Source organism: Cherax quadricarinatus, unplaced genomic scaffold (assembly GCF_038502225.1).
Source record: "Cherax quadricarinatus isolate ZL_2023a unplaced genomic scaffold, ASM3850222v1 Contig565, whole genome shotgun sequence".
Lineage (NCBI taxonomy): Eukaryota > Metazoa > Arthropoda > Malacostraca > Decapoda > Parastacidae > Cherax > Cherax quadricarinatus.
The window spans coordinates 44,422-116,510 of NW_027195591.1; the positions used below are offsets into that span (position 1 = coordinate 44,422).

General features: G+C 41.0%; 1 protein-coding gene across 1 annotated transcript; it reads right to left on the reverse strand.

Annotated features, from left to right (window-relative positions):
• Positions 1 to 3,965: 3,965 nt before the first annotated feature.
• On the reverse strand, positions 3,966 to 59,896 carry LOC138851421 (uncharacterized). The gene is made up of 3 exons (XM_070080534.1): positions 59,614 to 59,896; positions 57,767 to 59,206; positions 3,966 to 5,419 (listed from the first exon to the last, which is right to left on the reverse strand). Exons 1-2 carry the CDS (start codon positions 59,894 to 59,896, stop codon positions 58,785 to 58,787), a joined length of 705 nt encoding a protein of 234 aa, XP_069936635.1. The 3' UTR covers positions 3,966 to 5,419; positions 57,767 to 58,784.
• Between the last annotated feature and the right edge of the window lie 12,193 nt (positions 59,897 to 72,089).

A 72,089-nucleotide genomic window follows, 5' to 3' on the forward strand; every position in this document is an offset into this window, starting at 1 on the left:
GGTCTGGTCAACCAGGCTGTTACTGCTGGCCACACGCAACCCAATGTATGAACCACAGCCCGGTTGGTCAGGAAATGACTTTAGGCATCTGCCCAGTGCCTTACTGAAGACAGCCTGTGGTCTATTGGTAACACCCCTTATGTATGCTGGGAGGCAATTGAACAGTATTGGACCCCGGATACTTATTGTGTTCTCTCTCAGTGTACTCATGGCACCCCTGCTTTTCATCAGGGGAATGTTGCATCTCCTGCCAAGTCTTTTGCTTTCATATGGAGTGATTTTCATGTGCAAGTTTGGTACCAATCCCTCCAGGACCTTCCAAGTGTATATTATCATGTATCTCTCTTGCCTGCATTCGAGGGAATACAGATCAAAGACCTTCAACCATTCCCAATAGTTCAGGTGCCTTATCACACTTATATGTGCCATGAAAGTTTTTTGTACTCTCTCCAGCTCTGCCATGTCACCAGCCTTGAAGGGGACCATTAGTGTACAGCAGTATTCCAGCCTAGAGAGCATAAGTGATTTGAAAAGAATCATCAAGGGCTTGGCATCCCTAGCTTTGAAGGTTCTCATTATCCATCCTATCATTTTCCTAGCAGATGAAGTAGATACATTGTTGTGGTCTTTGAAGGTGAGATTCTCTGACATTATCACTACCAGGTCCTTCGCATTACTTTTTTGCTCTATTATATGGTTAGAATTTGTGGTATACCCTGATGCATTTGTAATTTCTTTCAAGTTTTCCATATCTGAGTAGTCGAAATTTTTCCTCATTGAACCTCTTATTGTTTTGAGTGGCCCATTCAAAGATTTGGTTGATGTCTGCTTGGAGTCTCGCAGCGTCTTCAATGGAGGTCACTGCCATGGTGATCGGGTGTCATCCGCAAAGGAAGATATGGAGCTATGGCTTACATCTCTATGTCAGAAATGAGGATGAGGAATAGAACAGATGCGAATACTGTGCCTTTTGGAACAGAGCTTTTTACCATGGCTGCCTGGTACTTTACTCTGTTTACTATTACTCTTCGTGTTGTATTTGTCAGGAAGTTGTAGATCCATCTACCAGCTTTTCCCGTTATTCCTTTAACCTGCATTTTGTGTGCTATTACACCATGGTCACACTTGTCAAAAGCTTTTGCAAAGTCTGTGTATACTACATCTGTGTTTTGCTTATCCTCTACAGCATCCAGGACCTTGTCATAGTGGTCCAGTAGCTGGGACAGTCAGGAGCAACCTGCTCTAAACCAGTGTTGCCCTGAGTTGTGTAACTGATGGGTATCTAGGTGGTTGGCTATCTTGCTTCTTAGAACCCTCTCAAAGATTTTTATGGTATGGGATATTAGTGCTATCAGTCTGTAGTTCTTTGTAATTGTATTTCTGCCACCTTTGTGAAGTGGTCAGGAAGTGGAATAGCCTAGGAAGTGAGGTAGTGGAGGCAGGAACCATACATAGCTTTAAGATGAAGTATGATAAAGCTCATGGAGCAGGGAGAGAGAAGACCTAGTAGCATTCAGTGAAGAGGTGGGGCAAGGAGCTGAGTCTCGACCCTTGTAACCACATTTAGGTAAGTACAATTAGGTGATTGCACACACACACACACACATACACACAGGCAAACAAATACATGCACACACACACATAAGCACACACATATGGTAATGTTTTATTTACAGTGAGCAAAGTCAGGGTATTTTTCCAGAATGGTCTGTAATATACAACTGTGGATAAAATACTTTGACATATCTTGAACATTTCTGCGCATTAATTTTATTACACTCCAATACATAATGACACAGGGTGTGACAATAGTCCATCTAGCAAAGTTTACATTTCGTTTGGTGTACATCTGGTGGTGGTGATTTAACCTGCCAAAGATACTTGTAACCCCGCCAGAGCCGGGCGGTAGTGACATTCAAGAGTCTGCTTATTTTGTTGGATGCACCATAGACATGTGGCTCCTCCTGCATGATAGAATGATGATAGATGGACTGACTTGTGTCAATCTCCTTAAGTCTTAAGTCAATAAAATTCAGTTGAAGTTCTTTTCGTATTATTATTCTCACACTGATAACTGACAAGCCAAGATTGTAATCTATCCCCTCTTTGAAAGCATTCAACTTAGCCAGTTCATCAGTTCTATCATGCATATGAAGACGAATGTAAGATGGAATCCATAGCATGTGAACTCTGACTCCACTGTCCACAATCCTACCATACCTGGAGCTTACCTGGAGAGAGTTCTGGGGCTCAATGCCCCCACAGCCCAGTCTGTGACCAGGCCTCATGGTGGAACAGGGCCTGATCAACCAGGCTGTTACTGCTGGCTGCATGTAATCCAACGTACAAGCCACAGCCCAGCTGGTCAGGTACCGACTTTAGGTGCCTGTCCAGTGCCTGCTAGAAGACAGCCAGGGGTCTATTGGTAATCGCCCTTATGTATGCTGGGAAGCAATTTAACAGTCTTGGGTCCCTGACACTTATTGTGCTGTCTCTTAGTGTGCTAGTTACACCCCAGCTTTTCATTGGGGGGCTGTTGCATTGTCTGCCGAGTCTTTTGCTTTCAAAGAGAGTGATTTTCATGTGCAAGTTTGGTACTAGTCCCTCTAGGATTTTCCAGGTGTCTGGCTTCTGACACAAGCATGCCACAATTTATACTTAATGAGTTGAGAGCATTTATGGATGACAGAGAATCAGTTACAATTAAAGTGTCAACTTTAGACACATGGACGCATTTGAGTGCAAAGAGTATGGCAGTTCTGTTTGAAGGATGGAGGCCCAGTTATTGATGCGTGCTCCAATTTTTTATGAGAGCCATAACTCTGTATGACAACAGCAGCACTACTCCTGGCTGTCTTCAAGAACGCACTGGACAGGCACCACAAGACAGTACCCAACCAACCAGGCTGTGGTTCGTAAGTCAGCTTGCATGCAGCCAGCAGTAACAGCTTGGTTGATCAGACCCTGATCCACCGTGAAGCCTGGTCTCAGACCAGGCCACGGGGGCATTGACCCCCAAAACCCTGTCCAGGTAAACTCCAGGTAAGGCGAAGCTTTGATTGTGATTCAAAAAATATTTTGGGGGGTGCAAATGGAGGAATGGTAGTTTGGAATGGGATAATATTCCATGGAGCGGAGAAGTGCCCTGTTGCCTTACTTGACAAAGATCATGTATCTGGTTCATGTGGAGGGTGGGTTCAGTTTTTTCGATCCATCTGGAGGGGTGTTCACCACTGCTGAGGAAAATTTAAAGAGCTTCTGTGCAGCAGTTTGAATGGACATGACTGAGCATATTAACCCCAATTAGAATATTTCTTTCAGTAACACGATCTCTGATGCTTTGAATCTGAAAGGCTGCCTCCAGAGATACACCCATTGCCCGAAAGACACCCAAAGCCACTGCTCGGGAGATCGGAGAGGGATCAGGACATCTCAAGACGATCCAGATTCCACGGCAAACTACCCCACCGCCAAGAACCTTAATGGAATGAAATGGACCCTGGTACCCTTACACCTACCTAGGAACTAGCATGCCTGTGGGAAGAAACCCAAAGGCCAAAAAGACAAAGGGAATAAGGGAGGGGTGGGGAGAAGGAGGAAAGGAAAAAGAGAGGATGGGGATAATGGGATAGAAAAGGGGGGATTGGGAGATAATTAGGTTCGGTCTGAGGAAGGAGACAAACAGGTTTAATTCGTCAGACCAAGAGCCTCTTCACCACGTCAAGGAGCCCCCCCTTGAAGAGGGGGGGGGGAAATTGGACGTGTTTCTTTACACTAGTTGTCTATGTTCACCCATCAGTAAGATGGGTACCTAGGAGTTAGTGAACTGGTGTGGGTTGCATCCTGGGCCAAGGACCTAATTTGCAGGAAATGCTCAGCATAATAAGGGGCTTTCTATACAGTAGAATGTCACTGATGTCAGCTAGGCCTGTATACCTTGTACATGTACTTGTAGTAATTAAAGATATTATTATTATTATTTTTATTAGTAACATATTTCACTCTCAACACTGTTATGGTACATTCACTTTATATATTCTGATGAGTTTAAAACTAAAATATTCCTTTAACATTCAACACTAACATTTTTTATCTCTTGTATGCATTCTCATATGTGTCACAAGATTGCCTTTTTGACTAAAACATTTCAGACACTCTGAACATTGATATGGTTTATCTCCTGTATGCACTGTCATATGTCTCACAAGCTTGCTTTTCTCAGTAAAACATTTCAGACACTCTGAACATTCATATGGCTTATCTCCTGTATGTACTCTCATATGTGCCACAAGACGGCTTTTTACACTAAAACATTTCAAACACTCTGAACATCGATATGGTTTATCTCCTGTATGTACTCTCATATGTGTCACAAGACTGATTTTGTGACTAAAACATTTCAAACACTCTGAACATTGATATGGTTTATCTCCTGTATGTACTCTCATATGTGTCACAAGATCGCTTTTGTGACTAAAACATTTCAAACACTCTGAACATTGATATGGTTTATCTCCTGTATGTACTCTCATATGTGTCACAAGACTGCTTTTTACACTAAAACATTTCAAACACTCTGAACATTGATATGGTTTATCTCCTGTATGTACTCTCATATGTGTCACAAGACTGTATTTTACACTAAAACATTTCAAACACTCTGAACATTCATATGGTTTATCTCCTGTATGTACTCTCATATGTGTCACAAGACGGCTTTTTACGCTAAAACATTTCAAACACTCTGAACATCGATATGGTTTATCTCCTGTATGTACTCTAATATGTGTCACAAGATTACATTTTACACTAAAACGTTTCAAACACTCTGAACACTGATATGGTTTATGTTCTTTATGCTTTTCCATATTTTTTAAACAATGGTATTTCATTTAAAATATTTTAGTCATACAACATTGGTATAGTTAATCTTCCTTATGTGCTCACATATCTATTTCAAGATAGTTTTTTCAACTATTTTGGAGACTGAAAACACAGTTTTCCTTATGAACATATTCCCATGTTAAGATTTATTTAAGCAAAACTTTCCCTACTTATAAGCACTAATAAAGTTTATATTGTGCATTAAAACACTATCATAATTTTTGTTTTGTGTGTTAAAAGAGTAATATATGTAGTGGAACACTGCAGATACACTCAACATCACTTTTATTATTATTTTATCTTGTTTTTATACAGATTTTTCTGAAAATTATTAATTACAGTATTACCAGCATGTATTTTTCTATTAACTACCATGCATATTTAGCTAGAATTCCCAATATCAAAAGTAAAATTGTTTAATTAGGAATACTTAGGTAGTTAAAAATTTACGAGGATAACAGATGTTGCCTTTCTTGTAGTACTGAAGATATAATGTCTGGCAAGACAGAACTTGGTAATCTTCCACAAAATATTTCTGCAATAGAAACATGAGTCAGTATAGAACAATATTCCACAATTAACAACAACACATACTCAACAAGGAAAGAATTTTTTCCTACTAACACGTTTCACTAAATAAAATTGTCACTTTTAACCCATTCACTGTCAGTCCCATATTATTACGACTTAGAAGCCAGTGTCAATCCCATAGTACTATGCAAAAATTATAGTAGCTTTCAATCTTGCAGGAGATAGCTGGTAGGCCTACATATGAGAGAATGGGTCTGAGTGGTCAGTATATATAGCATAAAAAAATCCTGCAGCACTCAGTGCAGGAGAAAAAACTGGGACCGAGTTTTTGGTTAAAACAGCATATTTGTGGTGTATTTTTGTATGGTATTTATGGTTGTATTCTCGTTTTCTTGATGTTATTTGACAGAATGGAAGACATATTACAGAAATAGAGATGATTTTGAGTGGTTAACAAACAAAAAGTAGCTTGAAAGTGAACTCAAATTAGTACAAATGTTTGATTTTTGACGATGTTCAGGAGTAAACAAATTCTTTCATGCATCCAAGACACGTCAACTGGTGGGTTTAATATGCTTCCACAAATGTACTAATATTATTTATATCATTTTTACACTAATGCAGTAGTCTGCATGACAGTAAATTTTCAATTTTCATTATGGAAAGCAAGTGTAATATAAAAGGGGCCTGGAGACATGACTAATAAACAGACACAATGTTACTTCAGTGCTAGGTATGACTGTAATGTTTATTCTGGACCCTATTTTGAAATTGGCCTTTCTTCAATTTTGTATGAAATTGGTGAAATTACCAATTTCTGATCACTTTACTGGGTGGAAGAAAAGGAGTTCTAATGAAACTGCTATAAGTTTGGTCGACTGGAACAATGGATTAATATTATAATCAAATAAAGTACTAAATTGACAAGGGCCATGCTGTGCTGGCAGGCAGAAAATAGTGCCAGAGATATATAAACAGCTAGGTGGAGAGATCAGAAGTGAGGGGAGAAAAGGGCTGGAAGGGATGCTAGGGTCTATTTGTCAAAGTTCTTATAGTAAAGCAGCTTATGACAAAAAGTAAAATCATTATAGCAAGTCAAAGGCAGTGCCATCTGTAAGAAGGGAAGATAAGGTAAGAGCAATAAGGCAGTGGTGTTGATGGAGATAAATCCTGCGAGCTCGCTGGTAAACTGGGAAATTCACAAGAAAGTGAAAAACTAAAATAGAGGCATGACAAGCCTCACAGAGAGGGATAGGGTATCATTCCATGAGATACCCATAGGTAAGGAGAGTAAGGTCGATGCGGAGATGGGAGAGCACAGTTCCTGAGTATGGCAACAGTAGTAACAAGATGGCCACAAACCCAAAAGTGGTTTAATAGAGTGCAATTTGTTATTGTGCATGTTCGACCACTGTTGCTGCCAAAAGCCATGAAAAGGGTAGAGATGATGGTAAAATAATCCCTGAATGGAATACCTCTATAGGAAACCAGATGATCATGCACTACAGACCGTGCAGCAGCATCCACCTGTTCATTGCCTTGTACATCAACATGTGCTGGAACCCAACAGAAAAAGAAGTCCTTGTTTTTACTATCTACACAGCGTGAAGTTGAATATGAAGGACCAATGGATAAGGGAAATCAAATTGTTAAATGGCCTGTAAAGCACTGAGGGAATCCAAAATGATAAAAAAAGCCAATGGAGACATATGTAATATGGAGAAGCACTATAAGGATGACATACAACTCAATGGTAAAAATACTAGCTGAGTCTAACAAATGACCCTGGACAACATCGTCAGGGAACACCACCGTAAACCCAACACCGTCAGAAGATTTAGAACCACCTGTATAAACAGTTACAGCATGAACATGCGACCAGAAGTGATCAAGAATAAGAGAGTGAGGAGCAGTCATAGGTAGAAGAGCTTTGGCACACAGCAGTAGGGGAGAACAGACACAAACCATTGGAACCTCCCAAGGAGGAAGGGAAAAGACAGATGCTATATGAACATACAAGGGAGACAAGTGAAGAGAAGACCTGAGTGAGTGAAGACCTAGGAAAACAGATGGATTAAGCAGGGGTGCCGATCAATTAATGGGCTTCTACTAAAGTCTGAGACAAACCTATACATAGAAGAAACCCGAAGGTCATGAGAGTGGACAAAGTAATGAAGGCAATGAGTATCATGACAATTGGCTAAGAACATTCACCTCAGCATAGAGGCTTTCAACAGGGGATGAATGAAAGGCAACAAGGCATAAATGATGAATGGGATCTAACTTAGAAAGAGTTGCAGGAGATGCTGCAGAATAGACTTGGTTGCCATAATCCAGCTTTGACAAGATTAGGGTGGAATACAAATGGTGGTAGAGACCGGAGATCTGTAGATGACATATTGATAAATTAGACACATGTGCAACTCTTGGGTATCTTTACTGACCGGAGATCTGCTCCCCACAAACAATGTGCAACAATTTTAAGGAGGATCAGCCAACCATGGCAAGCTGCCTTCAAAGAGGAAATGTGAGGTTTCCATGTCAACCAGTGATTGAATACAAGGCCAAAAAACTTAACTGTATCACATTCTGGGATACGTGATCCGTGCAAATACAATAGAAAATCTGGGACAAGAGGACATCTAGTGAAGGTAATAAAATGGGTTTACACACTAGAAAATTTAAATCTATGAATGGGGGCTACTAAGAGGTGACAGTCAGCACCTGTGTAATCTATGGTGAAGTCATCCACATGAAGCAAAAACCAAATATGTGAGGGAAGAATGGAAGGTAGGTCATTTATAGCCAAGAGAAAATGGGCAGTGCTAAGGACACAACCTTGTGGGACTTCCTTGGCCTGAACAAAGTCAGAGGAAAATGAGATGCCAACACGGACACAAAAATGTCTTTCAGATAAGAAAGCAGCAAGCAAGGTTGGTAGATTAATGTGGAGGCCTAAGGAGTGGCCCTGAGCTTAGATGTTATACCTTCAAGTGCTAGGATGGAGTATTTATTAGCAAAGGCATTTTGTACATAAGTATCTAAGTGGAGCAAGAGGTCAAAATTAGAATGGCCCTTGCAAAACCCACAATTGTTAGTCTCAAAATATAACACCAGACATCTATTCACCATTCGTTCCATCACCTTGCAGACTATACTGGTCAGAGCAATGGCACAATAGTGAGAGATATCAAGCCCTGAAGTGCCTAGTTTGCAAAACAATAGTACAATGAAAGATTTCCATTGTTGATGAAGAACCCCTCACATCCAAACAAGATTGAAAAGATGCAAAAGGACTGTAAGGGCTGTAGAATGCAGATGCTGTAGCATATGGATATGAATATCATCAGGCCCAGTTTCCCATGACCAGCAAGCGGAAAGTCTGGACCCTAGCTCTAAAAGAGTAAAAGGTACATTATATGGCTCCAACCCATTAGAAGAGAAATCCAAGGGTGACTGCTCCTTGGCAGACTTTGAATCAAGAAATGAGGGACAGAGGTGAAGCCCTTGGGAGACACAAAAAACAGTTCTTGATTTCCATGGCAACTTCAAGAGGCTCCACAACACTAACACCAGCAACCTACAAAACAGGAGCTGGGCCTGGAGTGTACTTGCCGTACAACTTCCATACCTTCTTCCAAACCGCATACATAGGAGAAGTCGAGGTAAAGGTAAAAACATAGTCTTCCCAACAAGTGCATTTAGCATTGCATATGAATGGCAAGCAACTGCCCTTGCCCGCTTAAAATCCAAAAGATGATCTGCTGTCCAATTACATTGATAACAGCCCCATGCAGCATGTTTCAAATGCATTGCAGGGCACACACTGGAGACCACCAAGGCACACATGTCTGAGAATGCCTACCTAAGGTATGAGGAATGGAACTTGCCACTGCAGTCAAAACTAAGGTCGAAAACTGGTGCACCAGCTCATCAATAGATGACAAAGAAGGGACCCCACAAAGTGGTAATATGAGAATATAAGCCCCAAATCACTTGTCCAAATTGCTAATGGGGGCAAAGAGGTGGGCTGGAATACAAGGTAGAAGTAAGAATAATAGGAAAGTGATCACTGTCATGCAAATCTGGGAGAACATACCAAGCATAATCAAGTGCAATTGACGAGGAGCAGATAGAATGATCAATGCAAGAGAGACACTGAGTGAGAGTCAAAATGAGTCAGAGCACTCGTAAAAAAACATGAAGAGGATGAGAAGTGATAAGAATCTCCAACTGATCACCACGAGAGTCACTGTGGGAAGCTCCCCAAAGATGATGAATGTTAAAATCACTTAATAACAAGATAGGCAGTGACAGAGAAGAGGTCAAGAATGCAATATCAGAGATACAGAATGCACAGGAGAGAAAACTGTATACATGTACCACCTATGCAGATAAATATAGGATGCAGTATAATGTGGCAGAGAACAAAGACCTGTTGAAACGGTATACCAATATACACAAGTAGTGCACTCTCATTAAAAGTTTCATCAGGAAAGGGATCAGAAGAATGCAACAGCACATACCCCAAATCGGGACAGATAACATAAGAACATAAGAAAGAACACTGCAGCAGGCCTACTGATCCGTGAGAAGCAGGTCCATGTTCCCCCTTCTGGATTATCCCAATGACCCACCTAGTCAGGTCACTTCCACTTAAGGGAGGAGCACGGCATCAGACCTAGTAGCACAAGCTAGTCAGGTCGAACTCACACCCACCCACACCCACTCATGTATTTATCTAACCTATTTGTAAAACTACACAATGTCTTAGCTTCTATGATGGTACTGGAGAGTTTGTTCCACTCATCCACAATCCTATTACCATCCAGTTCTTTCCTATATCCTTCCTGAATCTGAATTTTTCTAACTTGAAACCATTGCTGTGAGTCCTGTCTTGTCAGGAAATTTTCAGCATGCTATTTACATCCCCTTTATTTATTCCTGTTTTCCAATTATACACCTCGATCATATTCCCCGTAATTGTACACCTTTCGAGAGAATGCAGATTTAGGGCCCTCAGTCTATCCTCATAGGAAAGATTTCAAATACATGGAATCAGTAAAATGTATGGTCTAGTAGGGTCAATGAAGCCAATGTGTGGAGGCAACAGAAAGCATATAAGGAAGGAGGACTTGGAATGAAGTGAGAGAAAATATTGCTGCAAGGGTTGTGTAAAATAATAAGGGGCAGGAGGCACACAGGTGTCCATTGAGGGTTTCGTCTCTTCAATATAGTGTCAATATAGTGTCAAGTGTCTCAGTGGATAAGGAAGATGGCAATGCCATGAGATTAGAGACAGGAGAGATAGAGCAAGTAGAGATTAGGGAGGCTATGGAGGGAACCAAAGAGGTTTGAGAGGGGAAAGGAGTATGATCCTGGAGAAATGTGCCAACAAGGAGAGAAAAGTCCTGCAGTGGAACAGGAAAGGAAGAGGGGATGGGGAAGAAGTCTGGGAGGAACAGAAGTGACCACACAAATGGTGATTGAACCTCCACCTTCATGTGAGAGTTAGAAACAGGTTGAGAACTTGGCACTGAGGCCGAAAAAAGGAATCTGTTGGGGAATTGTAGGCACTGGAGAAATGCAGAGAGACTTAAGAGACAGGTTCAGCTTGACAGGTGACAGGTTCAGCTTGACAGGTGATAGGTTCAGCTTGACAGTTGATAGATTCAGCTTGACAGGTGATGGGTTGAGCTTGACAGGCGATAGGTTCAGCTTGACAGGTGATAGGTTCAGCTTGACAGGTGATAGGTTCAGCTTGACAGGTGATAGGTTCAGCTTGGCAGGTGATAGGCTCAGCTTGGCAGGTGATAGGTTCAGCTTGACAGGTGACAGGTTCAGCTTGACAGGTGGTAGGTTCAGCTTGACAGGTGATAGGTTCAGCTTGACAGGTGATAGGTTCAGCTTCATAGGTGATAGGTTCAGCTTCACAGGTGATAGGTTCAGCTTGACAGGTGATAGGTTCAGCTTGACAGGTGATAGGTTCAGCTTCACAGGTGATAGGTTCAGCTTGACAGGTGATAGGTTCAGCTTGACAGGTGATAGGTTCAGCTTGACAGGTTATAGGTTCAGTTTGACAGGTGATAGGTTCAGCTTGACAGGTGATAGGTTCAGCTTGACAGGTGATAAGTTCAGCTTGACAGGTGATAGGTTCAGCTTGACAGGTGATAGGTTCAGCTTGACAGGTGATAGATTCAGCTTCAAAGGTGATAGGTTCAGCTTGACAGGTGATAGGTTCAGCTTCACAGGTGATAGGTTCAGCTTGACAGGTGATAGGTTTAGCTTGACAGGTGATAGATTCAGCTTGACAGGTGATAGGTTCAGCTTGACAGGTGATAGGTTCAGCTTGATAGGTGGTAGGTTCAGCTTCACAGGTGATAGGTTCAGCTTGACAGGTGATAAGTTCAGCTTGACAGGTGATAGGTTCAGCTTGACAGGTGATAGGTTCAGCTTGACAGGTGATAGATTCACCTTCAAAGGTGATAGGTTCAGCTTGACAGGTGATAGGTTCAGCTTCACAGGTGATAGGTTCAGCTTGACAGGTGATAGGTTTAGCTTGACAGGTGATAGGTTCAGCTTCACAGGTGATAGGTTCAGCTTGACAGATGATAGGTTCAGCTTGGCAGGTGATAGGTTCAGCTTGACAGGTGATAGGTTCAGCTTGATAGGTGGTAGGTTCAGCTTGACAGGTGATAGGTTCAGCTTGACAGGTGATAGGTTCAGCTTGACAGGTGATAGATTCAGCTTCACAGGTGATAGGTTCAGCTTCACAGGTGATAGGTTCTGCTTGACAGGTGATAGGTTTAGCTTGACAGGTGATAGGTTCAGCTTCACAGGTGATAGGTTCACCTTGACAGGTTATAGGTTCAGTTTGACAGGTGATAGGTTCAGCTTGACAGGTGATAGGTTCAGCTTGACAGGTGATAGGTACAGCTTGGCAGGTGATAGGTTCAGCTTGACAGGTGATAGGTTCAGCTCGACAGGTGATAGGTTCAGCTCTCGACAGGTGATATGTTCAGCTTGATAGGTGGTAGGTTCAGCTTCACAGGTGATAGGTTCAGCTTCACAGGTGATAGGTTCAGCTTCACAGGTGATAGGTTCAGCTACACAAGTGACAGGTTCAGCTTGACAGGTGATAGGCTCAGCTTGACAGGTGATAGGTTCAGCTTGACAGGTGATAGATTCAGCTTCAAAGGTGATAGGTTCAGCTTGACAGGTGATAGGTTCAGCTTCACAGGTGATAGGTTCAGCTTGACAGGTGATAGGTTTAGCTTGACAGGTGATAGGTTCAGCTTCACAGGTGATAGGTTCAGCTTGACAGATGATAGGTTCAGCTTGGCAGGTGATAGGTTCAGCTTGACAGGTGATAGGTTCAGCTTGATAGGTGGTAGGTTCAGCTTGACAGGTGATAGGTTCAGCTTGACAGGTGATAGGTTCAGCTTGACAGGTGATAGGTTCAGCTTGACAGGTGATAGATTCAGCTTCACAGGTGATAGGTTCAGCTTCACAGGTGATAGGTTCTGCTTGACAGGTGATAGGTTTAGCTTGACAGGTGATAGGTTCAGCTTCACAGGTGATAGGTTCAGCTTGACAGGTTATAGGTTCAGTTTGACAGGTGATAGGTTCAGCTTGACAGGTGATAGGTTCAGCTTGACAGGTGATAGGTACAGCTTGGCAGGTGATAGGTTCAGCTTGACAGGTGATAGGTTCAGCTCGACAGGTGATAGGTTCAGCTCTCGACAGGTGATATGTTCAGCTTGATAGGTGGTAGGTTCAGCTTCACAGGTGATAGGTTCAGCTTCACAGGTGATAGGTTCAGCTTCACAGGTGATAGGTTCAGCTACACAAGTGACAGGTTCAGCTTGACAGGTGATAGGTTCAGCTTGACAGGTGATAGGTTCAGCTTCACAGGTGATAGGTTCAGCTTGACAGGTGATAGGTTCAGCTTGACAGGTGATAGGTTCAGCTTGACAGGTTATAGGTTGTTTGACAGGTGATAGGTTCAGCTTCACAGGTGATAGGTTCAGCTTGGCAGGTGATAGGTTCAGCTTGACAGGTGATAGGTTCAGCTTGACAGGTGATAGCTTCAGCTTCACTGGTGATAGGTTCAGCTTCACAGGTGATAGCTTCAGCTTCACAGGTGATAGGTTTAGCTTCACACATGATAGGTTCAGCTTCACTGGTGATAGGTTCAGCTTCACAGGTGATAGCTTCAGCTTCACAGGTGATAGGTTTAGCTTCACACGTGATAGGTTCAGCTACACAAGTGACAGGTTCAGCTTCACAGGTGATAGGTTCAGCTTGACAGGTGATAGGTTCAGCTTCACAGGTGATAGGTTCAGCTTCACAGGTGATAGGCTCAGTTTGAAAGTAAAAACCAGAAAAGAATTAGAGACTGGGTGACCCCATGTGACACAGCACCAGAAAAGCTGGTAGGCAGGAAGACTGCTATTATGCAGTGTGCTACAGAAAAAAATTATATAAAATAATGCTCCATAGTTCTGGGATTGAACTGAAACCAAACATGTACTATTATTCCTGGTCAGTTAGTGTGGCCAGAAAAGGAGTAGATGAGGTGTGTGCAGTAGGTTACCCACAGCATTATTATTATAATCAAAAAGAAGTGCTAAGCCACAAGGGCTATACAGCGCTGCAGGGCAGGAAGGAAACAAGGGCATCAGGTGGCAAAAGGGAGATGGATGAGTAATAGGTTACGGATAACAGCGGGGCAGTGGATGATGAAAGGGTAAAGGGCAGCAAGAGACTGAACTAGAAAGGGCTGAGGGGAGTGCGAAAGGTATCATCATCAGAGTTTGTGGAGTAAATCAGTAAACATTAGTCTCCCTGCTCTTCCAAACATTTCACAATAATTCATTGTGTTTGGTGCTTGTAGATTGAGTGTGGCTGGAGTGGTAGAGGCAGTGATGGAGGCAATGGTATTTAATAACATACATGTTATTAATAATATGTACTATTATTATTTATAACATGTTATTAAATACATACATGTTAATAATAATACATGTTATTAATAATAACAATAATAATAATAACTGGCAGCCAGCCCTCCCACCCGCCACTCACACACTCAGTCAGTCAGTCTCCAGCCACTGTGCTAGTCAGTCATTGCTGTTTGTGTGGTGGTGAAAGTATGTCTCATGCCATGCAGTTACACTCCATATAATCATCTCCATTCAACTGTCATCAGTAACTGCATGTAATATCAATAGAGAAATAAAGAATTATAATTTAAATTTTTTTAATCATCACAAGTCATCAGAGTTCGTCTGCCTTACGAGTGGTGAGTGTTTTGTTTGTTCATTATTTATTAAACTACAGTATAAATAATGTCAACTCATTGATGACTGCTAATAATAATAATAATAAATACGAGGGTTGAAGCAGTGGGTGGTAGAGGCATCGTCAGTCAGTATGGCTTTGTTTATGCTGGAGTGAGTATTATCCTCTGCGCTCTTCCAAACATTTCACAATAGTTCATTGTGTTTGGTGCTTGTTGATTGACTGTGACTGCTACATAATTAACCATGGGCCCAAATAAATTTTGGTAAAGAAACTGAGAAGCATGAAAGGATTGAAGAAAGAAATTATATAAAAATACGAGGCAGTGGTGGAGGCAGTACAATATTTTACGATATTCTCAGGTATGTATTTTATGATTGTTCATGAGAACATAAGAAAGGAGGAACACTGCAGTAGACCTGTTGGCCCATACTATTCAGGTCCTTCACAAATCCAGCCCAATAACAGAATAAATGCTACCCAAGCAATAAGCTTTGAACATTCTATTTACTCTCATACAAGACCCATTCAAATCCAACCACCTCTCACTTGTGTATTTATCCAACCTAAATGTGAAGCTACCCAAGGTTTTAGCTTTGATAGGACCTTGGGTAGCTTTAAAAAGAGATTGGACAAATATATGAGTGGGAGGAGCATGTACGTATATACATGTATATACATAGATTATTTCATTTTATTATTTTATTATATTTCCCTGCAATATATTGGGGCACCAAACATTCGCGATTTTTCAACATTCACGGGGCTCTTGATCCCCTAACCCCCACGAATGTTGAGGGAGACCTGTACTTGGGTAACATAAAAATAGGTTGGACAAACATAGACTGGAAAGAGGCAGCTTGTTTCAGTGTTCACTCTCTGTAATGTGCTTAGTGTAGTAAAACAGGAGAGACTATGTGATGGCAGGGTTTACTGTTTTCAGGAGGATTCTTGCTAAGACTTCGGAAATTGTGAAACTGCCGTTGTTTTGTTTAATTGTATTCAAAACAGCGATCAGTGCTGATTTGAGGCACTTTCGTCAGCGGAAATTAGTTTCTTTGATCACTAATTGGGCGTCTCTGAATTTCATGAGATGATTAGTGGAATTTCGGTGTTGTACACAGGCATTGTTCACGTTATCATTCCTACATGCGTAAATGTGTTCATTGAGGCGGGTGTCGAGGTTTCTTGTTGTTTCACCTACGTAAATCTTGTCACAGCCTCCACAGGCTATAGTGTAAACTCCTGCATTGACTGGTTCGTGATGCTTGGATTTTGTCCTGGTTAGACTACCGAATTTGTAGTCCTGAGTTTCTTGACGAGGAATGTACATACATTCACCAAACATTCACTGAGTTACATTTTCCTCCTTTTTTCATCAAAGACTGCAAGAAAAGAGCTCTTAATATCTTTAATTCTCCACGCATCAACACCACTCCCAACAAAGTTATAATTCTTCCCAACAGCCAGGTTGCATTGAACGTCTCAAAAGTACTTTCACAAGCTAACACCAGAGTCGCCATCGCTTCTAGCACTTCAATCAAGGATCTAACCAGGACAAAATCCAAGCACCACGAACCAGTCAATGCAGGAGTTTACACTATACCCTGTGGAGGCTGTGACAAGATTTACGTAGGTGAAACAGCAAGAAACCTCGACACCCGCCTCAATGAACACATGGCTTTACGTGTTTCTCTTTCGAAAATCACCTCTTTCAGCAGACTTTTGGACTTCCCATGGGTTCGCCACTCAGTGCGGTCCTGGCGAACCTATACATGGAACATCTAGAAGCCGAACGTTTCTCCACCATTATTCCTTCGTCTGTCACCTGGCTCCGTTATGTTGACGACATTCTCCTCATAACTCCTAAACGCTTCAACGTTCAAGCTCTCCAAGACAAGCTCAACCAGGTCGAGCCTTCAATCCAGTTCACACTTGAAGAAGAAGTCGACAACACTCTTCCTTTCCTTGATGTAGGAACGATAACTTGAACAAAGCCTGTGTACAACACCGAAATTCCACCAATCATCTCATGAAATTCAGAGACACCCAATTAGTGATCAAAGAAACTAATTTCTGCAGACGCAAGTGCCTCGAATCAGCACTGATCGCTGTTTCGAATACAATTAAACAAAACAACTGCAATTTCACAATCTCCGAAGTCTTAGCAAGAATCCTCCTGAAAACAGTAAACCCTGCCATCACATAGTCTCTCCTGTTTTACTACACTAAGCACATTACAGAGAGTGAACACTGAAACAAGCTGCCTCTTTCCAGTCTACATTTGTTCAACCTATTTTTATGTTACCCAAGTAATAGCGTTTATATCCTTTTACTCATGTACGAATTAATTGCTCTACCATATTGTATTACTTTTGTCACTACTACTACTACTACTACCATTAGTGAACATCGAAATTGTACCTCACTAGTATTGCACCTCATTCTGAGCCTTTATATACCCTCTGTGTCCATGTATTGTTTGTAATGGCTTGATAAAGCTCCTGGAGAGTGAAACGTTGCCACAATAAAATGTCACATTAGTTGCATTTGTGTCCTTTTACTTTACATATGTTATAGAAGCCACTATTCTGTTTGAAGTTGTCGGATATAGAAATAAGTGATGATTCCAGGATTCTTCGGTATTGAGTGTTGTCTTCTGTGGCGATAAGTCTTGAGTTTCTTTAGTTTATCAAGTGGTTGTGTGAATTATGGTGTTGTACACAGGCATTCCTTGTGTCGTCAGACCTGCTTGCGTACTGGTGTTCTGAAATACGTGTTTGGAGGTCCCTTGATGTTTCGCCCACATATAATTTGTTGCAGTCATTACAAGGGATTATGTATACCCCTGCAGAGGGTGGAAGCTTGTCCTGTCTATCACTGGTAATGTCCTTGATGGTCGTGGTTGAGGAGGTAGATACTTGGAATGAGGTATTGGAAAAGATGTTGGAAACATGTTTGGCAATGGAGTTGGTGGGGAGGACTATGTATCTCTTCTCGGTAGTGTCTTCTCTGGGTGTGTTGAAGATGTTTAATGCCTGTCGTCTGCAGTCTCTGATGAAGTGACGAGGATAGTGGAGTTTAGAAAATACTTGTTCAATTATCGTGCATTCTTCTTCAAGAAACTCATTGCTGCAGATTCTGAGTGCACGCAGGAAGAAGCCTATAATTACACCAAGTTTAGTTTTGGTGTCGTGGTGAGAGTAGAAGTGGAGAAGATCGTTTTGGTTGGTGGGTTTTCGATAGACTTTAAAACGAAGTTCGTGGTCAGCTTTGCAGAGCAGAACATCAAGGAAAGGAAGAGTGTTGTCGACTTCTTCTTCAAGTGTGAACTGGATTGAAGGCTCGACCTGGTTGAGCTTGTCTTGGAGAGCTTGAACGTTGAAGCGTTTAGGAGTTATGAGGAGAATGTCGTCAACATAACGGAGCCAGGTGACAGACGAAGGAATAATGGTGGAGAAACGTTCGACTTCTAGATGTTCCATGTATAGGTTCACCAGGACCGCACTGAGTGGCGAACCCATGGGAAGTCCAAAAGTCTGCTGAAAGAGGTGATTTTCGAAAGAGAAACACGTAAAGCCAACACATAGTTCAACAAGGTCAATGAAATCGCTGGCTGGAATGGGAAGATCAAGTGAATCGTCAATTTTCCTGCGCAAGAGATCGATGGCAAAACATCAAGGGACCTCCAAACACATATTTCAGAAAACCAGTACGCAAGCAGGTCTGGTATGTGGTATTTTGCCATGTCATATGTGGTATTTTGCCATGTCATATGTGGTATTTTGCCATGTCATATGTGGTATTTTGCCATGTCATATGTGGTATTTTGCCATGTCATATGTGGTATTTTGCCATGTCATATGTGGTATTTTGCCAAGGAGAGGAGTTGGAAATGAATGGTTGTCCAGGGCAATTGGTGTCAATTGCTGGCTGGACAAATACTGTAAGGAAAATGCGGTAACATTCATTGACAACTGGGACCTCTTCTATGGCAGAAATGACATGTATGCCAGGGATGGGGTTCACTTATCTAGGTCTGAGGTGGTAGCACTGGCAACTGCAGTGGAGGGAGCAGTTAGGACTTTAAACTAGGAATAGTTAGTGGTATGGGTTTTGGCAGGAAAACAGTGAAGTCCCAGTGTAGTAATATTACGAGTTCTAGGGGAACTAGTAATAAGCAGAACGAGGTAGATATTGAAAAGCCAGGGACTTTGGGTGATAAGGACAGTAATAGGTTTAGTAGAAAAACAGAAATGAGCAGGAAGGCTAAAGAGAAAGGAGAGTCTTTCAATGTTTATTATGCTAATTGCCGTAGTGCTAGGAATAAGATGGACGAGTTGAGATTAGTTGCTAGTGCAGGTAACATTGATGTATTTGCCTTAACTGAGACGTGGTTTAATTCAAAAAGTCGGGACATGCCTGCGGAATGTCATATTCAGGGTTTTAAATTGTTCCAAGTAGATAGAAGTATCGGGAAGGGGGGTGGGGTGGCATTGTATGTCCGAGATCGCTTGAACTGTTGCATAAAAACGGGTATTAAGTCTGAAGTAACACATACAGAGTCTGTTTGGATAGAATTTTCAGAGGGGCATGAAAAACTGATTTTAGGAGTGATATACCGTCCCCCAAACTTAGATAGGGACCAAGGGAGACTACTATGGGAGGAAATTGTTAAGGCCACAAGGCACGATAATATAGTAATTCTAGGAGACTTTAACTTTAGTCATATTGATTGGAATTTCTTGACTGGGAATTTAGAATCATACGACTTCTTAGAAGTAGTTCAGGATTGTTTTTTGAAGCAGTCTGTGACAGAACCTACAAGGGGAAATAACCTGCTTGACTTAGTTATGGCAAACAATGAATCCCTTGTTAATAATTTAGAAATTTCAGAGGAACTGGGTGCTAGCGACCACAAATCAATTACATTTAGCATTGAATGGAAGTACGATAGTAGCGATAACTCAGTAACAGTCCCAGATTTTCGCTTAGCAGATTACGATGGGCTTAGAGAACACTTATCATCTGTTGACTGGGGTAACGAAGTGAGCTATCAGTATGACAGTTTTCTGAACACTATACATGCTGCTCAAAGAATGTTTATCCCATATAAAGAAATTAGATCATATAGAAATGACCCAAAATGGATGAATAATAGGCTCAAATATCTACTAGGGCATAAGAAAGGAATTTATAGGCATATCAAAAGAGGTGAGGGTCATCTTATGAATCAGTACATTGACATTAAGAGGGACATTAAAAAGGGGATAATAAAAGCTAAAAGGGACTATGAAATTAAAGTTGCTAGGGATTCTACAACTAACCCAAAAAGTTTTTTCCAGGTCTATAGAACAAAAGTTAGAGATAAGATAGGTCCTCTTAAAAATAACTATGGGAACCTTACTGACAAAGAGAATGAAATGTGCTCGATTTTTAATAATAATTTTCTCTCAGTTTTTACACAGGAAGACACTAACAATATTCCAGTAATTAATTTTTATAATGGGCTAGAAGATAAATTATGTAACATCACAGTCACTAGTGAAATGGTTGTGAAGCAGATAGACAGACTGAAGCAAAATAAGTCGCCGGGTCCTGATGAGGTTTTTTCAAGGGTTCTTAAGGAATGCAAAATGGAACTCTGTGAACCATTAACTAATATTTTTAATTTATCTCTTCAAACAGGTGTAGTGTCTGATATGTGGAAGATGGCTAATGTAATTCCTATTTTTAAAACAGGGGACAAGTCGTTACCGTCAAATTACCGCCCAATAAGCCTGACCTCAATTGTAGGCAAATTACTAGAGTCAATTATAGCTGAGATTATAAGAAGCCATCTCGATAAGCATAGCTTGATTAATGATACTCAGCATGGATTCACAAGAGGCCGGTCTTGTCTAACTAATTTATTAACTTTCTTCAGTAAAGCTTTTGAGGCTGTTGACCACGATAAAGAATTTGATATTATTTACTTAGATTTTAGTAAGGCTTTTGATAGAGTTCCGCACCATAGACTGTTAAAGAAAGTGGCAGCTCATGGCATTGGGGGAAAAGTGCTCTCGTGGATCGAGTCATGGCTCACTGACAGGAAGCAGAGAGTGTCCATAAATGGGGTTAAATCCGAGTGGGGATCTGTAACAAGTGGCATTCCACAGGGATCAGTCTTGGGCCCGTTGTTGTTTATAATATATATCAATGATCTTGATGAGGGAATTACTAGTGATATGAGCATATTCGCCGATGACATGAAGATAGGTAGGATAATTGACTCAAACGTAGATGTTATGGAACTTCAGGAAGATTTAAACAAACTCTATTCATGGTCAGAAAAGTGGCAGATGCAGTTCAATGTAGATAAATGCAAGGTTCTGAAGCTCGGGAGTACCCATAACCCTAGGGCTCTGGTGGCCTGGTGGCTAACACTCTCGCTTCACACGGTGAGGGCCTGGGTTCGATTCCCAGCCAGAGTAGAAACATTGGACGTGTTTCTTTCCACCTGTTGTCTATGTTCCCCATCAGTAAAATGGGTACCTGGGTGTTAGTCGACTGGTGTGGGTCGCATCCAGGGACACTGACCTAATTTGCCCGAAATGCAGAGCATAACAAGGGAGTTTCTATATAGTAGTATGTCACTGTTGTCAGCTAGGACTGTATACCTTGTACATGTACTTGTAGTAAATAAAGATATTATTATTATTATTATAGTACTTATAAGTTAAATGATGTAGAACTTAGCCATACAGATTGCGAAAAGGACTTGGGGGTTATGGTGAGCAGCAACCTTAAACCAAGACAGCAATGCCTAAGCGTACGTAATAAGGCAAATAGATTACTGGGATTTATATCAAGAAGTGTAAGCAACAGAAGTCCAGAGGTCATACTGCAGCTTTATACATCATTAGTAAGGCCTCACCTAGATTATGCAGCTCAATTCTGGTCTCCATATTACAGAATGGACATAAATTCGTTAGAAAACATTCAGCGTAGGATGACTAAATTAATACATAGCATTAGAAATCTTCCTTATGAAGAAAGATCGAAGACTCTTAAGTTACATTCACTTGTTAGACGAAGAATGAGGGGAGACCTGATCGAAGTGTATAAGTGGAAGATAGGTATTAATAAAGGGGATATTAATAAGGTCTTGAGGATGTCTCTCTAAGAGAGAACCCACAGTAATGGATTTAAATTAGATAAGTTTAGATTTAGAAAGGACATAGGAAAGTATTGGTTTGGAAATAGGGTAGTTGATGAGTGGAACAGTCTACCTAGTTGGGTTATTGAGGCTGGGACTTTGGGTAGTTTCAAATTTAGGTTGGATAAGTACATGAGTGGGAGGGGTTGGATTTGAGTGGGACTTTCACATCAGAGCTTATTTCTTGGGTGGCATAGAAAATTGGGTTGGGCAAATGTTTTGTTAGTGGGATGAATTGTAAAGGACCTGCCTAGTATGGGCCAACAGGCCTCCTGCAGTGTGCCTCCTTTCTTATGTTCTTATGATGACACAAGGAATGCCTGTGTACAACACCGTAATTCACACAACCACTTGATAAACTACAGAAACTCAAGACTTATCGCCACAGAAGACAACACTCAATACTGAAGAATCCTGGAATCATCACTTATTTCTATATCCGACAACTTCAACCAGAATAGTGGCTTCTATAACATAGCTGAACCACTTGCCAAGAAACTTCTTCATCACTATCCCACATAAGAACATTGGAATAGAAGAACACTGTAGAAGGTCTGCTCACAAACTTATCCAATCTCCTTTCCAAGCTACCCAAGATTTTAGACTCTATAACCCTACTTGGTACATCATCAGATGCAGCATTCTCCACCTGACCTCAGTATTCTGAACCTGACTATAAATACTCGCGTCCCTTCCACCCCAGGTAGATCTGTTTGTGACTTGAAAAAGCTCACTGTGTGGGCGAAACGTAGTCAATAAAGGATCACATTATACTGCATATGTGTTTATATTTCCATTGTGTCGGTATTTTATACCATTTATTTCCCTCTCACTCGTGTATTTATCCAACCTAAATTTGAAACTACCCAAGCCATAGCTTTTAGAACACAAGAAAGGAGGAACACTGCAATAAGCCTGTTGGCCCATACTAGGCAGGTCCTTCACAAATCCAACCCACTAGCAGAACAAATGCTACCCAAGCAATAAGCTCAGGTGCAAGTCTGACTCAAATCCAACCCCTCTCACTCATGTACGTATTTATCCAGCCATAGCTTTTAGAACATAAGAAAGGATGAACAGTTCAATAGGCCTGTTGGCCCATACTAGGCCAGTCCTTTAAAATTCATCCCACTAGCAAAACATTTGCCCAACCCAATTTTCTATGCCACCCAAGAAATAAGCTCTGATGTGAAAGTCCCACTCAAATCCAACCCCTCCCACTCATGTACTTATCCAACCTAAATTTGAAACTACCCAAAGTCCTAGCCTGAATCACCGAGCTAGGTAGACTGTTCCCCTTATCAACTACCCTATTTCCAAACCAATACTTTCCTATGTCCTTTCTAAATCTAAACTTATCTAATTTAAATCCATTACTGCGGGTTCTCTCTTGGAGAGATATCCTCAAGACCTTATTAACCCTTTGACTGTCGCAGCCGTATATGTACGTCTTACGAGGTACCGTGTTTGACGTATATATACTCATAAATTCTAGCGGCTTCAAATCAAGCAGGAGAAAGCTGATAGGCCCACATGTGAGAGAATGGGTCTGTGTGGTCAATGTGCACCATATAAAAAAAATCCTGGAGCACGCAGTGCATGAGAAAAAAAAACTCCGACCGTTTTTTTTTATTAAAATGCCAACTTTGTGGTCTATTTTCATATAGTATTTATGGTTGTATTCTCACTTTCTTGGTCTCATTTGATAGAATGGAAAACATTTTATAGAAATAGAGGTGATTTTGATTGATTTTACTATAAAAAGAACCTAGAAATGGAGCTCAAAGTAGGGAAAATGATTGATTTTTACCAATGTTCAAAAGTAAACAAATGATGCCATTTTCCAATAAATGCCCAATTAGCCATTCTAATATGCAGTCACGAATGGGTTGATGTTATTTATACAATTATTACAGTATTGCAGTAGTCCGCATAATAGTAAGTCTTCTATTTTTTGTTTGAATAAAAATTCAAAATAGAAAGCAAGAATAATATCAGAGGGGACTGGAGATGTGACTGATGAACAAAGAAAATGTTATTTTAGAGCCAGGAATGTCTGCATTGTTCATCCTGGACCTTATTTTGAAATTGTCATATTTTTTAGTTTTCGTGAAATTGGCCAAATTCCAAATTTCTGACCACATTATTAGGTAGTTGAAATCGGTAAATGGGCAGTTTCTTGTGCTCAATCGATAGAAAAAATGGAGTTCTAAAGCAATAGCTATGAGTTTGGGCGACTGGAACAATGGAATTAGCTGAAAATAGGGCTCAAAGTTGGCGAAAAAGCCGATTTGTAAACATCGCTGAGGTCGCTAACGTCGCTAGAGCATAATTCCGTCAGTTTTCCATCAAATTTCGTTTTTTTGGTGTCATTACAATCGGGAAAAGATTCTCTATCATTTCATAAGAAAAAAAATTTTTTTTTTTAAATTTTGCGACACCAGGAGACACCTCAGGATTGGGGGTTGCGACAGTCAAAGGGTTAATATCCCCTTTATTAATACCTATCTTCCACTTATACACTTCGATTAGGTCTCCCCTCATTCTTCGTCTAATAAGTGAATGTAATTTAAGAGTCTTCAATCTTTCTCCATAAGGAAGATTTCTAATGCTATGTATTAATTTAGTCATCCTACGCTGAATGTTTTCTAACGAATTTATGTCCATTCTGTAATATGGAACATAAGAACATAAGAATGGAGGAACACTGCAGAAGGCCTACTGGCCCATGTGAGGCAGGTCCTTATCAAAACGACTACTACCTAAAGCTTCCCTAGAAATAACTCCCGTACCAAATTACACCAATCAAACCCAACCCCTCCCACTCATATATTTGTCCAGTCTCTTCTTAAAGCTACCCAAGGTCCTAGCCTCTATCACCCCACTGGGAAGACTGTTCCACGCATCTACAACTCTGTTAGAAAACCAGTACTTACCTATGTCCTTTCTAAATCTCAATTTATCCAACTTAAATCCATTATTCTTGGTTCTTACCTGGTTTGACACCCTCAGTACTTTATTAATATCTCCCTTGTTTATGCCCATCATCCACTTATACACTTCAATGATATCTCCCCTCATTCTACACCTCTCCAGAGAGTGGAGATTTAAGGCTTTGAGTTTATCTTCATACGGGAGGTTCCTTACATAGTAAATCATTTTAGTCATTCTTCTCTGTATGTTCTCTAATGAGTCTATATCCATCCTGTAGTAAGGGGACCAAAACTGAGCAGCACAATCCAAATGAATCCTCACTAGTGATGTATAGAGCTGTAAAATAACTTTTGGACTTCTGTTACTTATACTTCTTCAGATAAATCCAAGTAATCTGTTGGCCGTGTTGTGCACACTAAGGCACTGTTGTCTAGGCTTTAGATTTCTGCTTACCATGACTTCCAAGTCTTTTTCACATTCTGTATGATCAAGCTCTACTTCACCTAGATTATAGCTTCGAGGGTTATTTTCATTACCAAGGGCAAGTACCTTACACTTATCCACATTGAACTTCATCTGCCATTTTTCAGACCAAGACATTAATTTGTCCAAATCGTCCTGGAGTTCATTGATATCCTCCTCAGAGTGAATTATACGGCCTAGCTGAAGGGGGTAGGGGAGTTTCGGTGGGAGGAAATAAATGGGATTAAATCTGGAGTATCTGAGAGAGTTAGAGCAAAGGAAGGGATAGCAGTAATGTTGAATGATCAGTTATGGAAGGAGAAAAGAGAATATGAATGTGTAAATTCAAGAATTATGTGGATTAAAGTAAAGGTTGGATGCGAGAAGTGGGTCATAATAAGCGTGTATGCACCTGGAGAAGAGAGAAATGCAGAGGAGAGAGAGAGATTTTGGGAGATGTTAAGTGAATGTATAGGAGCCTTTGAACCAAGTGAGAGAGTAATTGTGGTAGGGGACCTGAATGCTAAAGTAGGAGAAACTTTTAGAGAGGGTGTGGTAGGAAAGTTTGGGGTGCCAGGTGTAAATGATAATGGGAGCCCTTTGATTGAACTTTGTATAGAAAGGGGTTTAGTTATAGGTAATACATATTTTAAGAAAAAGAGGATAAATAAGTATACAAGATATGATGTAGGGCGAAATGACAGTAGTTTGTTGGATTATGTATTGGTAGATAAAAGACTGTTGAGTAGACTTCAGGATGTACATGTTTATAGAGGGGCCACAGATATATCAGATCACTTTCTAGTTGTAGCTACACTGAGAGTAAAAGGTAGATGGGATACAAGGAGAATAGAAGCATCAGGCAAGAGAGAGGTGAAGGTTTATAAACTAAAAGAGGAGGCAGTTAGGGTAAGATATAAACAGCTATTGGAGGATAGATGGGCTAATGAGAGCATAGGCAATGGGATCGAAGAGGTATGGGGTAGGTTTAAAAATGTAGTGTTAGAGTGTTCAGCAGAAGTTTGTGGTTACAGGAAAGTGGGTGCGGGAGGGAAGAGGAGCAATTGGTGGAATGATGATGTGAAGAGAGTAGTAAGGGAGAAAAAGTTAGCATATGAGAAGTTTTTACAAAGTAGAAGTGATGCAAGGAGGGAAGAGTATATGGAGAAAAAGAGAGAGGTTAAGAGAGTGGTGAAGCAATGTAAAAAGAGAGCAAATGAGAGAGTGGGTGAGATGTTATCAACAAATTTTGTTGAAAATAAGAAAAAGTTTTGGAGTGAGATTAACAAGTTAAGAAAGCCTAGAGAACAAATGGATTTGTCAGTTAAAAATAGGAGAGGAGAGTTATTAAATGGAGAGTTAGAGGTATTGGGAAGATGGAGGGAATATTTTGAGGAATTGTTAAATGTTGATGAAGATAGAGAAGCTGTGATTTCGTGTATAGGGCAAGGAGGAACAACATCTTGTAGGAGTGAGGAAGAGCCAGTGAGTGTGGGGGAAGTTCGTGAGGCAGTAGGTAAAATGAAAGGGGGTAAGGCAGCTGGGATTGATGGGATAAAGATAGAAATGTTAAAAGCAGGTGGGGATATAGTTTTGGAGTGGTTGGTGCAATTATTTAATAAATGTATGGAAGAAGGTAAGGTACCTAGGGATTGGCAGAGAGCATGCATAGTTCCTTTGTATAAAGGCAAAGGGGATAAAAGAGAGTGCAAAAATTATAGGGGGATAAGTCTGTTGAGTATACCTGGCAAAGTGTATGGTAGAGTTATTATTGAAAGAATTAAGAGTAAGACGGAGAATAGGATAGCAGATGAACAAGGAGGCTTTAGGAAAGGTAGGGAGTGTGTGGACCAGGTGTTTGCAGTGAAACATATAAGTGAACAGTATTTAGATAAGGCTAAAGAGGTCTTTGTGGCATTTATGGATTTGGAAAAGGCATATGACAGGGTGGATAGGGGGGCAATTTGGCAGATGTTGCAGGTGTATGGTGTAAGAGGTAGGTTACTGAAAGCAGTGAAGAGTTTTTACGAGGATAGTGAGGCTCAAGTTAGAGTATGTAGGAAAGAGGGAAATTATTTCCCAGTAAAAGTAGGCCTTAGACAAGGATGTGTGATGTCACCGTGGTTGTTTAATATATTTATAGATGGGGTTGTAAGAGAAGTAAATGCGAGGGTCTTGGCAAGAGGCGTGGAGTTAAAAGATAAATAATCACACATAAAGTGGGAGTTGTCACAGTTGCTCTTTGCTGATGACACTGTGCTCTTGGGAGATTCTGAAGAGAAGTTGCAGAGATTGGTGGATGAATTTGGTAGGGTGTGCAAAAGAAGAAAATTGAAAGTGAATACAGGAAAGAGTAAGGTTATGAGGATAACAAAAAGATTAGGTGATGAAAGTTTGGATATCAGATTGGAGGGAGAGAGTATGGAGGAGGTGAATGTATTCAGATATTTGGGAGTGGACGTGTCAGCGGATGGGTCTATGAAAGATGAGGTGAATCATAGAATTGATGAGGGGAAAAGGGTGAGTGGTGCACTTAGGAGTCTGTGGAGACAAAGAACTTTGTCCTTGGAGGCAAAGAGGGGAATGCATGAGAGTATAGTTTTACCAACGCTCTTATATGGGTGTGAAGCATGGGTGATGAATGTTGCAGCGAGGAGAAAGCTGGAGGCAGTGGAGATGTCATGTCTGAGAGCAATGTGTGGTGTGAATATAATGCAGAGAATTCGTAGTTTGGAAGTTAGGAGGAGGTGCGGGATTACCAAAACTGTTGTCCAGAGGGCTGAGGAAGGGTTGTTGAGGTGGTTCGGACATGTGCAGAGAATGGAGCGAAACAGAATGACTTCAAGAGTGTATCAGTCTGTAGTGGAAGGAAGGCGGGGTAGGGGTCGGCCTAGGAAAGGTTGGAGGGAGGAGGTAAAGGAGGTTTTGTGTGCAAGGGGCTTGGACTTCCAGCAGGCATGCGTGAGCGTGTTTGATAGGAGTGAATGAAGACAAATGGTTTTTAATACTTGACATGCTGTTGGAGTGTGAGCAAAGTAACATTTATGAAGGGGTTCAGGGAAACCGGCAGGCCGGACTTGAGTCCTGGAGATGGGAAGTACAGTGCCTGCACTCTGAAGGAGGGATGTTAATGTTGCAGTTTAAAAACTGTAGTGTAAAGCACCCTTCTGGCAAGACAGTGATGGAGTGAATGATGGTGAAAGTTTTTCTTTTTCGGGCCACCCTGCCTTGGTGGGAATCGGCCAGTGTAATAAAAAAAAAAAAAAAAAATCTTTGTATCATCAGCAAATTTACTCATGTCACTCATAATCCCTTCATCAAGGTCATTAATGTAAATTATGGACAAGAGAGGGCCTAAAACTGATCTTTGTGGAATGCCACTAGTGACTAATCCCCATTCAGATTTCACTCCATTAATGGTAACTCTCTGCTTTCTATTGGTAAGCCATGCCTCAATCCATGCTAGAACTTTATCTCCTATACCATGAGCTGCCACTTGTGAGGTACTCTATCGAAGGCTTTACTAAAATCCAAATAAACAATATCATATTCCTTATCACTGTCAACTGCCTCAAATGTTCTATTGAAGAACGTCAATAAGTTTGTCAGGCAGGAACGACCTCTCGTGAATCCATGCTGAGATTCATTTATCAAGTTATGCTCTTCAAGGTGACTTCTGATAATGTCAGCTATAATTGATTCTAATAACTTGCCCACTATAGATGTCAGGCTTATTGGACGGTAATTTGAAGGAGTGGACTTATCCCCTGATTTGAATATAGGAACCACATTTAAATCTAGTTATACTCTAATTCTTGTAAACAACTTATATAACACCTTAGTGCAATTACAATTGAGAGTCTTGTGCCTTTTTTATATTATTAGATTAAACTCAGTTGTACTATAGTCAATACCAAATTCATTATATTAGACCATATTGCAATTACTAGTGAGAGACTGGTGCTATTTTTAATTTGTATTTTTATATTATTAGATTAAATCTAGTTGTACTATAGCTCATTCTAGCTCAAAACATAGACTCCACAAAAGTCATTATATTAGACCTTAGTGCAATTACAAGTGAGAGTCTTGTTCTATTTTAAATTTGTATTTTTATATTACTAGTTTATACCTAGTTGTACTTTAGTTCATTCCAGCACAACACATAGACAACATCAACTTCATTATGTGTAGTAGTGACTATACTCTATATGACCAAAATACTCTAGCTATATACTTATCCAAGCTTCCCACCACTACAGATATCAGTACTAGAACTCAACACATAACTCAGGATATAAATAACCATAATTTAAACCTAGAAGATGATTGATCACATTGACCCTGATCTAAACCTCCATAATCTGACACCCAATCAAAACCTATTGGAAAGTAACTGCCTTTATTACACAGCATCACAAGCCAGCACTATCCTAAACAATGCTAAAAGCCTATCAGTACTTAACTACAACATCAGGTCCTTAAGCAAACACTATGATGACCTCCTGGCACTCCTTGAATCACTAAACACACCCTTCTCCTGCATTATTCTTACTGAGACCTGGCTTAAGCAGGACACAATAGATATCTACCCTCTACCAGGATACACAGCAATTCACAACTGCAGACCAAACCAAGTTGGGGGTGGTATTGCAATCTATTACTCTAACCAATTATCTTGTCTTAGCACCACTTGCTTTAGTGATGAATATGGGGAATACATTTTTGCTAATTTTACTGTAAAAAAAACCTTAAGACACCTATAACAATCGGTGCCATTTACCGGATAAATCACACAAACATCCCAAATTTCAGTGAGAAATTAAAGTCACTAATAACAAACAGACAAATGAATAAGCACCACCTTCTCTTAGCTGGAGACTTCAACATCAACCTTGGCTTACTCGATGATCAGCCTGTAACTGATTTCATCAACAATATGAACAACACACTTCTCATACCAACAATAACTAAACCAACCAGGCTCACTGAGACAAGTGCAACCATAACAGACCACATATGGACCAATATACTAGCCCCCCTTAAATCAGGGATAATCACAGATAGCACTACAGACCACTACCCTACCTTCCTCCTGACAAACATTAATAAACCACCACTTGAATACAACAAAGTCTCATTTAGACTCCATGACGAGGCCTCAATAAGGAAGTTCACAACTGACCTAGAGATTGTTGACTGGCCTACAGAATTCTCCAAGGCCAATGGTATTGATGACTGGACAGACATTTTTCTTAACAAATTACTTAGACTATACAACAAACATTGTCCTATAAAAACGAAACAGATCACAAACAAACGGCGTGGTTGCCCATGGCTAACCAGCACCATTCTGAAATCCATTGACAAGAAACACCAATATGAAAAGCAATATAGACAGGGCTTAATACACAAAGATATTCTTAAACACTATTCATCAGTTCTCACCAACGTAATAAAGAAAGCCAAACAACTATACTACTCCAGTAGATTCACAGACACTAGAGGAGATATAAAAAAAGACCTGGAAAACACTCTCTCAGATTCTAGGGACCCACAAACTGAGAAAAACCAAGAATATTGTCCTAACTAAACCTAATGAAACACCACTACATCCCACTGACACAGCTAACAAGATAAACGACTTCTTCTCAACCATAGGATCTAATCTCGCCATGCCGGGGACTACCTAGATGGGAATTTCCCAAATTCCTTCTATCTTGCACCAACTGAGCCCTCGGAAGTCACCGAGATTATAAAGTCACTTAATAACAACTCAGGGAATCTGTCTAATGTCCCACCATTACTGTACAAGCGAGCGGCCCATATCCTTTCGCATGCTATTTCATTACTTTTTAACAAGTCACTAGAAACTAGCACCTTCCCGAAACTACTCAAGATGGCAAGGGTTACACCAATACATAAAGGTGGTGACCCTACAGACTTAAACAACTATAGGCCAATATCAAACTTACCATTGTTATCCAAAATCTTTGAGAAACTCGTGCACAGGAGACTATATTCATTTATAACAGCACAAAACATACTCAACCCCTGCCAATTTGGATTTAGGAAAAATAAAAGCACTAATGATGCAATCATAAAAATGCTAGATCTGCTTTACACAGCATTGGAAAATAAGGAATATCCACTAGGAATTTTTATTGACCTAAGAAAAGCTTTTGACACAGTAGACCACGACATCCTACTCCACAAACTTGACCATTACGGTATAAGAGGCCATGCACTTAAGAACATAAGAACATAAGAAAGGAGGAACACTGCAGCAGGCCTGTTGGCCCATACTAGGCAGGTCCTTTACAATTCATCCCACTAACAAACATTTGACCTACCCAATTTTCAATGCTACCCAAGAAATAAGCTCTGATGTGCAAGTCCCACTCAAATCCAACCCATCCCACTCATGTATTTATCCAACCTAAATTTGAAACAACCCAAAGTCCTAGCCTCAATAACCCAACTAGGTAGACTGTTCCACTCATCTACTACCCTATTTCCAAACCAATACTTTCCTATGTCCTTTCTAAATCTAAACTTATCTAATTTAAATCCATTACTGCGGGTTCTCACTTGGAGAGATATTCTCAAGACCTTGTTAATATCCCCTTTATTAATACCTATCTTCCACTTATACACTTCGATCAGGTCTCCCCTCATTCTTCGTCTAACAAGTGAATGCGCTTGCTTATTTCAAATCTTACCTTACTAATAGGTATCAGTATGTTACCATTAAAGACACAGCATCAACAACACAGCCACTTGATACTGGAGTTCCGCAGGGAAGTGTCCTTGGTCCACTGCTCTTCCTCATATACATCAATGATCTTCCAAACGTATCCCAATACCTGAAACCCATTCTCTTTGCTGACGACACGACTTATGTCATCTCTCACCCTAATCTTGCCACCCTCAACACCATTGTTAACGAGGAGCTGATCAAAATATCGACTTGGATGACAGCCAATAAACTTACACTTAACACTGACAAAACCTACTATATTATGTTTGGTAGCAGAGCAGGAGATGCACAAATTAACATTAAGATCGACAACACTCTAATTACCAGACATAATGAGGGCAAATTCCTAGGCTTATACCTTGACAACAACCTGAATTTCAGCACCCATATCCAACACATAACCAAAAAAGTATCCAAAACAGTTGGGATCCTCTCCAAGATACGATACTACGTGCCGCAAAATGCCCTTCTCACACTATACCACTCACTTATTTATCCATACCTCACCTATGCTATTTGTGCTTGGGGATCAACTGCAGCAACACACCTAAAGCCAATAATAACCCAACAAAAAGCTGCAGTAAGAATAATCACTAAATCCCATCCCTGGCAACACCCCCCCCCCCCACTCTTCATAGATCTAAACTTACTCCCTGTTCAGTACATCCACACTTACTACTGTGCAATCTACATCTACAGGACCTTAAACTCCAATATCAACCTTGACCTAAAACGCTTTCTTGATAGTTGTGACAGAACCCACAGCCATAACACCAGACACAAACATCTCAACGACATTCCCCATGTCCGACTAAACCTTTACAAAAATTCAATGTATGTCAAAGGCCCTAAAATCTGGAACACCCTACCTGAGAACTCTAGAACAGCAGACACATTCATCACCTTCAAAACTACCATTAGAAAACATCTTATCTCCCTGATAAATCCCATCAACTAACTACATGAATACCACCTGGTGGTTCACACTTACACTCGCCCATTTGACCATAAACAGAAATATTAATCTCAATCTTAAAATAATGAATCCTATGATACTCCAATACTGAAACTATGTACTGTGCCAAAACAAAAGCATTCACATTGCTAAACTCACAAACTAGTATTTAGTCACTTAGCCATAATACCAACTTACCTCATAATTTGTAATATTTTAAAATAAAGAATTAAACTAAGTCTGCCCGAAATGCCTAGCCATGCTAGGCGTTCTAGTGGTACACTCTGTAATCATTATTTAACTACATGTAAACCACACAACAACCAAATTCTGTAAATTCAACATTGTAATCTTTATAGAGAATAAACTTTGAATTAGCCATCTTCCACAACTCTGGCACAACACCGGTAAGGATGGATGCATTGAATACACTCGTTAATGGCTGACTAAGCTCCATCTTGCATTCCTTAAGTACCCTGCAAAACAACTCATCGGGTCCCGGGGACTTATTTTGTTTCAGTTTGTCTATCTGTTTAATAACCATGTCCCTCGTGGCAGTAATATTAGTTAACTTAAATTCATCAGGAACTAAATAATTGTTAATTACTGGAATCTCATTTACATCTTCCTGTGTAAAAACTGACAAAAAATAGTCATTAAATAAGGAACACATTTCCAGTTCATTATCCGTCAGCTGTCCATTCCCAGTTTTCAGAGGTCCTACTTTTTCCTTTACCTTCGTCCTATACACTTGAAAGAACCCCTTTGGATTAGTCTTTGATTCATTAGCAACTCTAATTTCATAGTCACGTTTAGCCTTTCTAATCGCCTTTTTTACTTCTCTTTTAAGCTGAACATATTGGTCAGTAAGGTTATCCTCTCCTCTTCTGATGTGCCTATAAATTCCCCTTGTCTCCCCTAATAGATGCTTTAGCCTCCTGTTAACCCATTTGGGATCATTATTATTAGACCTAATTTCTCTCTGGGGAATGTATATACTCTGGGCACTGTGTACATTATTAAGAAAACAATCATAAAAGCAGATCCCTTCATATTCATTAGTATGATTATCGTCAATAAAATCATTAGCTAGATAACCCCAATCAAGATTAGACAGATGTTCCCTAAGTCCATTATAATCAGCAGAACGAAAATCAGGGATTTTTACTGTATTATCATTATTCTTGCATTCCCAATTAATGCTAAAAGTGATGGATTTGTGATCACTTGTGCCAAGCTCTTCAGTGATCTCCAGATTATTCACGAGTGTTTCCTTATTTGACAAGACTAGGTCTAGCAAATTATTACCCCTGGTAGGCTCAGTTACGCTCTGTTTCAGAAAACAGTCCTGAACTGTTTCCATAAAGTCACTGGACTCGAGATTACCTGTCAAAGAATTCCAGTCAATTTGACTAAAGTTAAAGTCCCCTACTATGACTATGTTACTGTGTCCAGAAGCCCTAACAATTTTGTCCCAAAGAAGTTGTCCCAGTTGTCAATGAATGGTACTGCATTATCCTTACAGTGTTTATCCAGCCAACAATTAATACCAATTGCTCTAGACAACCATTCATTACCAACACCTCTTCTTGGCAAAATGCCACGTATAACAGGGTGCCCCCCCCTTCTTCCTAATTATGTCTATAGCTGTCCTGAACTTTCTAACTAAATCCTCACTTCTACGCTTGCCTACATCATTGCCTCCAGCACTGAGGCAAATAATAGGATTGATCCCATTACCGTTCATGATGCTGTCAAGCCGGCTAGCAATGTCCTCCATCCCAGCCCCAGGAAAGCAAACCCTCTGTCTCCTACTCCTGTCCTTCAAGCAGAATGCCCTATCCATGTATCTAACCTGGCTATCCCCAACAACAACAATATTCTTACCTTCCTTGTTGTCGTTCGTCATGACGATCCCAGTAGTCGACTCACATTCGTCGGGTAGCACCGAGAATGCATTGGAGGTTTCCACAGGAGTTTCCACAGCAGTCTCTTTCTTCTTCATCGTTTCTGGCTTTCCATTCGTCTTCTTGATCGTCAACTTCATCGTCCCCTGCTGTCCAGCCACTGACCACGATCCCTTCTTGACCTGAGGACTCGAAACAGGAGGACTACTACGAATCCAATTGTTTTCCTTGGTCAATCGCCGTATCTCCATCTTCACTACCCTCAATTCTTCCTTAAGTTGCTGGTAAAGTTGCTCGATGGAGGGCATCTTGGTTCAGTCCACAGGAGCACACAAGACACTTCTTCACAGAGTTAAGTACAGGTCACCACTGAGTTAAGTACAGGAGACCAGAATTGAGCTGCATAATCTAGGTGAGGCCTTACTAATGATGTATAAAGCTGCAGTATGACCTCTGGACTTCTGTTGCTTACACTTCTTGATATAAATCCCAGTAATCTATTTGCCTTATTACATACGCTTAGGCATTGCTGTGTTGTTAGGTAAGACACATATGCAACAGTTAGGTATCTTTATTTTGAAACGTTTCGCCTACACAGTAGGCTTCTTCAGTCGAGTACAGAAAAGTTGATAGAAGCAGAAGAGACTTGAAGACGATGTAATCAGTCCATCACCCTTAAAGTTTTGAGGTGGTCAGTCCCTCAGTCTGGAGAAGAGCATTGTTCCATAGTCTGAAACAATATGGAGTTGAAGTGACAGGATGGAGCCTTATATAGCGCCAGATGGTGAGACGTAGGTCACTAGTAGAAGTAAGAACGCAGATGTTGGGAGGTCAGGTCCCTCTCAAATCCAGCCGTTCTCACTAGTAGAGGTTGCCGAAGTTGATTGCAGGTCTGGATTTAGTTAGAAAGTTCAGGACAGCTATAGACATGATTAGGAAGAAGGGGGGGCGCCCTGTTATATGTGGCATTTTGCCAAGAAGAGGTGTTGGTAATGAATGGTTGTCCAGAGCAATTGGTATTAATTGTTGGCTGGATAAACACTGTAAGGATAATGCAGTACCATTCATTGACAACTGGGACAACTTCTATGGCCGAAATGACATGTATGCCAGGGATGGGGTTCACTTATCCAGGGCAGGTGTGGGTTTTCTTGCTAACTCAGTTGAGGGGGTTGTTAGGACTTTAAACTAGGATTAGTTAGAGGTATGGGTTTAGAAATGATTAATAATGAGTATGGATATATTGACTTATGCTCTGATATTAAGAATCTTAATAGTAACTGTCATGGAGTAACTCTGGGTATTGATAATTTCAGAAATTGTGTAAAAACAAAGATGAATAGGAAAAATGTGCAGAAGAAAAAACATATGATGGTATTTTATGCAAACAGTCGAAGTGCAAGAAATAAAATTAATGAACTACGTTTGGTAGCGTGTGCTGGGAACTTTGATATCATTGCATTAACTGAAACGTGGTATGATTTAAAGAGTCGGGATATGACTTCTGAGTGTAATATTCAGGGATTTAAGTTATTCAATGTGGATAGATGTAATGGGAAGGGGGGAGGAGTTGCATTGTATGTTCGAGAAAATATTAATTGTTGCATAAAAAAAGGTATAAAAATAGATGGAGCAGTAACAGAGTCTGTTTGGGTAGAGTTCGTGGAGGGTCAAGAAAAACTAATTCTAGGTGTAATATACCGACCTCCAGGCTTGGATCACGATAGAGGGAGACTTCTTTGGGACGAAATTGTTAGGGCTTCTGGACACAGTAACGTAGTCATAGTAGGGGATTTTAACTTTAGCCAAATTGACTGGAATTCTTTGACAGGTAATCTAGAGTCCAGTGACTTCATGGAAACAGTTCAGGACTGTTTTCTGAAACAGAGTGTAACTGAACCTACCAGGGGTAATAATTTGCTAGACCTAGTCTTGTCAAATAAGGAAACACTAGTGAATAATCTGGAGATCACTGAAGAGCTTGGCGCAAGTGACCACAAATCCATCACCTTTAGCATTAATTGGGAATGCAAGAATAATGATAATACAGTAAAAATCCCCGATTTTCGTTCTGCCGATTATAATGGACTTAGGGAACATCTGTCTAATCTTGATTGGGGTTATCTAGCTAATGATTTTATTGACGATAATCATACTTATGAATATGAAGGGATCTGCTTTTATGATTGTTTTCTTAATAATGTACACAGTGCCCAGAGTATATACATTCCCCAGAGAGAAATTAGGTCTAATAATAACGATCCCAAATGGGTTAACAGGAGGTTAAAGCATCTATTAGGGGAGAAAAGGGGAATTTATAGACGCATTAGAAGAGGAGAGGTTAACCTTACTGACCAATATGTTCAGCTTAAAAGAGAAGTAAAAAAGGCGATTAGAAAGGCTAAACGTGACTATGAAATTAGAGTCGCTAATAAATCAAAGACTAATCCAAAGGGGTTCTTTCAAGTGTATAGGACGAAGGTGAAGGAAAAAGTAGGACCTCTGAAATCTGGGAATGGACAGCTGACGGATAATGAACTGGAAATGTGTTCCTTATTTAATGACTATTTTTTGTCAGTTTTTACACAGGAAGATGTAAATGAGATTCCAGTAATTAACAATTATTTAGTTCCTGATGAATTTAAGTTAACTAATATTACTGTCACGAGGGACATGGTTATTAAACAGATAGACAAACTGAAACAAAATAAGTCCCCGGGACCCGATGAGTTGTTTTCAAGGGAACTTAAGGAATGCAAGATGGAGCTTAGTCAGCCATTAACGAGTGTATTCAATGCGTCCATCCTTACCAGTGTTGTGCCAGAGATGTGGAAGATGGCTAATGTGGTTCCTATATTCAAATCAGGGGATAAGTCCACTCCTTCAAATTACCGTCCAATAAGCCTGACATCTATAGTGGGCAAGTTATTAGAATCAATTATAGCTGACATTATCAGAAGTCACCTTGAAGAGCATAACTTGATAAATGAATCTCAGCATGGATTCACGAGAGGTCGTTCCTGCCTGACAAACTTACTGACGTTCTTCAATAGAACATTTGAGGCAGTTAACAGTGATAAGGAATATGATATTGTTTATTTGGATTTTAGTAAAGCCTTCGACAGAGTACCTCACAAGAGACTCTTAACCCTTTGAGGGTCGACAGGCCCTCTCCGAAACTCGTTCTCAGGGTCGGCCAAATTTAAAAAAAAAAAAAAATTATTTTCTCTAATGAAAAGATAGAGAATCTTTTCCCGATCATAACGACACCAAAAGTTTGAAATTTGATAGAAAACTTACGGAATTATGCTCTCGCAAAGTTAGCGGTCTCGGCGATGTTTACGGATCGGCGATTTTGCCCACTTTGAGCCCCATTTTCGGCCAATTTCACTGTACTAGTCGACAAAAAACATGAATATTTCGCTAGAACTCCATTTTTTCTATCGAATGGGTGCAAGAAACCACCCATTTATAAATTCAACTATCCAGTACAGTGGTCAGAATTTAGCAATTTTGCCAATTTCACACAAATTTCAAAAGATGCCAATTTCGGAATAGGGTCCAGAATAAACAAGAAAGACATTCCTGGCACTAAAATGACATTTCCTCTAGTCATTAGTCACGTCTCAAGGCCCCTCTTATATTCTTTTGCTTTCCACTTTGAATTTTTATTCTCACAAAAAATATAAGATTTACTGTTATGGAGACTACTGCATTAGTGTAAAAAATGGTATAAATATTATTGGTGCACTTGTGAAAGAATATTAGACTCACCAGTTGACGTGTATTGCACGCTTGGCACGATTTGTTTACTTTTGAAGTTTGGTAAAAATCGAACATTTCTGCTACTTTGAGCTCAATTTCAAGGCACCTTTCATTGTAAAACCAGTCAAAATCATCTCAATTTCAGTAACATGTCTTCCATTCTATAAAATGAGACCAAGAAAACTAGAATACAACAATAAATACTATACGAAAATACACTGCAAAGTCGCTGATTTATTAAAAAAAAATGGAAAAAGTTTTTTTTTTCTCATTATGCACCGTGTGCTGCAGGATTTTTTTTAGACTGTGCACACTGACCACATAGACCCATTCTTTCATATGAAGGCCTACCAGCTTTCTCCCACTAGATTTGAGGCCGCTAGAATTTATGAGTACTAGTACGTCAAAAACCCCTACGCGTAAGACGTACTAGTACGACGAAAACCCTCAAAGGGTTAACCCTTTGAGGGTTTGATTGGTGTTGGGGGGTGCGGGAGTTGTTTCTTAAGTAGCTTTAGGTAGATGTCGTTTTGATAAGGACCTGCCTCGTATGGGCCTGTAGGCCTTCTGCAGTGTTCCTACATTCTTATAAGAACATAAGAATGTAGGAACACTGCAGAAGGCCTACTGGCCCATACAAGGCAGGTCCTTATCAAAACGACATCTACCTAAAGCTACTCAAGAAACAACTCCCGCACCCCCCAACACCAATCAAACCCAGCCCCTCCCACTCATATATTTGTCCACTCTCTTCTTAAAGCTACCCAAGGTCCTAGCCTCTATCACCCCACTGGGAAGACTGTTCCACGCATCCACAACTCTGTTAGAAAACCAGTACTTACCTATGTCCTTTCTAAATCTAAATTTATCCAACTTAAATCCATTATTCCTGGTTCTTACCTTGTTCGACACCCTCAGTACTTTATTAATGTCTCCCTTGTTTATGCCCGTCATCCACTTATACACTTCAATGATATCTCTCCTCATTCTACGCCTCTCCAGAGAGTGGAGATTTAAAGCTTTAAGTCTATCTTCATACGGGAGGTTCCTTACACAGTAAATCATTTTAGTCATTCTTCTTTGTATGTTCTCTAATGAGTCTATGTCCATCCTGTAGTAAGGGGACCAAAACTGAGCAGCATAATCTAAATGAGGCCTCACTAGAAAAGCCAGATACAGCGATTGATAAACAAGGAGGTGACCGTTCGCCATTGTAGGAGCTGCCAGATATCACCGGCTCTTCAACACGCAAGTTATACTTTTGTATCAGTCAAATCACATATTACTGGGTAGATAATTTCCAGTAGATCCTTCATGTGTTAGCTCAAATCACCGACCAGTATGTTTTAAATAAGTGACCCACTGATCAGAGCAGATCGACTGGTCCAAACCCTTGACTGGTCCGAACCCTTGACTGGTCCGAACCCTTGACTGGTCCGAACCCTTGACTGGTCCGAACCCGGGACTGGTTTCAAACAGTTTCGTTGGACAATAAAGCAGACTGTAAACGGATGGGGTTGTAGGCGCCCTTATAAACACAAACATTAAAAATCAGGAACGTGACGGTAAGCTGTCCAATATACAAAAAGAGTTAGAAACAGAAATACAAATAGCTAGAGCTTCATTTAAGGTTATTAATATAATATTCAAGAGGTTGCTAGTAGAATTGCAGTAAATCAACCATTCAAATCATTATGAAGCTGTGTGTAGTCTGTGGTCAGTCAAACAAACGGGCCTCCACATGGATAAATTGTCATTTTTGTGGAAATTGGTGTCACGCCCCTTCTGCAGATATCCCAGAACTAGCTACAAGCAGTATTAAAACAGAGAAGTGTTTCTGGGTATGCCCAAATGAGGAAAATCTGTTGACTAAAATCACAAGGGTATTAAAAGAGGATAACATCAAAGCTGCTTTCATAGAAAACCTGGAAGCTTTCTACAACAGATGGGAACATAAAAAGTCTGGGCTGAATGGTACTGCCCTTGATACTGGCCATGTAGTCACAAACTGTAAGGCTGGAGGTGATGTCCTGGGAGACAGTAATAGTAAAGCTGGAGGTGCTGTCCTGGGAGACAGTAATGGTGAAGCTGGAGGTGCTGTCCTGGGAGACAGTAATGGTGAAGCTGGAGGTGCTGTCCTGGGAGACAGAAATGGTGAAGCTGGAGATACTGTCCTGGGAGACAGTAATGGTGAAGCAGGAGATTTTGTCCAGGTAGTCGGGAATTATACGCAGGAAGGAATACATATAAATGACCTCATAGGGGATAGGAGCCATAGTAGGGAAACAAGTGTAGTCAAAGATAAGATAAAACCAATATTGCAAACTAGAAATACCGCAGGAAATAGCAAACAAGAGGACTCCAATAGCAATAGTGAGGATAAATTACCAAAAACAACTGGTGGGAGCTCCATTGTTGGTGCTAGGGAGGATAGAAGTAAGACAGGGAAACATGCACCAACAGGGAATACAGTCACAGAAACCCAAGGCAAGCGGAAACCAAGCCTGTGCACATACTATGCACTTGGTATCTGCTGGCATGGGAAATCTGGAAAAACAGATGGGACGTGCAACTATGACCACCCTAGAAAATGCCATGCCCATATGACAACAGGAAAATGCAAACTCCCTTCCTGTAAGCTTTTTCACCCTGAAATGTGTACCTCTTCAGTACAGGAAAGACTGTGCTATAACTTAAATTGCCAGGCATACCATCTAAAGGGGACAAAAAGATACAAAACATCCAGGCCATGGGAAAACCTGGGTAGCCACAGCCACTCAAGAGGGAGAGGTTTTTTAGTGCCAGGAAGGAAAAAAAACTGGCAGGAAATGGCAGAAATCGTACACCAAATCCAGTCATTCCTGGAGTGGAACCACAGTCGATGGCCTCCACTCCAAACCAACAGATACAGATACTAATGCCGGAAAAAAAATCCCCCTCCAGTACCAACAATACCACCAGTCCGATAACATTCTTCTTTGCAAATATACAGGGTCTAAAGCCAGCAACAAACAACAAAATACCTTTCATCCGTGGACTGCTTGCAGAGGCAAAGGCAATGTTCGCGGCTTTCACTGAGACCCACATAAAGGATCACTTGGACAATGAAATATGGATCCCAGGTTACAACCTATACAGATGTGACAGAGTGAACAGGCAAAAGGGGGGGGTTGGCCTGTACATTGCAGAGTCACTTGTTTGCACAGAACTGCTTAATGCCTCAAATGACGTAGTGGAAGTTTTAGCAGTAAAGGTCGAGAACCAAAACCTAGTCATTGTGGTAGTCTACAACCCTCCGGATGCAACATCCCAGCAATTCCAGGAACAGCTGTTAAAAATTGACCACTGTCTGGAAAATCTTCCAGCTCCTGCACCCAACATCTTGCTCCTGGGGGATTTCAACTTAAGGCACCTAAAATGGAGGAATATAGCAAATAATATTGTTGCAGAAATAACACCAGGAGGCAGCTCTGATGAAAACTCACACTCACACGAGCTTTTAAATCTCTGCACAAAATTCAATTTAAACCAGCAAATAATAGAGCCTACTAGACTGGAGAATACACTAGACCTCATATTCACTAACAATGATGATCTGATAAGAAATGTCACCATATCAAAAACAATATACTCAGATCACAACATAATTGAGGTTCAGACATGTATGCGAGGAGCCCCAGACCGACAAAATGAGACTAGTCACGAGGGAGCATTCACCAAATTCAACTTCAATAACAAAAACATAAAGTGGGACCAAGTAAAGCAAGTCCTAACCGATATAAGCTGGGAAGATATACTAAGCAACACAGACCCCAACTTATGCCTAGAACAGATTAACTCGGTGGCACTCGATGTATGCACAAGGCTTATTCCTCTAAGAAAAAGGAGGAGTAGATGTAAAATAGAAAGAGACAGGCGCTCCCTTTACAGGCGACGGAAAAGAATAACAGAGCGGCTAAAAGAGGTCAATATATCTGAAATGCGCAGGGAGACACTGGTCAGAGATATAGCAAGCATCGAACTTAAGCTAAAAGAATCCTTTAGGAGTCAGGAATCGCGGGAAGAACTAAAAGCTATAAATGAAATCGAAAGAAACCCAAAGTATTTCTTCTCCTATGCCAAATCAAAATCGAGAACAACGCCCAGTATTGGGCCCCTACTTAAACAAGATGGGTCCTACACAGATGACAGCAAGGAAATGAGTGAGCTACTCAAGTCCCAATATGACTCAGTTTTTAGCAAGCCGCTAACCAGACTGAGAGTCGAAGATCAAAATGAATTTTTTATGAGAGAGCCACAAAATTTGATTAACACAAGCCTATCCGATGTTATCCTGACGCCAAATGACTTCGAACAGGCGATAAATGACATGCCCATGCACTCTGCCCCAGGGACAGACTCATGGAACTCTGTGTTCATCAAGAACTGCAAGAAGCCCCTATCACGAGCCTTTTCCATCCTATGGAGAGGGAGCATGGACACGGGGGTCGTCCCTCAGTTACTAAAAACAACAGACATAGCCCCACTCCACAAAGGGGGCAGTAAAGCAACAGCAAAGAACTACAGACCAATAGCACTAACATCCCATATCATAAAAATCTTTGAAAGGGTCCTAAGAAGCAAGATCACCACCCATCTAGAAACCCATCAGTTACACAACCCAGGGCAACATGGGTTTAGAACTGGTCGCTCCTGTCTGTCTCAGCTACTGGATCACTACGACAAGGTCCTAAATGCACTAGAAGACAAAAAGAATGCAGATGTAATATATACAGACTTTGCAAAAGCCTTCGACAAGTGTGACCATGGCGTAATAGCGCACAAAATGCGTGCTAAAGGAATAACAGGAAAAGTCGGTCGATGGATCTATAATTTCCTCACTATCAGAACACAGAGAGTAGTCGTCAACAGAGTAAAGTCCGAGGCAGCTACGGTGAAAAGCTCTGTTCCACAAGGCACAGTACTAGCTCCCATCTTGTTCCTCATCCTCATATCCGACATAGACAAGGATGTCAGCCACAGCACCGTGTCTTCCTTTGCAGATGACACCCGAATCTGCATGACAGTGTCTTCCATTGCAGACACTGCAAGGCTCCAGGCGGACATCAACCAAATCTTTCAGTGGGCTGCAGAAAACAATATGAAGTTCAACGATGAGAAATTTCAATTACTCAGATATGGTAAACATGAGGAAATTAAATCTTCATCAGAGTACAAAACAAATTCAGGCCACGAAATAGAGCGAAACACCAACGTCAAAGACCTGGGAGTGATTATGTCGGAGGATCTCACCTTCAAGGACCATAACATTGTATCAATCGCATCTGCTAGAAAAATGACAGGATGGATAATGAGAACCTTCAAAACTAGGGAGGCCAAGCCCATGATGACACTCTTCAGGTCACTTGTTCTATCTAGGCTGGAATATTGCTGCACTCTAACAGCACCTTTCAAGGCAGGTGAAATTGCCGACCTAGAAAATGTACAGAGAACTTTCACGGCGCGCATAACGGAGATAAAACACCTCAATTACTGGGAGCGCTTGAGGTTTCTAAACCTGTATTCCCTGGAACGCAGGAGGGAGAGATACATGATTATATACACCTGGAAAATCCTAGAGGGACTAGTACCGAACTTGCACACGAAAATCACTCACTATGAAAGCAAAAGACTTGGCAGACGATGCACCATCCCCCCAATGAAAAGCAGGGGTGTCACTAGCACGTTAAGAGACCATACAATAAGTGTCAGGGGCCCAAGACTGTTCAACTGCCTCCCAGCACACATAAGGGGGATTACCAACAGACCCCTGGCAGTCTTCAAGCTGGCACTGGACAAGCACCTAAAGTCAGTTCCTGATCAGCTGGGCTGTGGCTCGTACGTTGGTTTGCGTGCAGCCAGCAGCAACAGCCTGGTTGATCAGGCGCTGATCCACCAGGAGGCCTGGTCACAGACCGGGCCGTGGGGGCGTTGACCCCCGAAACTCTCTCCAGGTAAACTAGTGATGTATAGAGCTGTAAAATAACTTTTGGACTTCTGTTACTTATACTTCTTGAGATAAATCCAAGTAATCTGTTGGCCTTGTTGCGCACACTGAGGCACTGCTGTCTTGGCTTTAGATTTCTGCTTGCCATGACTCCCAAGTCTTTTTCACATTCTGTATGACCAAGCTCTACTTCACCTAGATTATAGCTTCGAGGGTTATTTTCATTACCAAGGGCAAGTACCTTACACTTATCCACATTAAACTTCATTTGCCATTTCTCAGACCAAGACATTAATTTGTTCAAATCGTCCTGGAGTTCATTGATATCCTCCTCAGAGTGAATTATACGGCCTATCTTTGTATCATCAGCAAACTTACTCATGTCACTAGTAATCCCTTCATCAAGGTCATTAATGTAAATTATGAACAAGAGAGGTGGTGACGTGTACTTAGAGTGGTGACGTGTACTTAGCTCAGTGGTGACGTGTACTTAGCTCTGTGAAGACCTGTTTGTGTGCTCTCTGTGAATCTGTACCAGGATGCCCTCTCTTGAGCAACTTTACCAGCAGCTGAGAGAAGAGCTCAGAGTTGCTAAGATGGAGATACGGTGATTAACGGAGGAGAACAAGAGGATTCGTAGTAATCCTTCTGTTGTGAGTCCCCAGGTTAAGAGGGGAGCTTGGTCAGTGGCCGGGCAACATGGAACCAAGCTGAAGATCAAGAAAACGGTTGGAGAGGCAGAAACAATGAGAAACCAGAAGACTACCGTGGAAACTTCCAACTCATTCTCGGTGCTACCTGACGAATGTGAGTGTTCTACTGGGAATGCCACAACGAGCACCAAAGAAGCATTGGCAGACGTGAGTAAGACATCCCTAGAAACCCCAACGAAGACCATCGAGAACGTCTTGACGAATTCTACAAGTGGTGTAATGCTACCTGGCGAATGTGAGTCGACTACTCGGAGCATCACGACAGACGACGCCAAGGAAGGTAAAAACATTGTTGTTGTTGGGGATAGCCAGATTAGGTACATGGATAGGGCATTCTGCTTGAAGGATAGGAGTAGGAGGCAGAGAGTGTGTTTTCCTGGGGCTGGGATGAAGGATATTGTTAGCCGTCTGGATGACATCATGAGAGGTAATGGGAGCAATCCTATTATCTGTCTCAGTGCTGGAGGCAACGATGTTGGCAGACGTAGGAGTGAGGACCTGATTAGCAGGTATAGGTCAGCAATAGAGATAATTAGGAGGAAGGGTGGGAAACCTGTCATATGTGGCATTTTGCCAAGGAGAGGAGTTGGAAATGAATGGTTGTCCAGAGCAATTGGTGTCCATTGCTGGCTGGACAAATACTGTAAGGAAAATGCGGTAACATTCATTGACAACTGGGACCTCTTCTATGGCAGAAATGACATGTATGCCAGGGATGGGGTTCACTTATCTAGGTGTGGGGTGGGAGCACTGGCCAACGCAGTGGAGGGAGCTGTTAGGTCTTTAAACTAGGAATAGTTAGTGGTATGGGTTTTGGCGGGAAAACTGTGAAGTCGCAGGGTAGTAACATGAGTACTAGGAGAACTAGTAATAGGCAAAATGAGGTGGATATTGGAAAGCCAGTGGCACTAATTGACAAGGACAGTAATAGGTTTAGTGGAATAACAGAAAGGAGCAGGAAGGGTAAAGAGAGAGGAGGGTCATTAAAAATTTATTACACAAATAGTCGCAGTGCTAGGAGTAAGATGGACGAGTTGAGACTAGTTGCTAGTGCAGGTAACATAGATGTATTTGCCATTACTGAGACGTGGTTTAATTCAAAAAGTCGGGACATGCCTGCAGAATGTCACATTCAGGGTTTTAAATTGTTCCAAGTAGATAGAAGTATCGGGAAGGGGGGTGGGGTGGCATTGTATGTCCGAGATCGCTTGAACTGTTGCATAAAAACGGGTATTAAGTCTGAAGTAACACATACAGAGTCTGGATAGAATTTTCAGAGGGGCATGAAAAATTAATTTTAGGTGTGATATACCGTCCCCCAAATTTAGATAGGGACCAAGGGAGACTACTATGGGAGGAAATTGTTAGGGCCACAAGGCACGATAATGTAGTAATTCTAGGAGACTTTAACTTTAGTCATATTGATTGGAATTTCTTGACTGGGAATTTAGAATCATACGATTTCTTAGAAGTAGTTCAGGATTGTTTTTTGAAGCAGTTTGTGACAGAACCTACAAGGGGAAATAACCTGCTTGACTTAGTTATGGCAAACAATGAATCCCTTGTTAATAATTTAGAAGTTTCAGAGGAACTGGGTGCTAGCGACCACAAATCAATTACATTTAGAATTGAATGGAAGTATGATAGTAGGGATAACTCAGTAACAGTCCCAGATTTTCGCTTAGCAGATTACGATGGGCTTAGAGAACACTTATCATCTGTTGACTGGGGTAACGAAGAGAGCTATCAATATGACAGTTTTCTGAACACAATACATGCTGCTCAAAGAACGTTTATCCCTTATAAGGAAATTAGATCAAATAGAAATGACCCAAAATGGATGAATAATAGGCTGAAATATCTACTAGGGCATAAGAAAGGAATTTAAAGGAGTATCAAAAGAGGCGAGGGTCATATTATGAATCAGTATATTGACATTAAGAGGGACATTAAAAAGGGGATCAGAAAAGCTAAAAGGGACTATGAAATTAAAGTTGCTAGGGATTCTAAAACTAACCCAAAAAGTTTTTTCCAGGTATATAGAACAAAAGTCAGAGATAAGATAGGTCCCCTTAAAAATAACTATGGGCATCTTACTGACAAAGAGAATGAAATGTGCTCGATTTTAAATAATTATTTTCTCTCGGTTTTTACACAGGAAGACACTAATAATATTCCGGTAATTAATTTTTATAGTGGATCAGAAGAAGATAAATTATGTAACATCACAGTCACTAGTGAAATGGTTGTGAAGCAGATAGACCGACTGAAGCAAAATAAGTCACCGGGTCCTGATGAGGTTTTTTCAAGGGTTCTTAAGGAATGCAAAATGAAACTCTGTGAACCATTAACTAATATTTTTAATTTATCTCTTCAAACAGGTGTAGTGTCTGATATGTGGAAGATGGCTAATGTAATTCCTATTTTTAAAACAGGGGACAAGTCGTTACCGTCAAATTACCACCCAATAAGCCTGACCTCAATTGTAGGCAAGTTGCTAGAGTCAATTATAGCTGAGGTTATAAGAAGCCATCTCGATAAGCATAGCTTGATTAATGATACTCAGCATGGATTCACAAGAGGCTGGTCTTGTATAACTAATTTATTAACTTTCTTCAGTAAAGCTTTTGAGGCTGTTGACCACGATAAAGAATTTGATATTGTTTACTTAGATTTTAGTAAGGCATTTGATAGAGTTCCGCACCAAAGACTGTTGAAGAAAGTAGCAGCTCATGGCATTGGGGGAAGGGTGCTCTCGTGGATCGAGTCATGGCTCACAGACAGGAAGCAGAGAGTGTCCATAAATGGGGTTAAATCCGAGTGGGGATCAGTAACAAGTGGCGTTCCACAGGGATCAGTCTTGGGCCCGTTGTTGTTTATAATATATATCAATGATCTTGATGAGGGAATTACTAGTGATATGAGCAAATTCGCCGATGACACAAAGATAGGTAGGATAATTGATTCAAACGTAGATGTTAGGGAACTTCAGGAGGATTTAGACAAACTCTACTCTTGGTCAGAAAAGTGGCAGATGCAGTTCAATGTAGATAAATGCAAGGTTCTGAAGCTCGGGAGTGTCCATAACCCTAGCACTTATAAGTTAAATAATGTGGAACTTAGCCATACAGATTGCGAAAAGGACTTGGGGGTTATGGTAAGCAGCAACCTTAAACCAAGACAGCAATGCCTAAGCGTTCGAAATAAGGCAAATAGATTACTGGGATTTATATCAAGAAGTGTAAGCAACAGAAGTCCAGAGGTCATACTGCAGCTTTATACATCATTAGTAAGGCCTCACCTAGATTATGCAGCTCAATTCTGGTCTCAATATTACAGAATGGACATAAATTCGTTAGAAAACATTCAGCGTAGGATGACTAAATTAATACATAGCATTAGAAATCTTCCATATGAAGAAAGATTGAAGACTCTTAAGTTACATTCACTTGTTAGACGAAGAATGAGGGGAGACCTGATCGAAGTGTATAAGTGGAAGATAGGTATTAATAAAGGGGATATTAACAAGGTCTTGAGGATATCTCTCCAAGAGAGAACCCGCAGTAATGGATTTAAATTAGATAAGTTTAGATTTAGAAAGGACATAGGAAAGTATTGGTTTGGAAATAGAGTAGTTGATGAGTGGAACAGTCTACCTAGTTGGGTTATTGAGGCTAGGACTTTGGGTAGTTTCAAATTTAGGTTGGATAAGTACATGAGTGGGAGGGGTTGGATTTGAGTGGGACTTGCACATCAGAGCTTATTTCTTGGGTAGCATTGAAAATTGGGTTGGTCAAATGTTTGTTAGTGGGATGAATTGTAAAGGACCTGCCTAGTATGGGCCAATGGGCCTGCTGCAGTGTTCCTCCTTTCTTATGTTCTTATGTTCTTAAACTGATCCTTGTGGAACGCCACTAGTGACTAATCCCCATTCAGATTTCACTCCATTATTGGTAACTCTCTGCTTTCTATTGGTAAGCCATGCCTCAATCCATGCTAGAACTTTACCTCCTATACCATGAGCTGCCACTTTTCTTAAAGAGTCTCTTGTGAGGTACTCTGTCGAAGGCTTTACTAAAATCCAAATAAACAATATCATATTCCTTATCACTGTCAACTGCCTCAAATGTTCTATTGAAGAACGTCAGTAAGTTTGTCAGGCAGGAACGACCTCTCGTGAATCCATGCTGAGATTCATTTATCAAGTTATGCTCTTCAAGGTGACTTCTGATAATGTCAGCTATAATTGATTCTAATAACTTGCCCACTATAGATGTCAGGCTTATTGGACGGTAATTTGAAGGAGTGGACTTATCCCCTGATTTGAATATAGGAACCACATTAGCCATATTCCACATCTCTGGCACAACACTGGTAAGGATGGACGCATTGAATACACTCGTTAATGGCTGACTAAGCTCCATCTTGCATTCCTTAAGTACCCTTGAAAACAACTCATCGGGTCCCGGGGACTTATTTTGTTTCAGTTTGTCTATCTGTTTAATAACCATGTCCCTCGTGACAGTAATATTAGTTAACTTAATGGAAATAAATGGTATAAAATACCGACACAATGGAAATATAAACACAAATGCAGTATAATGTGATCCTTTATTGACAACGTTTCACCCACACAGTGGGCTTTTTCAAGTCACACACGGATCTACCTGGGGTTGGAAGGTACGAGAGTATTTATATTCATGTTGAGGTCAGGTGGAGAATGCTGCAGCTGATGATCTACCGGGTGGGGTGATAGAGTCTTGGGTAGCTTGGCAGGGGTATTGGACAAGTTGTGAGTAGACCTTCTGCAGTGTTCTATGTTCTTATGTGGGATAGCGATGAAGAAGTTTCTTGGCGAGTGGTTCAGCTATGTTATAGAAGCCATTGTTCTGGTTGAAATTGTTGGTTATAGAGATAAACGATGATTCCAGGATTCTTCTGTATTGAGTGTTGTCTTCTGTGGCTATAAGTCTTGAGTTTCTGTAGTTAATTAAATGGTTGTGTGAATTGCGATGTTGTACACAGGCATTCCTTGTATCGTCAGTCCTGCTTGCATATTGGTGTTCTGAAATACGTGTTTGGAGGTCTCTTGATGTTTCGCCCACATATAATTTGTTGCAGTCATTACAAGGGATTATGTATACCCCTGCAGAGGATGGAGGCTTGTCCTGTCTACTACTGGTGATGTCCTTGATGGTCGTGGTTGTGGAGGTAGATACTTGGAATGATGTTTTGGCAAAGATGTTGGAAACATGTTTGGCAATGGAGTTGGTGGGAAGGACTATGTATCTCTTCTCGGCAGTGTCTTCTCTGGGTGTGTTGAAGATGTTTAATGCTCGCCGTCTGCAGTCTCTGATGAAGTGACGAGGATAGTGGAGTTTGGAAAATACTTGTTCAATTATAGTGCATTCTTCCTCAAGGAACTCGTTGCTGCAGATTCTGAGTGCACGCAGGAAGAAGCCTATAATTACACCACGTTTGGTTTTGGTGTCGTGGTGAGAGTAGAAGTGGAGAAGATCGTTTTGGTTGGTGGGTTTTCGATAGACTTTAAAACGAAGTTCGTGGTCAGCTTTGCAGAGTAGAACATCAAGGAAAGGAAGAGTGTTGTCGACTTCTTCTTCAAGTGTGAACTGGATTGAAGGCTCGACCTGGTTGAGCTTGTCTTGGAGAGCTTGAACGTTGAAGCGTTTAGGAGTTATGAGGAGAATGTCGTCAACATAACGGAGCCAGGTGACAGACGAAGGAATAATGGTGGAGAAATGTTTGGCTTCTAGATGTTCCATGTATAGGTTCGCCAGGACTGCACTGAGTGGCGAACCCATGGGTAGTCCAAAAGTCTGCTGAAAGAGGTGATTTTCGAAAGAGAAACACGTAAAGCCAACACATAGTTCAACAAGGTCGATGAAATCGCTGGCTGGAATGGGAAGATCAAGTGAGTCGTCAATTTTCCTGCGCAAGAGATCGATGGCTTGTTTAGTAGGTACTTTAGTGAACAGGGAAGTCACGTCAAGGCTGGAAAGTTTCTTGTTCCTGATGTTGATGTTGCGAATGCGATTAAGAAGATCACCTGAGTGTTTGAGATGTGCTGGACTGATAGTGCCCAAGAGGTTAGAGAGGTGTTTGGCGAGAATTCCTGAGAGCGATTTCATCGACCTTGTTGAACTATGTGTTGGCTTTACGTGTTTCTCTTTCGAAAATCACCTCTTTCAGCAGACTTTTGGACTACCCATGGGTTCGCCACTCAGTGCAGTCCTGGCGAACCTATACATGGAACATCTAGAAGCCGAACGTTTCTCCACCATTATTCCTTCGTCTGTCACCTGGCTCCGTTATGTTGACGACATTCTCCTCATAACTCCTAAACGCTTCAACGTTCAAGCTCTCCAAGACAAGCTCAACCAGGTCGAGCCTTCAATCCAGTTCACACTTGAAGAAGAAGTCGACAACACTCTTCCTTTCCTTGATGTTCTACTCTGCAAAGCTGACCACGAACTTCGTTTTAAAGTCTATCGAAAACCCACCAACCAAAACGATCTTCTCCACTTCTACTCTCACCACGACACCAAAACCAAACGTGGTGTAATTATAGGCTTCTTCCTGCGTGCACTCAGAATCTGCAGCAACGAGTTCCTTGAGGAAGAATGCACTATAATTGAACAAGTATTTTCCAAACTCCACTATCCTCGTCACTTCATCAGAGACTGCAGACGGCGAGCATTAAACATCTTCAACACACCCAGAGAAGACACTGCCGAGAAGAGATACATAGTCCTTCCCACCAACTCCATTGCCAAACATGTTTCCAACATCTTTGCCAAAACATCATTCCAAGTATCTACCTCCACAACCACGACCATCAAGGACATCACCAGTAGTAGACAGGACAAGCCTCCATCCTCTGCAGGGGTATACATAATCCCTTGTAATGACTGCAACAAATTATATGTGGGCGAAACATCAAGAGACCTCCAAACACGTATTTCAGAACACCAATATGCAAGCAGGACTGACGATACAAGGAATGCCTGTGTACAACATCGCAATTCACACAACCATTTAATTAACTACAGAAACTCAAGACTTATAGCCACAGAAGACAACACTCAATACAGAAGAATCCTGGAATCATCGTTTATCTCTATAACCAACAATTTCAACCAGAACAATGGCTTCTATAACATAGCTGAACCACTCGCCAAGAAACTTCTTCATCGCTATCCCACATAAGAACATAGAACACTGCAGAAGGTCTACTCACAACTTGTCCAATACCCCTGCCAAGCTACCCAAGACTCTATCACCCCACCCGGTAGATCATCAGCTGCAGCATTCTCCACCTGACCTCAACATAAATATAAATACTCTCGTACCTTTCAACCCCAGGTAGATCCGTGTGTGACTTGAAAAAGCCCACTGTGTGGGTGAAACGTAGTCAATAAAGGATCACATTATACTGCATTTGTGTTTTAGTTAACTTAAATTCATCAGGAACTAAATAATTGTTAATTACTGGAATCTCATTTACATCTTCCTGTGTAAAAACTGACAAAAAATAGTCATTAAATAAGGAACACATTTCCAGTTCATTATCCGTCAGCTGTCCATTCCCAGATTTCAGAGGTCCTACTTTTTCCTTCACCTTCGTCCTATACACTTGAAAGAACCCCTTTGGATTAGTCTTTGATTCATTAGCGACTCTAATTTCATAGTCACGTTTAGCCTTTCTAATCGCCTTGTTTACTTCTCTTTTAAGCTGAACATATTGGTCAGTAAGGTTAACCTCTCCTCTTCTGATGCGCCTATAAATTCCCCTTTTCTCCCCTAATAGATGCTTTAACCTCCTGTTAACCCATTTGGGATCGTTATTATTAGACCTAATTTCTCTCTGGGGAATGTATATACTCTGGGCACTGTGTACATTATTAAGAAAACAATCATAAAAGCAGATCCCTTCATACTCATAAGTATGACTATCGTCAATAAAATCATTAGCTAGATAACCCCAATCAAGATTAGACAGATGTTCCCTAAGTCCATTATAATCGGCAGAACGAAAATCGGGGATTTTTACTGTATTATCATTATTCTTGCATTCCCAATCAATGCTAAAGGTGATGGATTTGTGATCACTTGCGCCAAGCTCTTCAGTGATCTCCAGATTATTCACTAGTGTTTCCTTATTTGACAAGACTAGGTCTAGCAAATTATTACCCCTGGTAGGTTCAGTTACACTCCGTTTCAGAAAACAGTCCTGAACTGTTTCCATGAAGTCACTGGACTCTAGATTACCTGTCAAAGAATTCCAGTCAATTTGGCTAAAGTTAAAATCCCCTACTATGACTACGTTACTGTGTCCAGAAGCCCTAACAATTTCGTCCCAAAGAAGTCTCCCTCTATCGTGATCCAAGCCTGGAGGTCGGTATATTACACCTAGAATTAGTTTTTCTTGACCCTCCACGAACTCTACCCAAACAGACTCTGTTACTGCTCCATCTATTTTTATACCTTTTTTTATGCAACAATTAATATTTTCTCGAACATACAATGCAACTCCTCCCCCCTTCCCATTACATCTATCAACATTGAATAACTTAAATCCCTGAATATTACACTCAGCAGTCATATCCCGACTCTTTAAATCATACCACGTTTCAGTTAATGCAATGATATCAAAGTTCCCAGCACATGCTACCAAACGTAGTTCATTAATTTTATTTCTTGCACTTCTACTGTTAGCATAAAATACCATCATATGTTTTTTCTTCTGCACATTTTTCCTATTCATCTTTGTTTTTACAAAATTTCTGAAATTATCATTACCCAGAGTTACTCCATGACAGTTACTATTAAGATTCTTAATATCAGAGCATAAGTCAATATATCCATACTCATTATTAATCATTTCTAAACCCATACCTCTAACTAATCCTAGTTTAAAGTCCTAACAACCCCCTCAACTGAGTTAGCAAGAAAACCCACACCTGCCCTGGATAAGTGAACCCCATCCCTGGCATACATGTCATTTCGGCCATAGAAGTTGTCCCAGTTGTCAATGAATGGTACTGCATTATCCTTACAGTGTTTATCCAGCCAACAATTAATACCAATTGCTCTGGACAACCATTCATTACCAACACCTCTTCTTGGCAAAATGCCACATATAACAGGGCGCCCCCCCTTCTTCCTAATCATGTCTATAGCTGTCCTGAACTTTCTAACTAAATCCTCACTTCTACGCTTGCCTACATCATTGCCTCCAGCACTGAGGCAAATAATAGGATTGATCCCATTACCGTTCATGATGTTGTCAAGCCGGCTAAAAATGTCCTCCATCCCAGCCCCAGGAAAGCATACCCTTTGTCTCCTACTCCTGTCCTTCAAGCAGAATGCCCTATCCATGTATCTAACCTGGCTATCCCCAACAACAACAATATTCTTACCTTCCTTGTCGTTCGTCGTGACGATCCCAGTAGTAGACTCACATTCGTCGGGTAGCACCGAGAATGCGTTGGAGGTTTCCACGGGAGTTTCCACAGCAGTCTCTTTCTTCTTTATCGTTTCTGGCTTTCCATTCGTCTTCTTGATCGTCAACTTCGTCGTCCCCTGCTGTCCAGCCACTGACCACGATCCCTTCTTGACCTGAGGACTCGAAACAGGAGGACTACTACGAATCCTCTTGTTTTCCTCAGTCAATCGCCGTATCTCCATCTTCGCTGCCTTCAATTCTTCCTTAAGTTACTGGTAAAGTTGCTCGATGGAGGGCATCTTGGTTCAGTCCACGGGACGAACAAGACACTTCTTCACAGAGTTAAGTACAGGTCAGCACTCAAAGTACAGGTCACCACTCAAGAGCACACGAACAGGTCTTCACAGAGCTAAGTACACGTCTTGGTACATGTCTGTACCAAGATACCCTTGTGTTGCAGTGTCTGACAGATTGAACATTAAAATGGTATAAAATACCGACAGGTTGTTAGGTAAGACACATATGCAACAGTTAGGTATCTTTATTTTGAAAAGTTTCGCCTACACAGTAGGCTTCTTCAGTCGAGTACAGAAAAGTTGATGAATAATAAAATGGTATAAAATACCAACAGGTTGTTAGGTAAGACACATATGCAACAGTTAGGTATCTTTATTTCGAAACGTTTCGCCTACACAGTAGGCTTCTTCAGTCGAGTACAGAAAAGTTGATAGAAGCAGAAGATACTTGAAGACGATGTAATCAGTCCATCACCCTTAAAGTTTTGAGGTGGTCAGTCCCTCAGTCTGGAGAAGAGCATTGTTCCATAGTCTGAAACAATATGGAGTTGAAGTGACAGGATGGAGCCTTATATAGCGCCAGGAGGTGAGACGTAGGTCACTAGTAGAAGTAAGAACGCAGATGTTGGGAGGTCAGGTCCCTCTCAAATAAAGCCGTTCTCACTAGTAGAGGTTGCCGAAGTTGATTGCAGGTCTGATTACATCGTCTTCAAGTCTCTTCTTTACTTAAGACATAGGTTATAGGACATTCTGGCAGCATGACACTACCAGTGGTATCAAAAATGAAAGGATGTTGCACAAATATTGCATATGGATTATCCAGGTTTTTTGATATTTCCTCGATCACTTGTGGCCACATTCATCTCATCATCACTTTCATCTTAAAAGTGAAGTGTTAATATGACATGACAACAGTGAATCCCTAGTGTCTGCCTCGCTATTTGCTCTAGCTGGTGCTCAGTTGAACTGGTGCTCCCACAAGGTACTAAGGGGGTTCCTCACTATTTGCTCTAGCTGGTGCTCAGTTGAACTGGTGCTCCCACAAGGTACTAAGGGGGTTCCTCACTATTTGCTCTAGCTGGTGCTCAGTTGAACTGGTGCTCCCACAAGGTACTAAGGGGGTTCCAGATTTTTTTTAAATTATGCACGCTGACTACACAGACCCATTCTCTCATGTTTATGCAACTCAGGCCTATGGAGCCAAATTTGAAGGCATGAAAAATAAAACGTAGATATACATTACGAGCACTATGCATGTAAACATAGATCTACATTTGGACAGGTTTATGTGCAACAGTGAAAACAAATAGCGAGTTCGAGAGTAAGAGCTTTTCTTGCCACAATCTCCAGTGCAAGATTCAGACTTCATCTTAGGGGCCATGGTGAAATTTACTGTCCATAGTAAATTTCCATTGTTCCATAGTATGAAACAATTGTTTCATACTTTGGAACAATGCTCTTCTCCAGACTGAGGGACTGACCACCTCAAAACTTTAAGGGTGATGGACTGATTACATCGTCTTCAAGTATCTTCTGCTTCTATCAACTTTTCTGTACTTGACTGAAGAAGCCTACTGTGTAGGCGAAACGTTTCGAAATAAAGATACCTAACTGTTGCATATGTGTCTTACCTAACAACAGAGGAGATATTAATAAAGTACCGAGGGTGTCGAACCAGGTAAGAACTAGTAATGGATTTAAGATGGATAAATTTAGATTTAGAAAGGACATAGGTAAGTACTGGTTCTCTCACAGAGTTGTGGATGCGTGGAACAATCTTCCCAGTTGGGTGATAGAGGCTAGGACCTTGGGAAACTTTAAAAAGAGATTGGACAAATATATGAGTGGAACGGGCTGGATTTGAATGGTGTCATTGGGTACGGAAGTTAATTCTTGGGTAGCTTTGGGTAGAGGTCGTTTTGATAAGGACCTGCCTTGCATGGACCAGTAGGCCTTCTGCAGTGTTCCTCCATTCTTACATTCTTATGTTCTAACAGAGTTGTAGATGCGTGAAACAATCTTCCCAGGTGGGTGATAGAGGCTAGGACCTTGGGTAGCTTTAAGAAGAGATTGGACAAATACATGAGTGGGAGGGGCTGGGTTTGATTGGTGTCATTGAGTACAAGAGTTATTTCTTGGGTAGCTTTAGGTACAGGTCGTTTTGATAAGGACGTGCCTTGCATGGGCCAAAAGGCCTTCCGCAGTGTTCCTCCATTCTTATGTTCTTATGCGTGGAACAATCTTCCCAGTAGGGTGATCGAGGCTACAACCATGGGTAGCTTTAAAAAGAGATTGGACAAATATATAAGTTGGAGGGGCTGGGTTTGATTGGTGCCACTAGGTATGGGAGTAAATTCTTGGGTAGCTTTGGGTAGAGGCCGTTTTGATAAGGACCTGCCTTGCATGGGCCAGTAGGCCTTCTGCAGTGTTTGTGAAAATTTGTCTGGACTGCCTCCATGTGAGTTGCTTACCCTAGCAAGCTCTGTTGACACCGAGCTCTGAGGTCGGTACCTCAGCCTCACAAGTGACTTACAGGACAGATTTCCATAAATGACTTATGTTGCAAGAAAATCTCGCCTGCATGCACAAATAAAGGGCTAACTTACTTGGCGTTGGAGAATATATCCAGGTCTTCAACCTCCATAAGCTTTAGCCCCTCTGGACCTCCCCTCAGAACCACGTGCAACCGGGACCCTTAATTCCTGCAATATTCAGTCAATATTAGTGACTTGCCTGCACCTTAGAAATTTCTGTTTCCAAGGGGGTATCTCCTAGAATAACTATGCAGAGAGTGACACTAGCTTCTAAGGTGGACAAAGAGATGCCGGTACGTACCGGTCATGAACTGCCCATCTGCATAAAGGCCCACAGAACAACTCACTTGCAAGTTCCCCCCAGAAAACTGGCCAGAATACTGAAAGAGAAAGGGAGGTCTCATCTTACTGTATGGGCCTGATGGAGGAGGTCATCTACGGTACGTCAAGGTGTCTCCACCAAATTTCCCCAGGGCCTAGTATGTGTAGACATGTGGGGCAGCGCCCTGATGTTCACGGCACTTGTTGCTCAGTTGGTGTCTGGTCTTAGAAGGAGGCACTGCGATCTCAAGACCCCATTCCCCAGTATTCAAACTTGGGCTGCCAGTTCTCCCTGGCTAACATAACCTAGTGTTTGCCTACATTATCGGCCTATTACTACTTACGTTAAGGTCTTAGGTCTACAATATTATCTACAGTTGCCTCAACAATCCTAATATTAGTGTACTAACAGTATAAGCTACCTGCTTCTTCCTTAAAGGATAAATCTATCAATTAGGATGTACCTTCCAACCACCTTCACCCACCCAGGTGTGTGTTTTGGGTGGGTGTAAGGGCCACCCAACCCAACCATTCCATCCGCGACCTGATGGGATCTTTGTACGACGTATCTGCCCTGTGGAACTTTAGGAATGAATAAGTTTCCACATCCTCTCATCGTCGAAGGTAGGCACTAAGTCTAAATCAAGTCTGCCTCCTGCAGGCCCTCCCAGTGGGCCCTAGACCTGAGCACCGTTCGACTGGTCATCCGGTCACTCAGGTGGGTCAGCTTCTAGTCTAACTTCTCTTGTCCCGGTCCCACCGTGTGGACCTAGAGAGGCAAAAGCCTGTTGATGGGCCTTATGGTCTCGGCACTGTTCATTCTCACCTTCACCATTCTCAACCACCCAGCCTTATCTGGGTTGGTGGACACCACCAGGCCTAGAGGCCAGTATGCCCTGGGTGCCTCAGATTCTACTAGCATCAGGTCCCCTTCACTCAGTGTCATCTTGTTTGCCTCAGGGTCAGCACCATAGAAATGTTCTCGCAGGGTTGTCAAGCAATCCCTGTGCCACACCTGGTTCCATTTGTCCAGGATCTTCACCAGACTATTGTGACTCCTGTGTAGTTCTTCATTGATGGGGGTACCATCTGGCCCATAATAATCCTGCTCCTTGGAAGACTGGCTCAAAATTGCAGGGAAGGGCTCAATCCTCCTTCCAAATAGCATGTGATTGGGGTGAGAGCTTCCTGCTCATCAATCCCATTTTGCGCATAGGTCTGAGGCCTGTTATTGACTCTTGTTTCAATCTCAGCTAACACTGTCCTCAGTTCATCAGTACTCACTCTCTTGCCATGCAAGACCTTCCGAATGCACCTTTTGACTGTGCCCACCATGTGTTCATAGAAACCCCCTTGCCAAGGCACTCTGGAAACTATGAACCTCCACTCGCACTCTATTCTTTTCAGATATTCTCGTACTTTTCCGTTGTCCCTAAGATTCCTGAAAACTTAATCGGCAACTCTGAAGCACGTGCCATTGTCCGAGATAATCAATCATGGGCACAAGAATCTGGCTGTAAACCTCCTGAACAACTTTACGAAAGTCTCTGCCGACATATCTTCTGCCAACTCCATATGTACGGCTCAAGTAGTTGCACATGTAAACAGGCAGACATATGCCTTCTGAGGGCCTACCCTATCGTCTCCTGGGTTCTTCAATGTGATAGCCCCGGTATAGTCTATTCCCACAATCTCAAAGGGCCTGTCACTATGTACCCGCTCCTGAGGCAGCAGTGGGGGACCTGGGTACGGTAGGGTCCTCCCATCATACCGCCGGCAGACAGTACAACTCTTTATCACCTTTTTGGCAGCAGCTCGGCCCTTCGGTACCCAGTAATTCTGATGAAGGCTGGTAAGGGTATCTCCAAACCCACCATGCATGGTCTTCTGATGAACATCATGTATCAACAACTCTGACACCCACCCGTCCTTTACCAGTAACACGGGATGTTTGGCTCCATAACTGAGCTCAGAGTTTTGTAGTCTTCCACTGCATCTTATCAGCCCAGCATAATCTAGGAACAATCCCAATGAGTGGACCAATTTACTGCTCCCTGAGTCACCATTGGGCACAAGACCCGATGTCATATCCTGCTGCCCTGCCGCCAGTAGTTCCAGCACTCCTGGAAACCTCTCCCTTACGTGCTGTCATAACCAATATTCTCTGGGACCCACGAGGGACAACTGTCAACCCCGGCTTACCTTGTCATGCAGCTTCCTCACAAATCGAAATATCATTTCTGTGACTCCTATAAGTTTCCTCCAAGAGGAGTAGTGTCTGGGGTCAAATAAGTCAGTGTCGAGTTCTCCCAAAAAGTGTACTATGCTGCTGGTTATCTCCAGGAATTTCTGCTCTGGCCATCACTCCTTTGCTGGTAACCAGTCTCGCTTTTACTCAGCTTTTTGTGCATCACCCCTCGGCTTATCAGGTCAGCTGAGTTTTGATCTGTAGGCACATACAGAATTGTTGATGTTGATTGTAGCTCCCGTATCTCTTTTACCCAATTCCTGACATAGGGGAGCTTGAACCTGTAGTTCTGGATCCATTGTAAGGCCATCTCTGAGTCTGTCCAGGAACCATTAGCGAGTTACGTTGCGCACCCCTCCCTCTGGCGGGCTGAGGCAGAACTCTAGTTCCTGGTGTCTAATTGGTTTTAATTTCTACTCCTGGTAGTAGTGATCTTACCTGGTGTGGGTTGAAGTTTGGAGAGTCACTTCACCTCCACTCTACTCCTGATCAGGTAAGGTGATCAACCAGGAGTATCACTGTTCGTTGCTTTCTTTTGTTTGCGGGTTACCAGTAATGATTTTGGCATTTACCACTCTTTTTCATTCTTAAATGTTATATTATCATAACCATTGGTAACCAGTTTATTTTTTCTTATTGCCAGCTCAGCTCTGTTCCTGGCATGTTCATCCAGGGTAGACACCAAATAAAGGAGCAAGACACTTGTTAATTGGACTTATTAACATTATTTGACTACTACCGGCCCTTATTTATTCTACTTGTGGTGCTCCAACCAAGTGGTAGAGGAGATTCCAAAAACATCGGACTGTTACCATTCACCCAGAATAACCTACATCTTTAACATCAGAGATCTGTCCAGGGTCTTACCTACTCCTGCCCAACTACAGCTCCAGAACCAATGGCCATTTTTATTATACAGGTCTCCCTCAACATTCGCGAGGGTTAGGGGATCAAGAGCCTCGCGAATGTTGAAAAACCGTGAATGTTTGGTGCCCCAATATATTGTAGGGAAATATATTACAATACTGCTTCCTTAACTTGTTGAACCGTGAATAATCATAAAATACATGAAAATGTCATAAATTGTACTAAATATATACATGTTATGCTTTAATAACGTATGTTATTTAATAACATGTATGTTATTAAATACCACAGACTCCACCACTGCCTCCACCACTGTGAGTCCCTACTACCCTCCCTCCGACCCCCGCAACTGGCAGCCAGCCCTCCCACCACTCAGTGTGGTGAGTGTTTTGTTTGTTCATTATTTGCTATTAAACTACAGAATAAATAATGTAAACCCATTCATGACTGCATATTGGAATGGCTATTAGGACAGGTATTGGACAGTGACATCATGTGTTTACTCTTGAACACAGCAAAGAATCGAACATTTCTGCTATTGCTAATAATAACAATAGTAATAATAATAATAATAATAATAATAATAATAATAATAATAATAATAATAATAATAATAATAAATACGACATAATCGAAGAAGGAAATTGTACAAAAATATGAGGGAGTGGTTGACACATCGTCAGTGTGACTTTGTTTATGCTGGAGCGAACATTAGTCTCCGTGCTCTTCCAAACATTTCACAATAATTCAGCGGTTGAGGCAGTGGTATTAATAACATATATGTTACAAATAATAATAGTACATGTTATTACAGTGGACCCCCGGTTAACGATTTTAATCCGTGCAAGAGGGCTCATCGTTATGCGAAATAATCGTTATGCGAATTAATTTTCCCCATAAGAAATAATGGAAATAAAATTAATCCGTGCAAGACGCCCAAAAGTATGAAAAAAAATTTTTTTTACCACATGAAATGTTAATTTTAATACACACAAACTGAAAAAGGCATGCACAATTACATGACACTTACTTTTATTGAAGATCTGGTGATGATTGATGGGATGGGAGGAGGGGAGAGCATTATCTTCTTACTGTTTAGAAGGGGAATCCCCTTCCATTAGGACTTGAGGTAGCAAGTCCTTTTCTGGGGTTACTTCCCTTCTTCTTTTAATGCCACTAGGACCAGCTTCAGAGTCACTGGACCTCTGTCGCACAACAAATCTGTCCATAGAGCTCTGTACCTCCCGTTTCTTCAAGACTTTCCTAAAATGGGCCATAACATTGTCATTGAAATAGTCACAAGCACGGCTTGCAACAGCTGTGTCAGGGTGATTTTCATCTATAAAGGTTTGCAGTTCAAACCACTCTGCACACATTTCCTTAATCTTTGAAGTAGGCACAATGGATTCCACAACTGGCATAGGCTTCTCAGGGTTAGCCCCAAACCCTTCAAAATCTTTCTTAATTTCCATACTAATTCTCACCCTTTTTACCACAGGGTTGGCACTAGAAGCTTTCTTGGGGCCCATGGTCACTTATTTTCCAGAAACACCACCGAAAACACTGTAATAATACGAAATATTCCGAGTGTATGCTTGGATGTTACCGCGGAGGCTGGCTGGTAAACAATGGGACGGCCGGCACATGTGAGGGCACATTGGACGCGTCTCGGACGAAAATCGGTATGCGGGTTTTTAATCGGTATGCGGGGCAAAAATTTTGCGATAAAAGTAATCGTTATGCGGAAAAATCGCTATGCGATGCCATCGTTATGCGGGGGTCCACTGTATTAATAACATGTATTATTATTAACATGTATGTATTTAATAACATATATGTTATAAATAATAATAGTACATATTATTAATAACATGTATTATTATTAACATGTATGTTATTAAATACCATTGCCTCAATCAATGCCTCTACCACTCCAGTCACACTCAATCTACAAGCACCAAACACAATGAATTATTGTGAAATGTTTGGAAGAGCAGGGAGACTAATGTTCACTCCAGCATAAACAAAGTCACACTGACGATGTGTCAACCACTCCCTCGTATTTTTGTACAATTTCCTTCTTCAATTATATCATATTTATTATTATTATTATTATTATTATTATTATTATTATTATTATTATTATTATTATTACTATTTTTATTATTATCTGTAGCAGAAATGTTTAATTCTTTGCAGTGTTCATGAGTAAACACATGATGTCACCGTCTAATACCTGTCCGAATAGCCATTCCAATATGCAGTCATGAATGGGTTTACATTATTTATACTGTAGTTTAATAGCAAATAATAAACAAACAAAACACTCACCACACTGAGTGGTGGGAGGGCTGGCTGCCAGTTGTGGGGGTCGGAGGGAGGGTAGTAGGGACTCGCAGGTGGCGGGAAACTTAAATATGATTTGGCGGCTGGGAATTTGGTGGCTGGGAATTTGGCGGTTGGGAATTCGCGAATGTGTGAAGCCCGTGAAAGTTGAAAACATGAATGTTGAGGGAGACCTGTATTTAAATTTTAAGTAAAATCCTCAAAAGTCATTATTCTTATTTTTTTCTAGAGTTGTTTCTTTATTTATTTATTTTTCAATTAGTTATTTGCTCAGATGGAAAGCGTTCCACTGACAATGGCGACCTTGCCAGGATCCGGCTCTTGAAGCAACATCATCCTGATGGTTCAACTGGTTGTGAGTATAACATTTAACCCTTAAATGGTCCAAATGTATATATACGTTCACTCGCGTAGTGCCCCAAATTTTTTGAGAAAAAAAAGATCTTTTTTTTTACCCCTTTGACTGTCGCAACCCCCAACCCTGAGGTGTCTCCTGGTGTCGCAAAATTTAAAAAAAAAAATTAGAGAATCTTATCCCGATTGTAATGACACTAAAAAAACGAAATTTGATGGAAAACTGATGGAATTATGCTCTCGCGAAGTTAGCGACCTCGGCACTGTTTACAAATCGGCAATTTCGCCCACTTTGAGCCCTATTTTCGGCTAATTCCAGTCGCCCAAACTCATAGCTATTTCTTTAGAACTCCATTTTTTCTATCGATTGAGTATAAGAAACTGCCCATTTACCGATTTCAACTACCTAATAATGTGGTCAGAAATTTGCAATTTGGCCAATTTCACTAAAATTAAAAAATATGGGAATTTCAAAATAAGGTCCAGAATGAACAATGCAGACATTCCTGGCTCTAAAACAACATTTTCTTTGCTCATCAGTCATGTCTCCAGGCCCCTCTGATATTACTCTTGCTTTCTATTTTGAATTTTTATTCAAACAAAAAATAGAAGACTTACTATTATGCAGACTACTGCAATACTGAAATAATTGTATAAATAACATCAACCCGTTCATGACTGCATATTAGAATGGCTAGTTGGACATTTATTGGACAATGGCATCATTTGTTTACTTTTGAACATTGGTAAAAAACAAACATTTCCCCTACTTTGAGCTCCATTTCTAGGTTCTTTTTATAGTAAAATCAATCAAAATCACCTCTATTTCTATATCATGTTTACCATTCTATCAAATGAGACCAAGAAAACGAGAATACAACTATAAATACTATACGAAAATAGACCATAAAGTCGGCATTTTAATTAAAAAAAATAGTCGAAGATTTATTTTTCTCATTATGCACTGCGTGCTCCAGAATTTTTTTTATATGGTGCACACTGACCACACAGACCCATTCTCTCACATGTGGGCCTACCAGCTTTCTCCTGCTTGATTTGAAGCCTCTAGAATTTATGAGTATATATACGTCAAACACGGTACCTCGTAACATGTATATATACGGCCGCGACAGTCAAAGGGTTAATAGGAAAAAAGAGCATATAGTACCCAGGCATCCCAAATTATTTTAATATGGCACACAGTGAGTGCGCACACCCATTCTCTCATGTCTAGGTGTCTCAAGCTTATCTTGGCAATGTTGAATGAATGACAAAGAAAACGTGTACATATGTTTGGGGTGCTACGCACATGAACGTATATATACGTTTGGACCGTTTAAGGGTTAAGATAGAAAAAGGTGAGTTAGTTGAGGTGTCAAGTCATTACTGGCAGTCTGGTTGACTTACTGTTGTTTGGTTCTAGGGTTCAGTTTAGAAGTTTGCCTATTTATTGGAACTGGGGAACTTTTATAATAACCCCTCCTGTGTGAACAGTGAGCATTTAGCTTAGTAAAGGCTATTGAGCCCAAAAGTGTGTTCTTCCAGGGAGAAAAACTTAGTTCATTTTCTTCTTTGGGGGGTTTAATGTGTGTGGACTGTGTCCCTCTTTTCTAACAGACGTTCCTGTTAGTTTATTAGTTCAGACGGGGCAAGTTTGGTGTGTAATATTTCTTTTTACAAGATGGAAAGGAAATGGGATTTACTGGACAGAACCTTGATACTTATATTGCTGCTAAAATGGCTACTGAAGAGAAAAAGGAACAGGAAAGACTAGCTCAAGAGGAAAAAAAGGAACAGGAAAGACTAGCTCGAGAGGAGAAAAAGGAACAGGAAAGACTAGCTCGAGAGGAGAAAAAGGAACAGGAAAGACTAGCTTGAGAAGAGAAAAAGGAACAGGAAAGACTAGCTCGGGAAGAGAAACAAGAACAAGAAAGGATAGCGAGAGAAGATGGAGTTCAGGTGAGAGAGGTAGCCTTCAAAATGAAGGAAATTGAAGAACAGGCTAAGCAGAGGGAGTTAGAACAGTCAAGATTGGAATTAGAAGCCAAGAAGATAGAACTATCTAAGCAGAAAATAGATGAAGGGGTACTAGAATACCCTTCCCAAGAACCAAATATTAGGATGCCACAGATACCACCTTTCACAGAACAAGATGACATCTAGGCATATATTACTCGATCCAAGAGCACTGCCACTCTCTGTGACTGGCCATCAGATTCTTGGGCTACTAGGCTTGGCTTACTACTGTCAGGTTCAGCATTAAATGTCTATTCCACCCTACCCTCTGATGTTATTTCTAGTTATAGCCTGCTGAAGAAAGATATACTTCAGACTTTCAAGAAAACCACTTATCATTACAGGATGGAGTTCAGACACATTAAAATAACTCCAAATCAAAATTATATGCAATTCTTAAAAACACTTTTCAGATTATTTGATTCGTGGATTGATAGTGCTGAGGTCGACCACGATTTCGAATCTTTACGAGACCTGATGGTAAAAGATCAATTCCTTTCTTCTGTAAACTCTGATCTACAAATATTCATTAAAGAAACATTCATACGGCTGCGGAAATGGCACAAGCTGCTGATATATATGTGTGTGCTCATAATAACTACCCTAAAGAGTGAAGCAGATATAAGTCTGTTGTGCCTAAGCAATCTGAGGGATCCAAAACCTCCGTACCAAAGAATTCCACGGCCTTCACAGTAAAGTGTTTCAACTGTAATGAATGGGGCCATAGATGGCCCGAATGTCCTATCAAAAAGGGGAGAATATTGGTAAGTGTTCCACAGAATCTAATATTAATGCACCTTTTAGTGAAGGTACAGTCAATGGCATGAATGTGTCAACAATTCTTAGAGACACCGGATGTTCCTGTATTATCTCGAGTAAGCTTTTCCCCAACCTAGAGTCATCATGTTGTAAGTCCACTAAATTAACTGACTATTTAGGAAGAAGCGATTCTTTTCCAACAGTCAGATGTTTCATAAGGTGCAAATGGTTCTCAGGATGAGTAGATGCAGTAGTTGCCCCGATAACCTCATGTTCTGTTTTGGTTGGGAACATACAAGGGGCTACTTTCCCATCTGAAAGAGACTGTTTGGAATTTGGAAGAGTTTCCAAGAAAGGGTTGGAACATAATACAGTGGACCCCTGGTTAACGATATCATTTCATTCCAGAAGTATGTTCAGGTGCCAGTACTGAACGAATTTGTTCCCATAAGGAATATTGTGAATTAGATTAGTCCATTTCAGACCCCCAAACATACACGTACAAATGCACTCATATAAATACACTTACATAATTGGTCACATTGGGAGGTGATCATAAAGCGGGGGTCCACTGTACTTCTGTTTCTGCACAGATAGCTCCAGAAGTGATTCAGTTGGAGAACTTAAATCAGAGAGCTGATAGTTACGAAACTCCGGTAACCCCCTTAGTAAGTCAGTCACCAAAACCAGAAAACGCAGAAACCAGTGAAAAACTAAGTGTGACAAAATCTTTTCAGCAGCAGGACACAATTAACGTCCTTACCAGAGCTCAGTCTAAGTTAAAACCTATCAACCCATTAGTTCTTTCCTAAAGAAAACCTATTGAGCTGTCTCACATGGATTTAGGGGGTCTTCAAAAGACTTGTCCTTCCTTAGAGGAAATTCGTAAGTTTGCTTTAAATAGCAATGTGATACAAAGAAAGAAATTTTCTTATAAGTTTGAGTTCAAACATAATCTTCTGTACAAGACTATAGTATAAGACTATAGTATAAGACTATAGTATAAGACTATGGTATAAGAGGGCACTCCCTCAACTACCTCAAGTCATACCTCAGCAACAGAAGCCAATATGTGTATGCAAATGGGGCAAACTCTTCTGCACAACCAATTACAGTTGGTGTCCCACAGGGAAGTGTCCTTGGCCCTCTTCTCTTTCTCCTATACATAAATGACCTTCTAAATGCTTCGCAATTACTCAAACCCACACTATTTGCAGATGACACTACATACGTCTTCTCTCACCTGAGCCCAGTCACGCTAGCCAATACTGTAAATACCGAATTACATAAAATATCTACCTGGATGAGGACTAACAAACTTACACTAAACATTGACAAAACCTACTTCATTCAGTTTGGTAACAGAGCTACAGATGTACCTCTTAACATAATGATAAACGGATCACCTATCACAAAGCTAACAGAGGGAAAATTCTTAGGAATCCACCTTGATTATAGACTCAAATTTCATACACATATACAACAAATTTCTAAGAAAATTTCCAAGACTGTAGGCATACTATCGAAGATACGGTACTATGTTCCACAGTCAGCCCTCCTGGCCCTATATCACTCTCTTATTTACCCCTATCTCACCTATGGAATTTGTGCATGGGGCTCAACAACAATTAACCATCTCAGACCACTAATTACCCAACAAAAGGCTGCAGTTAGAATGATAACAAATTCTCACTACAGGCAGCACACTCCACCAATATTCAATACACTAAACCTACTCACCATACAAAACATCCATACTTATTACTGCACCTATTACATACATAGAACACTTAACTCTGATATTAACCCTCCCCTCAAACATCTCCTTGCCAACCTCAACAGAACACATGACCATAACACAAGGCACAGATCACTCTTTGATGTTCCTCGTGTCCATCTCACACTATGCAAAAACTCAATGCACATAAAAGGCCCTAAAATCTGGAATTCATTACCTGTAAATATAAAAGAAACACTACCTGTTTATAAATTCAAGTCTCTTCTCAAAGATCACTTACTCACCCAAAACCAAATAAATACTGAATAACTGAACCTTATAAATTGTATATCTTAAATGTTTCTCACAATTATATCACATAAATGTTAAACCTAAAACTGAATCTAACTTTATTATTTTTTAAATACACTAAATACACTACCTAACAGAATACTTCATACGAATGCATGTACAACAATGCAAGCAACCATATGACCTGTCTTTGTAATACTCACTTGTGCTTTATAGTAATCTGTTTACATTAATGTTTTATCACTGATTTCATCATTGCTTAGTTAATCTTAAGTTAATTTTAAGCTAGCCCGTAATGCTATGCATAGTATAAGTGGCTTTGGCATGCTGCTCTTATCTGTATTTTTTTGTACCTCTGTATGTGTGCTCAAATTGTTAATAAATAAAAAAATAAATAAATAAATAAATAGGGTCAGCGGATAAACCCAATGACGCAGGTCAAAGTCTGTTAAGTCATTCCGAGGGATTGCCGGGAAACTATTTTAAAGATTTCCCATGATGGCAACGTGATACAAAGAAAGAAATTTTCTTATAAGTTTGAGTTCAAACATAATCTTCTGTACAAGACTACAGGGTCAGCAGATAAACCCAATGACGCAGGTCAAAATCTGTTAGTCATTCCGAGGGATTGCTGGGAAACTATTTTATTTATTTATTTTATTTTATTTATTTAGAAATTTTAGCATACATACAGAGGTACAAAAAAATACAGGTAAGAGCAGCATGCCAAAGCCACTTATATGCATAGCATTACGGGCTGGCTTAAAATTAACTTAAGATTAACTAAGCAATGATGAAATCAGTGATAAAACATTATTGTAAACAGATAAAGATTTCCCATGACCTACCAGTCTCTCGCCATTTTTCACACAGGAAAACCTATAATAAGATCAGGTAAGGTGATCTACCAGGAGTATTACTGTTCGTTGCTTTCTTTTGTTTGCTGGTTACCAGTAATGATTTTGGCATTTACCACTCTTTTTCATTCTTAAATGTTATATTATCATAACCATTGGTAACCAGTTTATTTTTTCTTATTGCCAGCTCAGCTCTGTTCCTGGCATGGTCATCCAGGGTAGACCCAGATAAAGGAGCAAGACACTTGTTAATTGGACTTATTAACATTATTCGACTACTACCAGCCCTTATTTATTCTACTTGTGGTACACAAATAACCCGCACATAAAAGAGAGAAGCTTACGACGACATTTCGGTCTGACTTGGACCATTTACAAAGTCACACTAACCAGAAGTGGAGCAGGATGGCTATATATAGGCAGGAAGAGGTGGTGGTGGTGGTGGTGGTGGTAGTAGTAGTAGTAGTAGTAGTAGTAGTAGTAGTAGTAGTAGTAGTAGTAGTAGTACTAGTACTAGTACTAGTACTAGTACTAGTAGTAGTAGTAGTAGTAGTAATAGTAGTAGTAGTAATAGTAGTAGTAGTAATAGTAGTAGTAGTAATAGTAGTAATAGTAGTAGTAGTAATAGTAGTAGTAGTAATAGTAGTAGTAGTAATAGTAGTAGTAGTAGTAATAGTAGTAGTAGTAGTAATAGTAGTAGAGGTAGTGGTAGTGGTAGTAGTGGGAATAAGGAGGAGGAGCCCATCAAATACAAAGAAAGGGGAGCACTGCAAGGGAGCTAGGTGCCCACAGAGGGAGAGCAAGCACACAGAGGTGGGTGAAAGGGTAAGTGGTGAAATAAATAAAGAAGGAACAGAAACACGAGACAGAAGAAAGACAACCCAGAGGAGAAAAAGGAAAGAGGAAAGGGGAAGAGGGAGAAGAAGAAAAAGAAAAAGAAAAAATGTGGAGTCAGGTTAAGTCAATGGTGTTCTGAAGTTTGGAGCATTTTACAATGTAGTAGGAGAGGAAGGCATCTACAGAGATGAAGCCAGGGCTAAGATTCATACAAGGAAAGTTGTGTATTAGAGAGGATTCAACTAGACGGCAACTGTTCGAGTTGGAAGTAGGGAAGACAGTTTTAGCAGAAGACCAGTCGATAGGATGGCTATGATCTCTGACGTGACAGAAAAGAGCATATTGTGCCTTTTTTTTTTTTATTTCTACTTGTGGTGCTCCAACCAAGTGGTAGAGGAGATTCCAAAACATCGGACTGTTACCATCCGCCCAGGATAACCTACATCTTTAACATCAGAGATCTGTCCAGGGCCTTACCTACTCCTGCCCAACTACAGCACCAGAACCAAAGGCCATTTTTATTATATTTAAATTTTAAGTAAAATCCTTAAAAGTCATTATTCTTATTTTTTCTAGAGTCATTTATTTATTTATTTTTCCATTAGTGTTTTGTTCAGATGGAAGGCGTTCCACTGACACTATACGTAGGTGTGTGTCACCCTCAGGTTACTCAACACCTCCTTTACATACTTCCCCAGTCTTGCTTCCAGCAACATCGCCGTGAGCTCTAGCTTTGAGATCGAGCAATCCTTCAGGGGCATCACCTGTGCATGGCTGGTTGCCATATTGACCTGGTCCCTGGCCACCAAGTATGCTACTGCCCCACAGGCCCTGGAGGAGGCATCACAGAAGACATGTAAGTCATAGTCTTGCCCGGTGCACCCGAGGGCCCTGGGGAATGTGAACTCATGCAATTCTGCTAGATCCTTGCTAACCAGATCCCACTCCTGGCAGACTGTTTCTGGCAGTGGGTCGTCCCAACCTAGGTTCAGCTCCCAGGTCTGTTGCACTAGCATCCTCCCTCGAATGGTAATGGGTGTCAACAAACCCAAAGGGTCGAAGGCAGTCTGCACTTTACTCAGCAAGGACCTCCTGGTCAGCTTTCCTTCCCCATCAGGTTTCTTCTTTAGCCTAAGTCTGTCTTCCTTGATTTCCCACTCCAGTCCCAACGTCGATGTTACCTCAGGTACTGAGTAGCCAGCATAGTCACTTTCCACCGTGCCTCGCAACGTTGGATTGTTTGTCACCCATTCTCTCAATGACATGTTAGCTGAGAGCATCTCCTGATTAGACTCTCAGTAAATGTCCATCAACAGCCTCTCATCTGAGGTGGTACCTTGCATGTTGTCTATGTAAAATAGGGTCTTCAGTAATTCTTTAAGCAGGCTGTTACAGTTCGCAAAGTGGTAGTCTATGGTGGCCTGCAGCAAGAATGGTGAACTAGTGGTGCCAAACAACACCACCCTGAATCTGTAGGCATCATACCCTTGCTCGGGTGCCTCCCTGTTAGTCAACCACAAGAATCTTGTGTAGTCTCTATCTTGTGGCTGCAATCTGATAAGCAGGAAGGCTTTGCTGATATCTGCCACACAGGCACACTGCTTTGTCCTGAATTTCAACAACACATCTGCTAATTTCTGCATCAGGGAGGGCCCTGTGAGCAGTCATTCAGCGATGGCTCTCGGGGACTCGCCCGTGAGCTGCAGTTGAAGATCACTCTGATGGGAATGGTTACTGACTCCTTGGTGACTGCCATGCATG

Excerpts from the sequence above, each read along its gene's own strand:
- LOC138851421 (XM_070080534.1), bottom strand. The coding sequence starts at position 59,896 with ATGCATGGTGGGTTTGGAGATACCCTTACCAGCCTTCATCAGAATTAC. Across the intron at positions 59,207-59,613 it reads ATATGTCTGCCTGTTTACAT|CAGGAAGCTCTCACCCCAAT; the intron begins GTGCAACTACTT and ends GGGATTGATGAG.